The sequence below is a fragment of the Stegostoma tigrinum genome, chromosome 3 (assembly GCF_030684315.1).
Source record: "Stegostoma tigrinum isolate sSteTig4 chromosome 3, sSteTig4.hap1, whole genome shotgun sequence".
Taxonomy (NCBI): domain Eukaryota; kingdom Metazoa; phylum Chordata; class Chondrichthyes; order Orectolobiformes; family Stegostomatidae; genus Stegostoma; species Stegostoma tigrinum.
Window position 1 is genome coordinate 104,763,953 of NC_081356.1, and position 72,089 is coordinate 104,836,041.

A 72,089-nucleotide genomic window follows, 5' to 3' on the forward strand; every position below is an offset into this window, starting at 1 on the left:
TGTCAAATTGACCTTTTCTTGTTAAGACTTGTGCCAAAGTTTCTGTTTTGGGGTAAACACCACATTAACTCTCAACAAACGTTCAACTACCATTCTATCTTAGTTTAACCTTTGAAAGTATTTCACATTTTTAGTATTGCAGACTCCTTCACACCACATCTTCTTCTCCCTCCCAGTTAAGAAAATACTGCAGATATTACCACATGATTATGCCAAGTAGGTTTATGATGTTGGCACCATTGTTGGACAATGAGGAGCACTCTTCTGAATAGGGTATAATATGTTTGCTTACATGGGTGCTTGGCAGGGACAGAAATCCATCACTGTGCGTAGGAGTCTCCGAACCAAGTTTTCCATCTGACCTTAATTATAGCAGACTCTCAGTGGCCTGGGTTCAACGCCATTCCCCCAGGCCTCTGTTCTTGCAGTCAGGCCAATTGGAATATTTCGAGCAGGCTGTGTAAGAGAGCTAATTCCATGGAGAGGGAAAGAAAATTGCACCAACAGGCCTGTCACAGGATTATGTGTTGTGCAAAAACATCAAATTTTTGCAACACTGAAGGAGATCATTCAGCTTTGTGAACACATGAGTAGTTGAAAAGAGCAGAAAACAGAAACCAAGTTATAAAATCATGGCTCTGAGGAGTTAAAATTTTAATCCTCACCATATGTCGTAGCAACATTGAATCGTAGGGATTCTCCTTTGCTCTTAGTGACCTGAGATGCAATGAGCCAAATGATGGGTGATTCATAATTGTGAACACTTGTATGCATCACATTATAAAGTCTCTGTTTGTTTTTGATCCAATTTATGGTGACAGCTCAATAATTATTTCCATGAAAAATATCCCAGAAGTGGCAATTTTTTATTCACTCATGGAATGTGGGACATGGGCATTGCTGGCTGACCAGCATTTATTGCCTGTCCCTAGCCACCCATGAGAAGGTGGTGTCGAGCTGCCTTCTCAAACCACTGCTACCCATGTGCTGTAGGTCCATCCATAATGCCATAAGGGGGGATCTGGGTGAGAACATCTTCCAGAACACAGCATGGTCATGTCTGCCCAACTTCAGCAGCATGTGTTGTATGAGTACTCATACTTAGGATCATTGTACAATATTACAACACCAATTGCCTCAAGTTTCAGAGTTTGCTCATTTGTGACACAATAGGCATTTGTTCCCACTATAGTGGACCACAGCAGACATCCAGGACTGAATATTCATCATCAGTGTGGGTAGCAGGTATTAGGAAACTTCCCTGGCTTCACACACCCACCTCAGGAAAAAGTGGCTCGAAAAGTACAATTAACACACCAGAAGGATGATAGATTGTTGGCGTGGTGTGGGCTGATATAGCCCAGAGTGAGACTCTAGCGTGGGCTGGGGAAGCCCAAGGAGGGACAGTAGCAGCAGAGAAGGAAAAGTTGGGCTATCTTTAAGTTACTTCTTGTTATTTTACTTTAAGTTAATGTGAATTGCACCTATGCATCGCAGCAGTATACACTCTTCACTGTATTTTATATTGAATACATGTGACAATAAATAATTCAATTTGATTCAATGCTAAAGTTAGCCCAGCAATCCCCAGAAAGAGTTCTATTGGGTGCAGGGATGGAATGTTTAAAAGGCAGACCTTGGCACTGTAGGATTTTGTCCCATTTATAGTAAAAACAGTAGTCCTCGGTACTCACACCCTTCACATCCCACACATGCCCCAAATAACCATTTTGTGCCCTCCATGGCTCCTCACCTCATCTAATGCCAATGTATGCCCCACTGCTTACATCGCAGGGCTCCGTGTACACTCTATGCCAAGCTTCTCCCCTCCATCTCATCATCTCCATGACCTTTCTTATCCCCAAATATCAAGCAACTGCATTTCCATGCCAATTCAATGATTATGAATTCTGCTTAGAACCAACAAATCCTATAACATCAGTAGGATGTGTTACAAAAGTAGCTTTAATAGTCATTCATTCATTAAAAGGTGCCAGCATTGTGAGTCTACCATTAAATGGACTGCAGCATTGACAGAGGCAACTCGCCAGCAGTTTCTCAAGAACAAGCAGGAGTGGGAAATAAATTTTGGCCTAGCTAGCAATGCATACATCCCATGGATAAATGAACAATAAGTTTCGGCCACCTTCTCTAAGAAAAGATATTCTGGCACTAAAGTGGGGTCTAGAGAAAGTTCACTAACCTGAATAAAAACCAAAAGAGCTGTGGATGCTTTAAATCAGGAACAAAATCAAGTTGCTGGAAATACTCAGCATGTCTGGCAGCATCTGTGAAGGAGAAAACAGAGTTAACGTTTCGGGTCTGGTGACCCTCAGAACTGGACACTGGACCCAAAACGTTAACTCTGTTTTGTCCTTCACAGATGCTGCCAGATCTGCTGAGCTTTTGCAGCAACTTTGTTTTTGTTCACTAAGCTGAAACTGAGTATGGAGGCGTTGCCTCATGAGAAGAGGTTGTGAATGTTAGGCCTGTACTCACTGGAATGGAGAAGAATGAGGGATAACCTTCTTAAACATTCAGGATTCATAGGGGACTCGTCACAGTAGATGCAGAAAGGTTATTTTTGGAATGTCTAGCATCAGGTGGCATAAACTCAGAATAAGGGGTCAGAATAAGAGAAAAGGAGGAATTTCTTCTCTGACAGGGTAGTGAATATATGGAATTCCTTCGCAAATGGGACTGTGGATGTTGGCTCATGAATCATATTCAAGGCTGAGATAGATTTTTAATTAGTTAGGAAACCAAGAGTTCTGGGGAAAACACAGGAAAATGGAGTTGAGCGTTATCAGATCAGCCATGATTTCATTGAATGGTGGAGCAGAAGGGGTTTATAGTCTTACAGTCTTTCAGCCCATATTCAAGTATTACTGTTCCTAACAACAGTAGGTGAACCGAGTTCTGAGAAGATTTGTAGCTCAGGTTGAGGTTCTGGATGTGAGTTTGCTCGCTGAGCTGGAAGGTTAGTTTTCAGATGTCTGAAAACGAACCTTCCAGCTCAGCGAGCAAACTCACATCCAGAATTAGGTGAACCCTTAAATGTCCAATTTAGTGGCCTTTACCGGGTCAGTGTGAGGAAGTGAATTATCTGATTGAGATTCCAGATCGGGAAAAGTGGAAGGCTGGGCCATGGCAAAATGATGTGTACTTTCACTGTCAAGAAGGGGACAAGTAGTTAGCAATCTATCCAATTGTGGCTATCCTAGAGGACGAAACCTGTGGTGGGGCTGAACCGAAAGTGTTCATGGGGAAGGCACACTTGGAGCCCCCTACTTACCAGCTAATCAATAGTGAAATACTAGTAAACTTCGATTTCTCATTCACTCACTTATGTACAGAGGAGCCAGCAGTTTTAATAAAGCTGCTCACAGCATTTAAAGGCATATGCAGAGACAAGCCAGATTGCGCCACCTTGTGGATGTGGGACACACTTCTAACATTAAGCAACATTTCTATCAGTTGGGCCAAGAAAAGGTGGCCCACATTTGGTGGAGTAGTTGGAGCACTAAGCAATAGAGCCTAGTATCAGTAGCTAGAGTTTCCTCATTGTGCTTGTGTCCAATTGAAGTTTTCAATTGATTACCAAAAAATTAATGCATGGGCCAGGGCTGACTCCAGCTGGAAGAGTGCACAGATAAGGTCTGTAAAGCCACCCGTAATGTACGACGATAAATTACTCAAGGAGCAGTGGCAGATTCCCTTAACTATCTGCCTGAAGGAAATCTCTGCCCTCATAACTCCAGACATACCGGTGTCAAATCATGCTATTTGGACTCCAAAATGTTCTAGCGTCTTTTAATGGCTAAGGATCCAGGTAGTGGAAGTTTTAACTCATTGCATGTTGCGTCTAGTAAATCTCCTAGTGTACAGCAACAATTGGGGAAATACACTTAGAGTAACTGGGAGGCCTCTTGCAGGAAATGCAGCAAACTGACCTTATAGTCAATCTTGCAAAGATTGAGTTTACTCTGGTTCAAATGACCTATCTGGGGCACATAGTGGGTCAAGGATGCGTACTGCATGGGGCTGCAAAGGTAGAAGCACTAGCACAGCTCCCCATTCCCACAACAAAACAGGAAAACATGGAGTTCTTGGGAATGTGTGGGTTCTACAGAAAGGTTGTTCCAAACATCAGCAGAGTAAGCACACCAGCGATTTACATACTGCAGAAAAAGTAAAGGTGGCATGGACTGAGAAATGCCAACCCAATTTTGATAAGCTGAAGCCAATTTAACCTGCAGGTCTGTGCTTGTAGCTCCAAACTTGAAATAAGCAATTAAAGTAGCCATCATTATGAGTGACATCAGGTAGGGTCCTGTTGATGAATCAGGAATACAGAAACCAATCATTCACTTCTGCAAAAAAAACTGAACAAACCTTAGAAGCAGTACACCACTGAACAGAAGGAAACTCTTGGTCTCTTACTGCCACTCAAACACTTCAAGATCTATGTCCTAAATCAGTGCAAAGTGACAACAGTCCACACTAACCAGAACTCATTGACTTTTGTATAAAGGTTTTAGACACAGAGCACTGAGATACTCCTTTGGAGCTTATTGCTTCAGCTACACCACTTAAAAATCACCACCATTACCAAGACATCAAATGTAATCACAGATTCCCTGACTAGAACTTAAAGAAATTTGAATTTAATTGAAAAGATAATATTGACCAAGGCTATGAGAATGAATATCTATGTGGCTGTGTCTCTTATTTTGGATATTTATCACTCCTTCCTCCGTTGAAGTGAAATTAGAATAGATTTAATTTCATTAGTCTGGCAGGAGTAGTGTTACAATAACAGTTTGCAATCCTGAAAGACTGTACACTTTTTGATTCCTTAATTCCAAAATATGTTTCTTCAATGAGACAAAATTACTGCAGATGCAAATTCAGTGATTGGGTGACAAAATTTCTTTGGGGGCGTGATGGAATGTGACACCTAAATGTGTCAAAGAAATTTGAAACAGAGCTGGTAACTCGAGATATTGAGACGTCTGACTGTCACCACTCCAAACCACTTCCCACGGCAGAAAGCTATCATATGCAGACATTTTATGTGATTTCCCCTTCCAGAAATGTACAAAAGAGGAGTTAAAAGAGAATTTCAGTGCTTTTGTGTGTGCTGTTATTAGCCTGCAGTGAACTAGAGCGTGACTAGTATGCTCTGAAAGACACCTGTTGGGAACAATCAATATGCACCTCTGCACTCCAGCAAAGGAAGAAGCACTGTCTGTCGCTCAGAGTGCTGCAAACCAGTTTCAAAAAAGGCAATCAGGATAAAAGAATTTCAATCAACCTACAAAACCAAGAATCTCAAAATCAACTTTCAACTACCAATGTAACCCTACAACAATCATTATATGGCCCTTTCACAAACAGAGTCAGATCTGTGCAGCCTTATTTTTTTATTTCTTTTTGGATATTAACTCTTATTTGTAATCTATGTGTTGATTTAGTATTGCTTCTTGTGTGTAGTATTTGATAAAGTCATTCTTTTTTTGTTAATTCAAGAAACCCTGGTTAAATTGACATCTTTTAAACCATAAGTTCATGTGTTTTCGCAGAAAGCTACCCATGAAGTAACAAATCTATTTTTTTAATTAATCATGTTGCAACCAACTGAGAAAGGGGTGGGTGAATAAAGAAGGGGAGTCAGTTCATCCCTCCTCACCCAGGAGCTTAATAGTGAAAGGTATTGTAGTGTAGGTAGTTTACTGTAATGAACTGGGGAATCTTGCAAGTGATCTGTTCACAGAAATATCCCAAGTAATTACTATGTGCCAGGCTTACCAACAATTAGGGGGCATAGTGGTAATGACACTGACTGGCAATCCAGAACCCCAAACTAATTTTCTCAGAAATTGGGTTCAAATCCCACCATAACACTAATAGGTTCACTAACGTCCTTCAGGGAAATCTGCCATTGTTACCCAATCTGGCCTACATAGGATAATAGACCCACAATGTAACTGACTCTTAACTGCCCTCTGAAGAGGAATATCAGTTTTAGGATAATTTTGAATGGACAACTTCTGGCCTTCCCAGTGATGTTCAGATGCAAGAATAAAAAGGAATTGCTTGATCCAGCACTTTTGCAAAGCGTTGTGCTAATGTGAGGCTAACATCTAACTCAGCATAATCAGTGAATATGTTCATGTAAAATACCTCTTTTTCAACTAGTTCTTTTTTTTTATCACTCTTCCCACCTCTTCGGTGGTAAGACCAGAGGAAGACAATGCATTGTTGGCATGGAGAATAGAAGAAGAAATTAAACTTATTTAATGTTTCTCTTACACCCTGCTGTAGTTTAAGTTTATGGTGCATAAGATTTAGCCACAGCTAGTACTTCAAAGTGATTGAGAGATTCTCCACTTACAGCCAAGCTCATCCTGAGTGTTACAACTAATCCTAAGTTATCGTGCTACAGTATTTGAGCTTGTACATAAACTTGCAATGAACTAAGACGGTCAACTTTGATTACTAGGTCCAGTTGAATTAAATTACTCATATTTTTAGAAAATGATCTATTTATCAGCACTAAGTAGTTTCAAATACATATCTTGAAAAGAAATAACACTTCATTACAAAAAACCTCAAGGCCATTTGTAAACTTCATTTGAAGGTTTTCTTTAAGCAGCATTTGAAATATGTCAGGCTTTTAAAAAGAAAGACATGTAAGGCAGGAATGTTTCTGCTTACTGGTTTTGACAATACTTTAAATGTGTCAGTAAAAAAGTACTTACAGTGTCAGAACATGCAGCAACTCAAACAGATTTTCCTTCATGCTGAGTTCCTAGACTTTCACGTATATAATGGAAAACATACTTGAGACTGAAGGCAGCTTGATTTTAACTTTCACCCTCAATCCCAGTACTGCTCACATTAAGGATAGGGTGAGTGGATTAAATAAAGGCTGAGAATTTATTTAACATTCTTCTGCACCCAAAGCGTGGGTTTGCTGCAGGCTGAGGCCTTATAAATATTTTTAAAAAGTCAGGTTTATACAACCCAACCTGAATATTAACCCAAATCATTGAAGTCACATGAACTGTCAGATCCACTACAAATGCTTGGTAGCAAGCAAAAAGAGGGCTTTGTTGTGGTACAAACAGCCACCTGGAGCTTTGTGTGGTTCAGCAGTTACAGATTCTATTTGCAAATATACACTGGAGAGATACCCTCAGCAAACTTCATCAAGGTGTCTCCCTGATATGAAGCCAGCAATTTACAGTATTACTTCTCACATTTGAATACCATGTTTTCACTTCCTAGTGAGTAATATTTGAACAGAATTCTTCCAAACAAACATAGGCAGTCAGTGTAGATTTATATTTGACAATGACGTCCATGGTACAGTTGGCTTTGATTTTATTTGTGTAAATGCCCAAACATTGCCTCAGGCTCATAATGCAGCCCTTGAGTGCAAGCAACTGCCCTGTGCACAGCTATACCCCTTCAATTTAGTTCACACAAAGCTCCTTGTGGAACTACGCAGTTGTGGCCATGACACACAACATAATCTCCAGCTTTAATCACTGTAAACAGTACAGGATTGTGTAACTGGTGGTGTTACATGTGTGGCAGCACCAATATCAACAAGGCCCATGAAGAATCTTTACAATTTGTTTGAAGAGGATATACCTGCACCAATTCCCCTGAGTTTGGTAAGTTGCCAATGCTTCCCTCCATCCTAGTTATGGATGAATTAAATCTAGGCCATTAATTTCCCTATACAAACATCTGAGCATAGTTCTCAATCCACTATTTTCAATATCCAATTCTACGTTTTCAGTTAAGTCTCAACCCTATATATGGAGTTAACTCCTTTACTGTCACACATCTTGCAAATCAACAACTGTCAGTGCAGTTTCTGTCGCTCGAGCAACAAATTGCAAGTGCTCAGCACTTCTTACACTACCCAGGAATGTAATCATTTATTCTCAAAAATTTCCATGGAACTAGGATGAAAATATGGCAACCAAAAAGTAACTATTTCTTTTTGTTCTTACAACTCCTTGTTCCAGTCAACAGTCAGTTGTTATTATTAGTGTTTTGTGTTCAGTGAGTGGATGAAACGTGCCATGAGAACTCTTCAAGGCTGTCACATGTTGGATGCCAATGCCCATGGACGTTGGATTCAGAATTGGCTGACCCTTAGAAGACAAAGGGTAGTAGTGGATGAAAAATATTCAACATGGTGCTCAGTTACGAGTGGTGCACTGCAAGGATCTGTTCTGGGTCCTCTTCTATTTGTGATTTTTGTAAATGATTTGGATGAAGGAGTGGAAGGGTGGATTAGTAATTTCACAGACAATACCAAGTTGGGTTGTGTTGTTGACAGTACGGAGAGCTGTTCTAGGTTACAAGGGGACATTGATAGGATGTATAGCTGGGCTGAGAAGTGGAAGATGGGGTTTAGCCCTGAAAAGTGTGAGGTGATTCATTTTGGAAGGACAAATTTGAAAGCAGAATACAGGGTTAATGGAAAGATTCTTGGCAGTGTGGAGGAGCAGAGGGATCTTGGGGTTCATGTCCACTGTTCCCTGAAAGCTGCCACCCAGGTGGATAGAGTTGTTAAGAAAGCGTATAATGTGTTAGCTTTCATTAATAGAGGGATTGAGTTCAAGAGCCATGAAGTTATGCTCCAGCAATACAAAAGCCTGGTTTGGCCACATCTGGAGAGTATTGTGTCCAGTTTGGTCACCTCATTACAGGAAAGATGTGGAAGCATTGGAAAAGGTGCAGAGGAGTTTCACCAGTATGTTACCTGAAATGGAGGGAAGGTCTTACAAGTAAAAGTTGAGAGAGCTAGAGCTTTTCTCTTTACAACAATGAAGGATGAGAGGTGGCTTGATAGAGGTGTACAAAATGATCAGAAGTATAGATACAGTAGACAGCCAGAGACATTTTCCTAGGGTCGAGGTAGCTATTATGAAGAGGCATAGTTTTAAAGCGAGTGGAGGTAGGTATAGGGGAGACGTCAGAGGTAGGTTCTTTACTCAGAGTGGTCGGGGCGTGGAAAGCATTGCCAGAGAGGGTAGTGGAGTCGGCCTCATTTGGGGCATTTAAGTGGCTATTAGATAGGCATATGGTTGATAGTATAAGGTAGGGATAGAGGTTAGATAGACTTTAGGATTAGGGTAAAAGTTTGGCACAACATCGTGGGCTAAATGACCTGTACTGTGCTGTACTGTTCTGTGTTCTATGACATGGAGTGCATGCAACAGGTGCCCATAGAATGTGCCCTGAGATTTTGGTGCCTGGTATCCAACATGGAGACCCAATCCCAGTATTGCACATGTTAAGAATGGGACGAGCAGTGTAAATAATGGCTGAGAATTTATTTCCCATTCTTCTGCACCCAGCGCATGAGTTTGCTTCAGCCAAAGGCCTTATAAATATAAAAAATATATAATCCAACCTGAATATTATTCCCAAGTCATTGAAGTCACTGTAACCATCAAGATCCACCCTGATGCTTGGTAGAAAGCGAAAAGAGGACCTTGTTGCAGTACAAACAGCCACTTGGAGCTTTGTGAGGTTTAGCAGTTACACACTCTATTTACAAATATACACTGGAGAGATACCCTCAGCAAACTTCATCAATGTCTCTCCCTGATATGAGTAAGAATCAAGCTGTAGTCAGTGGTAACCATTCTGACTTCCATGTCTAACCAGGCAGTACAGTGGCTCAGTGGGTAGCACTGCTGCCTGATAGTACCAGGTACATGGGTTCAATTCCAGCCTCAGGTGACTGTCTGTGTAGAGATTGCACACTCTGCCTGTGTCTGCATGGGTGCTCTAGTCTTCTCCCACAGTTCAATGATGTGCAGGTTACATGGAATGGCCATGTCAAATTGTCCAGGGGTGTGTACGCTAGGTGGAGTTGCCATGGGAAATGCAGAATTATGGGCTTAGGATGGGTCTGGGTGGTATGCTCTTTGGTGGGTCAGTATGGCCTGAATGGGCAGGCCATTCAGCTTCTACATTGTGAGGATTCTATATCTAGATTTCTTGGTGTGTCGTACATATGGTAAAATGAGAAGCTGGATATTAAAGAGGTGTGTTGGGTGGTTAATAAGGCATTTAACAAGCTTTAGTCCCCCATGATTGGCAATTCACCTCTTGGTGTGAGAAACTCATTACACTACCTGTCAAAAGCATAAACGTTTGTGTTTGAGATGCTCCCAATATTGACCCAAAGTGTCAAATATCTTGTCTAGTTCTGCCACAAATCTCACCATTGCCCAATCATTCAAGGCCTTATAAGATTCCACATTGTGTTATCTTCCTATTTATTGTGGCATTATAAAATTTAAAATTCCTGAACAGTGAGACGTACCTTTGTAATTTTCTGTAGCAGAGCGCAGTTTTCCATGTTACCAAATGTGCCAAACAAACTAGGCATCAAGAAACTTTGCCACGGAAACCTGAGCGATTACCTGGTGATTCCAGCTCAATGCTTGCGCCAAAAGAGCTAGACACGGGGCACCAATGTCTCAGTGCAGAGCAGAGAAAGAGTGAGTGCGAGGTATCAGGAAGAAGTTGGTGGTGCCTATGATAATGGAGTGGAGAATGATATTCACCCTCCTCCTCCTGGAAGTGCTGGGCATTCCTCCAGAAGGTTGAGACTGCTGTTTTGGGGGATTTATGGGGGAATTATAGCATGTTAAATGCTTTATTAACTGCCCAATACAGCTCTTTAACATTCAGCTTCCCATTTTACCAAATGTACCCATCGGCAACCTTACAGCAGGCCGGCATTGTCTTATAAGGTCACAGAGTCACAGTGGCCTAAAACCTGAAAAAGGTCCTTTTTTACCCATTGAGCCTGTGCAGGCCAAAAACAGTGTCTAACTATTCTAATCCAAGCAGTCAAATCTACCACATTTTTCACCTTGCTCCACACAGCAGGGAATCTCAGTGGAGGAAGAATGATGCAGCAGTTAATTGGCCACGTAAAGACCTCGATAGGCCGAAGGGCAGAAAAGCTGCCTGACCTGCCTGCCCTGGTCGACCCATCGTCTCAGCCTGTTCCTGCCCCACCGAACTCATCTCCACCTATCTGGACTCCATTTTCTCCCCTTTGGTCCAGGAACTCCCTATCTACGTCTGTGACACCACCCACGCCCTCCACCTCCTCCAGGACTTCCAATTCCCTGGCCCCCAACACCTCATTTTCACCATGGACGTCCAGTCCCTATACACCTGTATTCCGCATGCAGATGGCCTCAAGGCCCTCCGCTTCTTCCTGTCCTGCAGGCCCGACCAGTCCCCCTCCACCGACACCCTCATCCGCCTAGCCGAACTCGTCCTCTTCCGCACCTACACAGGCCCCAAACCCCACCTCTTTCTCCGTTACATTGATGACTGTATCGGCGCTGCCTCTTGTTCCCCAGAGGAGCTCGAACAGTTCATCCACTTCACCAACACCTTCCACCCCAACCTTCAGTTCACCTGGGCCATCTCCAGCACATCCCTCACCTTCCTGGACCTCTCAGTCTCCATCTCAGGCAACCAGCTTGTAACTGATGTCCATTTCAAGCCCACCAACTTCCACAGCTACCTAGAATACACCTCCTCCCACCCACCCTCCTGCAAAAATTCCATCCCCTATTCCCAATTCCTCCACCTCCACCGCATCTGCTCCCAGGATGAGGCATTCCACTCCCGCACATCCCAGATGTCCAAGTTCTTCAAGGACCGCAACTTTGCCTCCACAGTGGTCGAGAACGCCCTTGACCGCATCTCCCGCATTTCCTGCAACACATCCCTCACACCCCGCCCCCGCCACAACTGCCCAAAGAGGATCCCCCTCATTCTCACACACCACCCCACCAAGCTCCGGATACAACGCATCATCCTCCAACACTTCCGCCATCTACAATCCGACCCCACCACCCAAGACATTTTTCCATCCCCACCCCTGTCTGCTTTCCGGAGAGACCACTCTCTCCGTGACTCCCTTGCTTGCTCCACACTGCCCTCCAACCCCACCACACCTGGCACCTTCCCCTGCAACCGCAGGAAATGCTACACTTGCCCCCACACCTCCTCCCTCACCCCTATCTCAAGCCCCAAGATGACTTTCCACATTAAGCAGAGGTTCACCTGCACATCTGCCAACGTGGTATACTGCATCCACTGTACCCGGTGTGGCTTCCTCTACATTGGGGAAACCAAGCGGAGGCTTGGGGACCGCTTTGCAGAACACCTCCGCTCGGTTCGCAATAAACAGCTGCACCTCCCAGTCGCAAACCATTTCCACTCCCCCTCCCATTCTTTAGATGCCATGTCCATCATGGGCCTCCTGCAGTGCCACAATGATGCCACCCGAAGGTTGCAGGAACAGCAACTCATATTCCGCTTGGGAAACCTGCAGCCTAATGGTATCAATGTGGACTTCACCAACTTCAAAATCTCCCCTTCCCCCACCGCATCCCAAAACCAGCCCAGTTCGTCCCCTCCCCCCACTGCACCACAAAACCAGCCCAGCTCTTCCCCTCCACCCACTGCATCCCATAACCAGTCCAACCTGTCTCTGCCTCCCTAACCTGTTCTTCCTCTCACCCATCCCCTCCTCCCACCTCAAGCTGCACCTCCATTTCCTACCTATCAACCTCATCCCACCTCCTTGACCTGTCCGTCTTCCCTGGACTGACCTATCCCCTCCCTACCTCCCCACCTATACTCTCCTCTCCACCTATCTTCTTTTCTCTCCATCTTCGGTCCGCCTCCCCCTCTCTCCCTATTTATTCCAGAACCCTCACCCACCCCCCTCTCTGATGAAGGGTCTAGGCCCGAAACGTCAGCTTTTGTGCTCCTGAGATGCTGCTGGGCCTGCTGTGTTCATCCAGCCTCACACTTTATTATCTTGGATTCTCCAGCATCTGCAGTTCCCATTATCACCGATACTTTCCTGCTTTCCTTGAACATAAGGGACAGATCAGGATGGGCAGGTTGGTGGAGACCTGGCCACTCCATTTTCTGAATGCCCACCAAATCAAATATTCTGGGGACAGGAGGGATTAAAATTCAGACCACAGTCTTGCTTTGAGGTTTGTTCCTTTGAATTCTGGTTAGCGTTTAAACATCAATAAACAACGAAAATAAGCAGTAACCAGCTGATGGCAGCAGAATAAACAAGCTCAAGATCTCCTGAAACATCTTTCTTGTTGTGTTGTTCAGTAATTGTATTTCTGCAGGTGTGAATATGAAACTAATCAAATATTAAGGTACATCTCAGGAGACAGTAAACAGATCAAACTAGGTTATGCCTCATTTATTAGACCTGATCTAGAATATTATGTTTAGTTCTGTGAACTCTTCATTTGCAATGGTCTCAATGTAATCATTTAAGAGACAGTAGGAGCTGCAGATGCCAGAGAATCTGAGATAAGAAGGTGTAGAGCTGGATGAACACAGCAGGCCAAGCAATATCTTAGGAGCAGGAAGGCAGTTTCGGGCCTAGATCCTGCTTCAGAAATAACAGACCTTTCTTCAGAAATTTCAGATGAAGGGTCGAGGCCTGAAACGTCAGCCTTCCTGCTCCTATGATCCTGCTTGGCCTGCTGTGTTCATTCAGCTCTACACCTTGTTATCTCTAATCATTTAAGATCTGGGGCTCTAAAATAGTAAAAATTCAAAGAACTGAACTTAGTTTCAAAATGTTAAGAGGATATTTGGCAAAGGCTGTGTGGCCTCCTTTGATCCCTTGTTCATAATTAAATAACATAAAGGTTGCCACTTGACCCACTGTGAAAAGGATCTTTGAAAAAATTATGCAATTAGTTCAATAATATGAGGGGTAATCTCCAAATGTGTGATACTGGTGGAGAAGTAACCAGATCAAAAATTCAGTGGAATGCCTGCAACTACCCTATTATTTCAATAAGCATTGGCAATTCCTGTGTGACAATGCACGATCATGAAATTAATCTTATGGTCCACCACACTGTAAATCAAATGAAAATTGGATTTTTTGAAGGAAGCTGCACTTCTACAAGCACAGCTTCTCATTGATTTGCAGTTTACTGAGCTCTCAAAGGTTCCATGCAGGCTTATGTAACAAGCAACAATCAAGCATATGATTAGTTAATGGACTAACATAATCACAAATCAAATGTCTGCAGTTTCCTATTCTTCCATGCACCGATAGAAAGTAGACAGTAACGATTCCCAATAAAGGAGGGGAAACTTGACATTCCAGTTCCAGGCAACAAAATCTTCAGATCCCTGTTGGCAAAGCCGATTACCCTTTGTTCAACATGTACAAGGTAAATAACACAATCAGCTGTGAACTGCCGGCTCTTGAATGGACTTTCACTGGGCTTTAAACTTTCCCCAGGAGATCCCAGCAGTGGTCAATACCTCTGCCTGTGGTGAATAGAAGAATATGATTGAGTGCAGCACCATGGGGGCACTGTGCATAAGCAGTGAAGCAAGTTTGGGAACATAGCAAGAGATAATGGAGAGAGCTTTCGAAGAAATTTGCCAAAGTTGACACTCAGCTGATTTCTGGTAAGATTCAGCCACAGGTGTGCTACTTTGCAATGTTTAGGACTAGAAGCTCTGTTATTTTGAATGTGAATTACAATGCAGTATTCTGCCCTCCTCAAGTCCAAACATTAATGAAAGGAGGATAAACCTCCACTCTCTTATTCATCTGTGACAGTGAATATTTTATTTTAATGCTGCTAAATTTATAACTGGAAACATACTTAGTTACAAATCAACAACAGAAAATGCATTTTAAAGTGCTTTCAATATAAACAGATATTACAAGCTATGCCTCAAAATCTTAAGGACAAAATAGATAAGGAATTTTAATAGGGGTTAATCAAGAGTTTCATCAAAGAAGTGGGTTCTGAGGATGATCTTAATTGGAAACAGGGAAGTTGAAAGGTGTAAGGGTTTAAGAAGGAAATTCCTGACTAGGGAGATACAAATAGCCAAAGGGTGATGTGTGCACAAGAGGCAAAGTCCACTCAGTTATCCTCTGTTGCAAGACAAGTCACAAAGAAATCCAATAGCACTAATAATTAGCCACATAAAAATCTCTCCCTGCTTCAAAATTTGGCTTTGTAATGTGGAAATGCTTAGCAATGCAGGTGCAAGTTTAAGAAAAATATGGCATTTGTTACCAAACAGTGGCCATTTTATTGAGGGGATTAGCCCTGGTGTTACTGTATGCCTGAGGCATGCAATGCAAATAGAGCATTTGGATGTCATCAGATCCACCAATGACTTTGGAGACATATTGTCGTGCAATCAGAGGTGGGAGTCAGCTAATGAATCACAATGTGGTGAACAAGTTGAGCATTCTTGCCACTGATGAGACTCTCCATATTTAAAGGCTAGCTACACGCCAATTCAATTGCTGCAAGCCAGGAACTTCCAAAGAGCCAGACGCTAAGAAGTCGAATCTGGCTTTCAGGCTTACTGATGCTGCCTGGCAGATGTTGCTAGATTGATTCTCCAAGGGAAATTCCATCCTGTCCCTAGTGAAATGGCACCAAGAAGCCTATCAGAAACTGTCCACCCTGGAAGTAGATCATAGTGTAAGCCAGTGGCACTTGCCGTCACAATAGGAACACCAAGTGCCTCAAGAAAGGTCAATGATTTCTACACTCTGTGCCATCATTTTTTTTGCTGCTATCATTCAGTGGAACTCTGCCACTGCAAAGACACTGCAAAAACAATTATAGCCTGTTGGATGTATGATGAACACTCAAAGACCCTTATGCACTTAATTCTCTCAAACTACTTATCCACACTGTGCACTGCACTTCTTTTTCAATTATTGCAGATGGCTCACCACTGGTCATGCTCACAAACTGCTGCTGCATCCAGGCCCATAACACTAAACCCTTCTCTTATCACAGGAGAAGCTGACACAGAAGTGTACTGAGAACATTAAGACCAGAACGGAGTGGCTGGAGGGGAATGTCAGGTTTGGTACGTGTGAGATGATGAGATCCTCATCTGCTTTAAGGAAAGGGTAGTCATGCTGGCTGGAATTGGTCAGGACCGTTGCTGTGATCATGTGAATGCAGGATTGGGCCAGCAACCCAGCAAGCTGTATTGTCCTCTGCACTTCACCAATGTGCACAAAGTCCAGCACAGGGACTGGTACATCTTCCTCAACCTGAGCTGCTGGAACAGAGTGTTTTCAGTGAAGACTTTTATTTATTCATTCATGGTGTGTGGGTGCCAGTATATATTGCTTATCCTCAGGTGCCCTTGAGAAGCTGATTAAGAACTACCTTCTTGAAATGATGCAGTCCAAATGGTGCTGGTATTCCCACAATGCTGTTAGGAAGGGAGTTCCTGGATTTGGCCAACAGCAATGAAGGAATGGTAATATATTAATAAATTTGATTGATGAATGTCTAAGAGCGGAACTTGCTGGTGGTGGTGTTCTTACGTAACTGATGGCTTTGTTCTTCTAGATAGTACTGTATGTGTGTTTGGAATGTGCTGTCTAATATGTTTTGGTGAGCTTCTGGAAGCCACTAAAAGGATGAAAACAGTGGATGCCTTGAGTGCATAAAGTGCAGAGAATTGCTTAAAAAATAAATTAACAGAGTGAAAAGGGGGCAAATACACTGGTGAATAACATTTTAAAAATTCAAAAGATTTTTATAATATATTAGGGGTAAGAAAACAACCAAGGAAAGAGTAGGGCCCATTCGGGTGCAGATGGTAATTTGTGTGAAGAGCAGGAAGATGGAACTGAAGTTTTAAATGAATCTTTTCCATCTACATTCATTGTAGAGAAGGATGAGGTAAGCATAGAAGTAGCAAGGGGGACTGCGATATACTTGAAAAAGTTAGTAATGATAGAGGAGATGCTAGCAGTTTTAGCAGGCTAGAGAGTGGATAAATCCTTATGCCCAGACGAGATATATTCTTGGCTGCTGTGAGAAGCAAGGGAAGAGATTGCAGAGTAGTGCAGTTGATGTGGTCTACATGGACTTCAGTAAGTCTTCTGATGAGGTCTTGCATGGCAGATTGGTTAAGAAGCTAAGTACCTGTGGGATCCAGGACAATTTCACAAATTGCATCCAAAATTGGCTTAGTGGAATGAAGCAATGGGAGGTAGTCAAAGGATGCTTTTGTGACTGGAAGCCTGTATCCAGTGGCATACTACAAGGTTTGGTGCTGGGCATCTTGCTGATTGTGTACATTAATGATCTAGATTTACATGTTGCAAGTATGGTCAAAAAATCTACAGATGATGGGAAAATTGGTGGTGTGGTAAATAGTTAGGAAAGCCTTAGACTACAAGACAATTTTGACTGCCTGGTCAGATGTGCCAAACAGTGGCAAATGGAATTTAATCCTGAAACATGTGGGATAATGTATTTTGGAAAGGATGAGCAAGGCAAAGGGGATCATTGAATTGTAGGGCCCTGAGCATGCATAGATCTTGAAGGTTGCAAGTTAAGAAAGTATATGGATGGGATACCTGTTTTTAATTAGTCAAGGCAAGACTAAGGAGCTGTACATCATGTTAGTTAGGCCACAACTGGAGCACTGTGATAACAAGGTGTAGAGCTAGATGAACACAGCAGGCCAAGCAGCATCAGAGGAGCAAGAAGGCTGACGTTTCAGGCCTACACCCTTTTCTGAAGGAGGGCCTAGGCCCAAAACGTAAGCCTTGCTGCTCTTCTGATGCTGCTTGGCCTGCTGTGTTCATCCAGCTCTACACTATGTTATCTCAGATTTTCCAGCATCTGCAGTTCCCACTATCACTGGAGCACTGTGTGCAGTTCTGGTCGTCACACTAAAGAAAGGATGTGATTGTACTAGACAGGGTGCAGAAGAGATTCACCAGAATATTGCCTGGGGTGGAGTGATTCAGCCATGAAGTGGGACTAAATAGGTTTTCCTTGGAGTAGAAAGGGCTAAGGGGAATCTGATTAAGGTGTGCAAAGAGAGAGAGGATAGGGAGAAACGTTTCCCTTTAGTAGAGGGACCAATAACCAGGGGTCACAGTTTTAAGGCAAGGTATAGAGGGGATTTGAGGAAATGTTATTTGGATGAACACTTGAAATGCAACACAAGGGCTCTGGGCCAAGTGCTAGAAAATGGGATTAAAACAGATAGATGTTTGATGACCAATGTGGACACTATGAGCCAAATGGCCTCTTTTTTGCTGTAAAAACTGTAGTGAAGATCATTTCATTCTGAAGCACCGCAGAGACTGTGTGGATATAAGCCACATAAGGAGCAGTATTAGAATACTGTACAACTTAGTCATATTCAGCAGGAAGTGGATTCCCAGATGTGATCCATATGTCTATTGTGCAAGGATCATTTTAGTGCTAACATCCAGGAGGGTCTGGCAATGGAAGTGTTCAGCGTATCAAATCGACTTTTGTGTTAATACTGATCCAGGGAAAACTTGCACTGTTTAGAGTGAAAGGATATCACACATTTGAAAGGAAAAATCAATATTTTATTGCATACAAAATTCAAGAAAAGTCAATCTTTGAATAGTGTGACATATTGTAAACAGAGGGCTGACAGCTAACTGCACAAATTAAATAACAATGAGAACAGAAGAAGTCTCAGCCCAGCATGGGCATCCTGGCAGCTGTTGGCCATCAGGTTCTCTCTGGGCTCTCAGGATCAGTATACATTTGCCCTGGGGCTTTCCTCTTTGATAATCATCCTAGCTCATCTAAAGATCCTTATCCTCTTAGTTTTTGTGCATCTACTCCTCAGACAACACATTCCCCATTCTGCTTCGGTGGTGGTGCTACTGACGCGCTCCTTGGTGATGGGCATAGGAGTACCCACCCAGGGTACATACAGTTCCTTTAGTACACTCTGTGCTTCTTCTAAGTGCTGCTCAACGGAGGAACACTAACTCATCAGATGAAGGAGGTAGATGGTAATTAGCAGGTAGTTTTAATGCCCATGTCTGACTTTACGCCATGAGAATTCATAGCATCCAGAGTTATTATATACAACTGCCAGCTTACTGTGCAATTAAGGTTCCTGCTGCAAGTGTGTCCATTGCAGCGCCTTTCAGAGACTGATCAGGTTGTGCTTTTGTCATTTGCAGCGCCTTTATCAATGCCAGTTGGTTTGTCCTGTTTCATTCTAATTTGACTTTTCTGTACTGGTTTGATACAACAAAGTGACTTGGTAGGTCATTTGAGAGGGAAGTTAAGAGTCAACCATTTGACCATGTCCACAATCACCTGGAGGCCAGACCAGGAACGGTGGGGAGAATTCCTTTCCTCAAGGGCATTAGTATATCATATGGGATCTTACAGCAATCTCGCAGCCTAATGGCCACCATTACCAATATAAAACCAAGTTTTTGACCAAGCTTTTAGTTGTCTGTCTTATTAGCTCCTTCTTTGGCTTCGTGTCTATTTTTATCTCAACACCAAACCCAACTCCACCTCACCCCCACAGGAAATGTCTCAGAATGTTTCAATATATTCAAGGTGCCATATTGTTGCAGCTAAAATGTGGCTTAATTTTAATTAGGCATTCTTTAGCAACTAATTTCTGTACTGTAGTAATTGCTTTGAAATAGTGCTAAACTTTCCAAATGTACCTTGTACTTCAATGTAAATGGCATAGTGGAAAAAAAATAAAATGGTCAACTTGCAGTGAAGCATATTTTCTTCTCAAATGATCATTGTCCCTTTTATTCTGATAAAGCACACACAGCAAGGATAATAAAAGCAATAACTGTTACATGTGACAATTTTAATTGAACTACATGGCATTTTGTTAACCATTTTGGTACAGAAACACATGCAGACCAAATGATGAGCTCTTCAGGTAAAACTTATCCAACTAAATACATCTTTTAACTTGCGTAATTAAATGCAATTGAATTAAAGCAGAATCATGTACTTCTCTTTTGTATTTTTCATAAATAAATTCATATTTCTTTCACTTTTGTTCATCTTTCACTGACATATTGATGTTCATTATTTAAATTTTACTATTTGCAAAGGATGAATGGGTAAGTGGATGATTTCAACAGAAGATTTTGTTTGGGTCATGACCAAAGCCTCAGTATTAAAATCACTATCTAGTTTAACATGGGAAAGTATCAAAACCAAAGTAAACAGGAAAACCATACCTAAGTATTAACCTTTATTGCAATTAATGTTAGGGAAGGTTTTAATAATCAGCATCACGAAAGAAAACGACTAACTTTGATTTTGAATAACAATATCCACGTTTCTGTAATGGTTTGTTGCTGCCTATGAACCACAACTTTGAGAAAGATGTGGACATTGCCCTGATTTATCATCATAAAAATCATTTATCTGAAGAGTAACTTTAGAAATTCCACTCATCACACTCTGCATAGAACTTCCAATGCTGATCCATGATGTGACATGGCAGAAATTCTTCATTTCTTATGAGGAGAATCTCGTGAAACTGCATGAAATTGCACTTGGATTTCTCTTTCTGAGTCTTGGGAGAGGAATCTGTATAAGGGTTAAAAAATTATCAATTTACACAAACATGAGTTTAAAAGGCTATTAAATTTAAAGGCTAGTATGAATCACAAAGAAATAACTGATTTTACTTTCATTATTTTATTATTTATTTTATATTCTCTTTTATTCTATTTTGACATTCCCGCGGCAATTTATTACAACAGAATATGTTCTTTGGCCTAATCAGGGGCAGCTAAGAATCAACCACATTGAGAGGATCTAGAGTCATACGTAAAGTAGAACAGGTAAGACCAACCGATTTCTTTCCCTTCAGGTCCTAACAAATCAGATGTGTATTTTTTTGTGACAATGTAGTAGTTTTCAGAATTTTTTAAAATTCCTGGTTTATTCATTAAAGCTGAATTCCATCAACTGCTGTGCTATTTGAATCCCTGTCCCCAGAGCATTAGCCTGGGCTACTAGATTACTGGTCCAGTAACATTCACATCAAACCCCTGTCCCCTCTTTAACAATTCCCCCAGTAACCTCTCCTAATATTTCTCAGAGCATTGGCTTGGTTTATACACTTGCAAGTGTAGAAGCGACTTATGCACGGAGACCTTGCAGAATCCCTATCGTTCTGCTGGAATTGTCTCGGAAATTGAAGATTTCAATGGATAATTTCACCACCTGGGAACCCGGCAAAAGTCTCCATTTGGACTGGAGACTTTTATGGGTTCTGATGAAATTAAGTGAAATAGTTACTCAGGACAAGCTAAACCACTAAATACATCATCTAACTCCTGAGTAACTATTTAATCCATACTCACCTCCCCCAACTACTCCTCCCTCACAGCACTTACACCTCTGGATCATCCTGATCCACACATCCGGCCACACCTGACATTCCCAAACACCGCCGGATCTCACCCAACCACACCTACTCACTTCCCAAACCCAAGCCGACAATCCCCACTCACTCACCAAATCTAACCCTGACAAACCCCACTCACTCACCAATGCCAACCCGACAGAGTCCACTCACTCACCAATCCCAACCCGAAAATCCCCACTCACTCACCAATCCCAACCCGTAAATCCTCACGCTCACCAAACCTGACCCATCAAATCTCACTCACCAAACTTGACCCGACAATCCCCTCTCACTCACCCAGCCCAACTCAGCAATCTTCACACTCACCAAACCTGACTCCACAATTCCACTTACTCGCTCAACAATCCCTGCCAGACCCAAACCTGACATTCTCCAATCCCTCTGAGCCTGAACCAGCCATAGGATTAATATAACATCACACTCAATACTAATTTATGGTTCGATAGCAGCTGTCTAATTGCCCACCAAGATCTTTAAATGTCAGAATACGGCAGCTGACTGCTGCGATAAGACGGTATAATTTGCTTTCCTCTGACAGTTCTGCAGGATGAACGAGCTGTCAGAATGGAAGTACGGATCCACACTTCTCAAGGAGACTTGAAAGCAATTTCCCATCAGAAACGCATAGCTCCCTTCTTTCGTAAAAGAGGAAGTGCCAGAAAATCGAGGTCGTTGTCTCTACAAAACAATGTCAGGTAGGTCAAGGCTGTTGGTATAGAGTAGAATCCCTAGCGTAGAAACAGGCCCTTCGGCCCAAAAAGCCCACACCAACCCTTGCAGCATCCATCCCAGGCCCATCTCCCTCCAACCCTTCTAAGCTACATATCCCTGAACACTACGGACAATTTAGCAAGGCCAATCTACCTAGCCTGCACACTTTTGGACTGTGGGGGGAAACCGGAGAACCCAGAGGAAACCCACACAGTCACGGGGAAAATGTGCAAACTCCACACAGATAGTCGCCCAAGGGTGGTATCGAAGCCAGGTCCCTGGTGCTGTGACGCAGCAGTGCTAACCACTGAGCCACTGTGCTGCCAAAATCCATTCCTGGTCTTAATTTGAAATGGATATATGAATTGTTACAGCTGGTTAATTAGACAAACATAACCTGATTTTAAAATACCCTCTTATTTGGATCTCTGTGAGCCTTTTTGTTCACATCAGCAATATTGGAAAGAAATTCTTATCCAGGTCAGTTTATCAGAAGAGTGCAGTGTGAATAAACAGAAATAGTCAACAACATATTAATTAAATAAAATAACTGAAATATATCAACCGAAAGGTAAGTAAAACTAACAGGCATAGAATACACTGTTTTTCTTTTTAGCCAAAATGTTCATATAAACAAACCTCTTGAAGTTCTGCATTGTGGAGGCATTGGAGATGTCTTATTTGTTAATATGGTTGACTGTGAAATAGGATGTATTTCTGGAAGCTTGGATGATGATTTAGCCATTGAACTGTATTCTGAAAGTTCTTTTTTTCTGTATGTAACCTGAAAAGTAAGCAAATTCATGCAAAGCCTCACGTTGAAAGGAAAAAGCTTTTCCCTGCAGTGATGTTTCCAATCTTCAAGTCTACAAAATGGTCATATTTTGTAATACAGCAAAAGGGATTCCAAATGGTGAGTATATATAATAATTTAAAATCAGTTAAAAATTAACATGTTAATTATCATAACCTGACCATTTCTGATTTAATCTGCTGTGCTTTCCAGGCAGATGAAGTATGCAACTAAAGTAAGTGGGGTCCTCACTGAATGATCCACATTTGTACCACTTACCTGGATACTGGCAGGGGACCAATTGACCATTCACTTGGCCACTTTGTGTCTCCTAATCCCAAGTAGGAAAATGATTGAAGACATTTACGTGAAGCTCAGGAATTAAAATACCTTGAGAATGAAATTTAGGCTAATAAATGTCTTCCATTTAAAAACCAAGAGAGCTGCGGATACTGTGAATTAGGAACAAAGTTGCTGCAAAAGCTCGGCAGGTCTGGTAGCATCTGTGGAGGAAAAAACAGAGTTAATGTTTCAGGTCTGGTGATCCTTCCTCAGAACTAATGGTGGCTGGGAAAACGTCAGTTTATACGGAGAAAAAATGGAAGGAGATGGGGTAGGGAGTAAATGATAGGATAGAGCCTAAAAAGGATCCAAGCAATTCCAATACGATGAAGAGGAGCAAAGAAAATTGGCGATAACCAAACATAAAGTATCTGCAATATTATTTTCAGAGATAGCATAAACTGCAGATGCTGAAGAATCTGAGATAACAAGGTGTAGAGCTGGATGAACACAGCAGGCCAAGCAGCATCACAGGAGCAGGAAGGCTGACATTTCGGGCCGAGACCCTTCTTTGGTCTAGGTCCGAAATGTCAGCCTTCCTGCTCCTCTGATGCTGCTTGGCCTGCTGTGTTGATCCAGCTCTACACCTTGTTTTCTGCAATATTAACCTTTTTACAATGCCTATGCAGCTAGGTTGTTGTTTCTCATTGTGATTGACCAGTAATTACTTTATGCAGCTGAAGAGGAAACAGGAGTCTTGCTAAACCAAAGACTTTGGAAAACAAAACCACTGTGATGCTGTAAATCAGGAACCAGTGTTCCAGTGAATCTTAGCGCAAGCTGGAAGAACACCATCTCATTTTCTGTTTGGGGACCCTGTAGCCCTCCAGGCTCTGTACTGAGATCAATAATTTTAAGGCCTAAACTCTCCCACGTCCCAGCCTCCTACCCCACACAACAGGCCTTGTTACCACATAGCCTGCCATCACACACCATCTATTGTTAGTCACTAATAGTCCCCATTATTCACCCTCTCAGCCTAATCGTTATCAACCCTTTGTCCAACTGCTCTTCTCTCTTTTTAGGCTCTATCCTATCATTTACTCCCTACCCCATCTCCTTCCATTTTTTCTCCGTATAAACTGACGTTTTCCCAGCCACCATTAGTTCTGAGGAAGGATCACCAGACCTGAAACATTAACTCTGTTTTTTCCTCCACAGATGCTACCAGACCTGCCGAGCTTTTGCAGCAACTTTGTTCCTAATTCACAGTATCCGCAGCTCTCTTGGTTTTTAAATGGAAGACATTTATTGGCCTAAATTTCATTCTCAAGGTATTTTAATTCCTGGGCTTCACGTAAATGTCTTCAATCATTTTCCTACTTGGGATTAGGAGACACAAAGTGGCCAAGTGAATGGTCAATTGGTCCCCTGCCAGTATCCAGGTAAGTGGTACAAATGTGGATCATTCAGTGAGGACCCCACTTACTTTAGTTGCATACTTCATCTGCCTGGAAAGCACAGCAGATTAAATCAGAAATGGTCAGGTTATGATAATTAACATGTTAATTTTTAACTGATTTTAACCGATCAACTGGCTTCTTCCTGGTAAGCGGAGGTAATATCAATCCAGGTAGTATTTTGCTCTGATGTTTTGAAAGCTATCTAAGCAATCCTTTGTTTTTAAAACTAATTTTTCCATTAACTTTACTTTACAACTATATTAGAAAATGTCCAAGCCATAATAACACTACACTCTTGAAGTAAAATTGACCAAATTATCCCATAACTTTGCTTTCTACAGTTTTTATATCTTGTACCTTGCTCCATGCAAATTTCTTGCTGACTGGTATTTGATCTCCTAAAAGTGCTTTGACCCATTGCACAGGATTACGATGGGTGGCTCCATCTTTACTTCTGATTAAACCAGAAGCCAGTAATTCAGCTTTATAACAAGATCCCTAAGGATAAGAAACCAACATTTTTTTTATTATCTGGACTTTCTATTAAACCAAAAATAACGATCCACAAGTTCATCACTCATCATATCCAGTACTTTTTCATAAATGGTAGCTAATGAAAGCATATGACATGCATTTTACTCTTTTAGTCAGAAATAATAAACAGCTGTATTTTTCTGACACTAAAAGTATACAATAGGGTACTAAGATATTTGTCTTTCTTCTTAAAAATGAATGATCTAGGCTTGGGTATAAAAATAATATTCTGTATATCTATAGACAATACAAAATTTGGCAACTTAGTAAATAGTGAAGAGGACACCAGGAGACTTCAGACAGATACATACTGGTGAAATAAACATATATAATTGAACACAGGTAAAACCATGAGATGCAAAAACAGAAATAGGCCATTCAGCCTATTGTGCCTGTTCTGCAGTTCTTTGAGATCATGGTTGATCTGATCATCCCCAACTCTACTTCACTGCCTTTTCCATATAACCTTTGATTTCCTTACTGATTAACAAAACAAACTGACTATCTCAACTTTTAATATACGTCATGACCCAGTCTCTACAGACTTTTGTAGCAAAAAGGTCCACAAATTCACAAATTTCTGTGAGGAGGAATTTCTCCTGATCTCTGTCTTAAATGTTCAGCCCTGAACTCTTAAGATTATGCTATATAACAAGGTGTAGACCTGGATGAACACAGCAGGCCAAGCAGCATCTTAAGAGCAGGAAAGCTGATGTTTCGGGCCTAGACCCTTCTTCAGAAATGGGGGAGGGGAAGGGTGTTCTGAAATAAATGGGGAGGGGGGGAGGCGGATTGAAGATGGATAGAGGAGAAGATAGGTAGAGAGGAGACAGACAAGTCAAAGAGGTGGGGATGGAGCTAGTAAAGGTGAGTGTAGGTGGGGAGATAGGTCAGTCCAGGGAGGATAGACAGGTCAAGGGGGCGGGATGAGGTTAGTAGGTAGGAAATGGGGGTGCAGCTTGCGGAGGGGATAGGTGACAGAAAGAACAGGTTAGGGAGGCAGGGACGAGCTGGGTTGATTTTAGGATGGAGTAGGGGGAGGGGAGATTTAGAAGCTTGTGAAATCCACATTGATACCATTGGGCTGCAGGGTTCCCAAGCAGAATATGAGTTGCTGTTCCTGCAACCTTCGTGTGGCATCGTTGTGGCACTGCAGGAGGCCCAGGATGGACACGTTGTCTGAGGAATGGGAGGGGGAGTTGAAATGGTTCACGACTGGGAGGTGTAGTTGTTTATTGCAAACCGAGCGTAGGTGTTCTGCAAAGCGGTCCCCAAGCCTCCACTTGGTTTCCCCAATGTAGAGGAGACCACAACGGGTACAGCAGAGGCAGTATACCACATTAGCAGATGTGCAGGAGAACATCTGCTTGATGTGAAAGTCTTCTTGGGGCCTGGGATGGGGGTGAGGGAGGAGGTCTGGGGCAGGTATAGCACTTCCTGTGGTTGCAGGGAAAAGTGCCAGGTGTGGTGGGGCTGGAGGGGAGTGTGGAGCAGACAAGGGAGTCACGGAGAGAGTGGTCCCTCTGGAATGCAGACAAGGATGGGGAGGGAAAAATGACTTTGGTGATGGGGTCGGATTGCAGACGGCAGAAATGTTGGAGGATAATGCGTTGGATCTGGAGGTTGGTGGGGTGGTACGTGAGGATGAGGGTGATTCTTTTTTGGTTTTTATTGCGGGATGGGGTGTGAGGCATGAGTTGCGGGAAATGTGGGGGACATGGTCACGGGCATTCTCGACCACTGTGGGGGGGAGGTTGCACTGTCTGGCTCTCTCCATAAGGGGGACAACCTTTCCACATCTAACCTGTCAAGTCGTCTAAGAGTCTTCTACGTTTCAATAAGGTGACCTCTTATTCTCATATATACCAATGAGCACAAGCCAAATCTACTCAACCTCTCCTCGTAAGACTGTCCGTCCACACCTGGTATCAGTCTAGTGAACCTTCTCTGCATTGTCTTCAACGCCTGTATATTTTTCCTTTAATAAGGTTCGCAACACTGTCAGTATTCCAGCTGGGTCTGACTAGTGCCTTGTTTAGTTTTGGCAAAATGTCCCTACTTTTATATTCTATTCTCATTGAAATAAAAGCCAACATTTTGATGGCCATCGTTTCCCGCTGAAGTTGAATGTTAACTTTGTGACTCATGAACAAGGATGAATAGCCAAGGTCTTTTTCCTAGGCTAGGGGAGTACAAAAGTAGAGGCCATAGGTTTATGGGAGAGCAGAGGATGGTGCATGTATGGAGCAATCTGCCGAAGAAAGTGGTAGACACAGGTACAATTACAACATTTAAAAGGCATCTGGATGGGTATATGAAGAGGAAGGATTAGAGAGATATAGGCCAAATGCTGGAAAATGGGACTAGGTCAGATTGGGGTGGCTGGTTGGCGTGGACAAGTTGATCCAAAGAATCTGTTTCCATGCCGTATGACTCTATGATTCTATCAGTACTCCCAAATCCCTCTTTCACAGTTTTCTGCAGTCTTTCTCTATTTATTAAACATTCAACTCATCTATTCTTCTGACAAATTGAACAACTTCACGTTTTCCCATATTATATTTCAATTACCAAGTTTTTGCTCACTTTCTTAACCTATTGATTTTCCCTTGCAGACTCTTTGTGTCATCATCACCACTTCCCTTTTTATTTATTGTTGAGTCATCCACAAACCTGGCTATAACACACTCACTTTCCCCAACTAAGTTATTAATATATTTTGTGAATATGTGACCCCAGCACTGATCCCTGTGGCAGTTCACTACTTACAAGGTTGCTAACCTGAAAATGCCTCATTATCTCAACTCTCTGTTTTCTATTAGTTAGCCAATCCTCTAGCCAGGCTAATATGTGATTTCCAACATCAAAGTCTCTTATCTCATTAAATAACCTAATGTGTGGTACATTATCAATTATTTTCTAAAAGTCCAAATATAATATGTCCCATGCTTACCATTTAACTATGCTGCTTGTTACCTCCTCAAAGAATTCTAGTAAATTTGTCAGGCATGATTTCTGCTTCATGTAGCCACAGTGACTCTGCTTGATTATATTATGTATTTTTTTATAATATACTCTTAACAAATTCCTAATAACAGATGTTAAACTAACTGGTCTATAGTTCTGATGTAGAGGTGCCTATGTTGGATTAGGGTGGAGAAACTCAAAAACAATGTGGGAAAATGTGAAGATTTTCTCTTTGGTGGAAGAATAAAAAGCAGAGTATTAGTTAATTAAAGTACAGCAGATTTCCAAGGTGCAGATGGATTTCAGAATTCTGTTGCATGAATCACAAAATGTTAATATATTGATACAAACAATAATCAAGCAGGTTAATGAGATGTTATCCTTTATTACCAGAGGAATTTAACATTAAACATAATAATGTGTACTTTAGTTATTTCGGGCATTGGAGAGTTTACATTTTGAATACTATGTGCATTTTTGGTCTTCTTATTTCAGGAAGGATGTTACTGCATTGGAGGTAGTTCAGAGGAGGTTTATTAGATTGATATCTGAAACAATAGGGCCATCTTAGAGGAAATGATTGGATAGGCTTGGGCTTGTTTCCACTGGAGTTTAGAAGAGTGAGGGGTATAAGAGATCCCGAATGGAGATCATATTCTGAGATGCTATTTTGTACTTGTGGATCAGTCCTGAAGTAGTAGGACATTGTTTTAATGTTATGGATTGCCTTTTCAGAATTGAGATGAGAATAACTTTTTTTTTTCCCCTCAGAGTGTTGTGTGACTTTGGGGTCATTGAATGTTTATGAGACAGAGGTGGATAACTTCTTGTTAAGCTGGGGAATCAAAGGTTATTGGGGTAGATAGGAATGTGGGATTCAACACTTAAACAGCAGAACTATAATCTTAGTAAATAGCTGAGCAGGCTTGAGAGGCTAAGTAATCTACTTCTGCTCCCAGTTTGTGTGTTTCCATATCATTTCCTTTCCCTCTTCTTTGATTAACAATCTAAAATATTTTAAATATTGACACAGTAGCCCCTTCAATTACTCACTGCCCTGCTTCACAGCCATCTGTAAAAAAAATGTCATGCTCTCTATATTAAATCCATTACTTTAAATTCCATATTCAAATCCTTTTGCACTGAAGCTTGCTCTTTCCCTTTCCTGTACTTCCCCCTCAAAAATATTCTTAAATTTCTTTAGATACCTAAAGAGGGAGAGAGATGCCAAAGTGAACATAGACCCCTAACAGAATAATGCTGGGAATTTATAATGGTGAACTAGAGAAAAAGTGCTAGGGAAACTATGGTAATGATTGACTTGAGATATCAATAGCTACAGAGAGAGTGGATGCACTGGCTGTAATCTTCTAGTAATGTTTAAATTCTGGAAAAGTACCAGAGGGTTGGAAAATTGCCAATGTAGCAGATTCATTTAAAAAGATAAAGAGAGAAACAAACTGAACTATAGGCCAAGGTCAAAAATCAAATGACACCAGATTATCGTCCAACAGGTTTATTTGAAGGCACAAGCTTTCAGAGTCTCACTCCTTTTTCAGATATCAGTGAAAGACACAGCATCAGACACAGAATTTATAAACAAAAGATCAAAGTGTCATATAACTGTGGTGAATGTGTTGAACTAACCTAAGATGGCTGTTAAATCTTTAATCAGTTAGAAAGGATTAATATGCAAATGCCAGAATTTCTTTCAAGTCGCTGCCCAAAATAACTAAAGGTTTTAATAGTTCCCTCAGTATACTAGAGGTGATATCCCAGGTCAGACAATGCATTTTCGGTGTAAGGCCTTGTTTTGAATGTGGCTGTGTATCAACTTGGTGTCAAACTGGTTTTATTTCGAAAGTAAGAGTTTATAAAATGTTACACTGACTGTCTACAAATTGTGTGCTTTTTGAATAAAATAGAATGGATCTGAAATTACAAGTCTGCAAATGCACCCGCCCGCCCCCCCCCAGATTTATGTTTGTGTGCACATGCATGCGTGCGTGAGAGGAAGAGAGAGAGTGTGTGTGTGTATGTGCATGAGACAGAGTATGTGAGTGCGTATGAGAGAGCGTCTGTGTGAGTATGAGAGTGTGCACACATATATGCAAGACAAAGAGAGAGCATGTGTGTGTGTGAGAGGGAGGGAGAGAGATTGTGTATATATGAGGGAGAGAGAGTGTGTTTGTGTGTGTGTGCATGAGAGAGAGTCTGTGAGTATGCGTGTGTGAGTGTGCTTGTGTGAGAGAGTGTACGTGCATATGTGAGAGTGTATAGTGTGGTGGTATCACCTACAGAACATAGGGTATTCTGAAGGAGTATCTTTGATTTTTTGTTTATAAATTCTATGTCTGATGCCACCTCTCTCACTGACTTCTGAAGAAGGATTGAGACTCCAAAAGCTTGTGCCTTCAAATAACCCTGCTGGACTAAAGCCTGGTGTCGTGTGATTTTTCACCTTGGCCTACAGTTCAGTTTCTTTCTGACTTTCTCTTTTTAAATGAATATGCTACATTGGTAAATTTCCAACCTTTTGGCACTTTTCCAAAATTTAAGGATTACTAGAAGATTACAGCCAGTGCATTCACTACCTCTGTAGCTATTGATATCTCATCAAGTCAATCATTACCATTACCAGAATAAGACAGTTCAGTATGAAATTGAATGCAGACTTACAGAAGATGACAATATTATTTACAGAAGGTTATGAGGCTGTCCAGTTAGTGACTGAAGCAGCCAATGAGTCAACATTTAGGAATATTTTTGACGGGGAATTAAGGAAACGGAAAGAGCAAGCTTTAATGCAAAAGGGTTTAAATGTGAAATTAAAAGTAATGGATTTACTATAGAGAGTGTGACAACTTATTTACAAATGGCTGTGAAGCAGGGCAGTGAGTAATTGAAGGGGCTACTGTGTCAATATTTAAAATATTTTAGATTGTTAAACAAAGTAGAGGGAAAGGAAATGATATGGAAACACAAACTGGGAGCAGAAGTCGATTACTTAGCCTCTCAAGCCTGTTCAGCTATTCACTAAGATTATAGTTAAGCTGTTTGTGTTGAATTCCAATTCCTATCCACCCCAATAACCTTTGATTCCCTAGCTTAACAAGAATTTATCCACCTCTGTCTCATAAGCATTCAATGACCCCGCTTCCAACATTTTCTGAGGCAGAACGTTCCAAAGTCACACAACACTGAGGGGAAAAATTCTTCTCATCTCAATTCTGAAAGGGCAACCCATAACATTAAAACAATGTCCTACTACTTCGAGATTGATCCACAAGCACAAAATAGCATCTCAGAATATGATCTCCATTCAGGATCTCTTGTACCCCTCACTCTTCTAAACTCCGGTGGTAACAAGCCCAAGCCTATCTGATCTTTCCCTCTAAGATGACCCTCTTGTTTCAGATATCAATCTAATAAACCTCCTCTGAACTACCTCCAATGCAGTAACATCCTTCCTGAAATAAGACCAACAATGCACATAGCATTCAAGATGTAAACTCTCTAATGCCCTACATAACTGAAGTACACATTATTATTTTTAACGTTAAATTCCTCTGGTAATACAGGATAACATTCCATTACCCTGCTTGACTGAATCACAAGATGCTAATATATGGATATGACAAGCAATCAGCAGATCTCTGAAATCTGTCTGCACCTTGGAAATCTGTTGTACTACATTTAAGTAATACTCTGCTTTTTTATTCTTCCACCAAAGAGCAAAACTTCACATTTTCACACATTATACTCCAACTACCAGCTTGGGCGTATTCACCGAACCTATGTAAATTTGCCTGCAACTTCCTTATGTCTTCTTCATGATATACTTCCCTACTTATCAAGGCATCATCTGCAAATTTAGCTGTCGTCCCTTTGCTCTACTTCAATGATGTAAATTGGAAAAATTTGAAGCCCCAGCACAGAGTCCTGTGGGACTCCATTCATCAAATTCTGCCATTAAACGTTCCATTTATGCACCCTCTCTGTTTTCTACCAGTCAGCCAATCCTCTACTCATGCCAATATATAACTCATCCAAAATTTACGCTTTTATTTTCCGTGATATCCTTTGATGCAGAACCTTATCAAATATCTTCTGGAAATCCACGTAGAGTACATCCATAGGTTCTCCTTTATAAACAGCAAATGTTATCCTTCAAGGAACTCCAATAAATTCACAGATTTGTATGTAACAGAAAAGGCCTTTTAGCCCATCTAGACTACACTCACAAATTGTTAAAATATTTTCCTTTATTAAAACCAGGCTGACTCTTCCTGATTATGTTGAGTTTTTCTAAGTGCCAAGTTATAACTTCCTTAATGATTGATTCTAACATACTTTCCATGACAGACATAAAGCTAACTGGCCTGTAGTTTTCCATTTTCTACCTCCTCCCATTCTTGACTCCAGGGTTTATATTTGCAATTTGCCAATTGACATCAACACATGTAATACCTTATTAGCCACTTCTTTTTGGGCACTAGGCTGAAGTCCATCATGACCCAGGGCTGAGTCAACTCACAGCTCCATCACACTGTTCAGGACTACTTCCATAGTGACTGCAATTTCCTTAAGATTTTCTTACTGGAATATTTCTTGTTTGTTATATCATGAATACAGAAGCAAAAAAATTTATTTATTTTATCTGCTATTTTCTTACTATCTATTATTCAATCCTTTTTGTCACTGTTTAAAGGACAAACACTCACTTTGCTTACTCTTTTCCTTTGTAAATACCTGTGGAAACTCTTGTTTTTCATTTTTACATTTCTGGCTAGCTTTTTCTCAAATTTCTTTCTCTGATTAACCTGACGTGCTAATTATCTTTGTGTAGTTATATGGTTTTTCCTTAAGTTTGACTCTTTTCCTAGTATCTTTAATTAGCCACAGTTGTTAGGTCCTTCCTTTTGAATTGGACTCAATAATCGATAATGAGGAAATGGTGAATGAAATGAACAAATACCTTGCTTCTGTCTTTACTATAAAGGATACAAAAAGCATGTCTTAATGAGTGTAAATCAGGAGATAGGCCAGAGAAACTTCATGAAGTTATAATCATGAGGGAAGTGGTACTGAGCAAACTGATGGAGCTGTGGGCTAATAAGTCTCTGCTTTCAGATGGACTTCATCCGAGCATCATAAAAGAGATTGTTGATGAGATGGCAAATGCATTGGTGTTAGTCATTGTTTAAATCCCAAAGATCTATAAAACAAATTCAGGAAATTGTCTATTAGAATTGAAAGTAGCAAATATAACGCCTCTAACCAAGAAGGGAAACAGAAAACAGGAAACTATAGGCCCGGCAGCATCAGAGGAGCAGGAAAGCTGATATTTCGGGGTGGGGCCCTTCTTCTGAAGGATCCTGCTCCTCTGATGCTGCCTGGCCTGCTGTGTTCCTCCCGTTCCATACTTTGTTATTTCTGACTCCAGATCTGCAGCTCTTGCTATCTCAAACAATGGACCGGTTAGCTAGACATTTGTCATGAGGAAGATGTTTAAACTGGTCATTAAAGTCAAACCTTGAATACAGTGTGCAGTTTTAATCTCCTTGTTTCAGAAGGATGTAAATGCCTTAGAGGCTGAGGTTCAGAAGATGTTTATTAAATTGCAATGAGCAGACTGTCTCATGTGGAAAGGCTGGACACAATGGACTCATTTCCACTAGACTTCAGAAGTGCAAGAGGCAACTTGATTAAAGTACAGTGTATAAAATCCTGAAATAAAATCAGAAAGTGCTGCAGAACATCCGCAAAATTGTCTGTATTTCTGGAGGGACAGAACGTTATCGTTTCGAGTCAATGACTTTTCTTCAAAACAGTGTTTCTGTTTCTCCCTTTACAAATGCTGCCAAACATGCTGAGTTTTCTCAGCACTTACCACTCTTATTTCAGATCTCCAGCATCCACAGTACTTTGTTTTTATATAGAGTCCTGAATGGCCTTGGTGGTGACACCAGAACTGAGGGCTACTGTTTAAAAGTTAGGACAGAGATGCGAAGAGATTTTTTTTCTTTCAGAGGGTTTTATGATTTCAGAACTCTCTGTATCCATCCCTGTCTCCATTGGTTGCATGTGTGACAGCGATTTGTCCTCACCAGATTGTGCTTTCTATTGTTTTGAAGAGCAATTATCCATCAAGGTGTTGTTATCTGCACTGGTACTGACAGCCAGTGAGGATTGGGGATGTGTCACTTTACTCTCTGGAGACTTCTCTTTCTCCTCAGAGATTACTATGGGCCCCACAGAATGTTTCTTGTACCTTCTGGTAGTTTATTTCTGCAGCAGATAGAAACACAGGATACCATGACCTTCATCTTCCAAGCTGAGTACACACATATTCTACATTTGACACGTAGTTTGCGCACTCTCCGATGTCTAACCAGCCCCAGGCCATCCTTGTATCTTACTTTCTCCAATGGTTCATCTCCAAAGCGTTCTGCTCCACAGGCTTGAAGATCACCAGGTGTGGCACACTACCTCCTGTACACTGGCTCTTACAGGCATTGTGAACCATCTTCTCCTTAAATGGAAAGGCAACTTTACAAAGATTTGATATTTACTGCACTGTTCATTCTTCTAGCCTCTAAAAAGTCCACAGGTGCAAGAGTCTGCAGCACCAAATGGACAATGAATCTTTCAAATTTCTTTCCTTTGCACTGCTGTTCACTTTCCTCTTCACATCCTTCCCCAAAAACCCATGATTAGGTCTACAGACTGTACAGTGGCATCAGTTTACCATGACACTTTACATTATTGATCAGTGTAACTTGATAATATCATCATTGAGCCTTCCCACATGCTTCCTCTATGCCTGTACATTTCCAAAATAAAGCCTCCCTCAATCTGGCAGACAATATAAGGTTGTTGAGGCACTTCCCTGCACTGCATCCAAGTACTTCATATGACTCCAAGGCTAATGATCTCCTCTCAGGCAGCTTTGGTCAGGTTGTGAAGCTCCTTTTGCTGTCAGCAGGCGTAGGACCTCTCTCTTCATATTTACAGCCTAGAGGAGGATGCACGGGATTTGACATTGAACCTTATCACTGTTATTTTCCTTCCATGCTGGTGAGCAGCACTCTGCCTTCTCATGGACATTTGTGAAACCACAAGGTGATGACTCAAGGAAAAATGACTGATTCACCAAATATTCCTGCAACACTCAGGTGTCTGCCTGAAATACATTGAACTTTATCCAGCCTGCCGCAGTTCAATTAAAAGACTGATGGATAATAAAAAAACACACAAATACACAACAATTGGCACTCACCTCATAGATCAAAACCTTATTCACAAACTAAAGTTCTTTCCTCACAAATTCTCAGCCCTGGGGCTCCTGATATTCCTTTAAATGAATGGCTATGGCCTCCTTCCAGGTCATGGTCTTCCAGCTTGGTGGACGGCCATCCCAACCTCAAGAACTCTTGGTTGAGAGCATACTGAACACCTGTTAATTGTACAATTTATGTTATGCATCTAAATCTATCCAAAGAGATGCGGGAGTCCGTGATTTACACAATTCCGGGTTGGCTACCTCAATGGGACATGAAATTCAGCCTATGATACTGTGGCTAAAACAGAGACCAGGGTCAAAGAAGGGCAGGACTGGATATTAAATATCCCTGGATACAAGCTATTTAGGAAAGATAGGAAATAAAGGAAATGGGAAGAGGTAGTAGTATTGATTAGGGAGAACATTGCAATGCTGTCGAGAAGGACATTGTTCCAGAGTGGTCAGGGATTGAACCTTGTTTACTTTGGTAGTTAGACTTTGAATGCATTGCTTGAGAGTGTGGTGGAGGTAGATTCAATACAGGCGTTCACAGATGAACTACAATATTATCTGAACAGATAGAACATGCAGGGTTATGGGGCGTGGGGAAGCATGAGTGCAGAACTAGGTGAATTGTTCAACTGAACACACACACAAACACAAACACAAACACAGGTCTGATTCTAGGCTCTACTATTCTATGACTTTGGGAATACCTTTACCCAATAAAAATCTATCAAACTTGTGTTTAAGGAGACACTTCCATATTTCCACTTATGATTTGGCACATTAGGTCGGAGAATCAATTTATTTAATGCATTTTTTAATAAAAATACTTCTTACCATGACATTGTTTTGTTTTAGCAATTTACCTGCAGTTTGACTTCCAGGACATCTTCTCCCGGCTGAATCAAACCATCACTGATTAGGTCTATTAAGTGTAGCGGCTTTCTGTGTCCACTTCCTTTATCCTCTGGTTGAGATTCTGAATCCTTCTGTTTTCCACACAGAGTGGAAACACTCAGCAGGTTGTTATTTTGAATGTTCTGCATGACCTGTGTGGTCTTCATCTGCACAGTGCATTGGTTTGGCTGAACAGCATTTAACATCCCAGCAGGCGGACATTTACCACTCAGCTCTACTGTTTTATAGTGCAAATTCTGTTGTGGATTCCAAACACACTGTGATGTACTTGGCAATAACTGATAGTTAGATTTCAATTGTGATGTTATGGGTTGAATAACATGAGATGTCTGTACTGAATTCTTTAGTGGAAATGTTATTACTGGTTGTGTAACAACTGATGGAATATGACCATTTTGAGTATCATGGCAGATTTGAATTGGATTTATGTTGATGACCTCCTTGTGATTAAGATTGGGTGTTTCATTGTTCAACAGTGTATAATTAGGATTATTTTCAAAACTCTTTTCTGGATTATTAGTTGGCTGTATGTTATTCAAAAGACTACTCTGGCCAGAGATACTGCATGCTGTTAAATTTATGTAGTCAGTTTGTTTTGTGTTTAATGTTTCTATTTGAACACGTGATGTGTCTACAGAATGTGGTGGCAAAGTATTTGCATCCCCTTTATTTGAGACAGATTTGGAAGTAACTACTGTGCATATATTGCTGTTGCTACTTGTGTTATTTAGTAGACAAGCACTGTCAGATCTTTCCTTGTTACATCCAGCTGTATTTACTTGCAGAATATCTCTTTTATCTGTATTCTGATTGGCAGAAATAGCTATCCCACCCTGATTCAAACAAATCTGTTTTTGCATGAATTCTGGGTTGGCAGATGGACAAGGTATGCATGTTTTTTGAGAGGTTTCATTAGCAGAATTAGCACTCAGTCCCTCGCTTTGATTCAAAACCTGTCCTTCATTTGAGCAAGTGTCTGTCCTGATGGTGCTCTTAATAGTACAGGCCAAACTTTTGGTCCGGTTTACAGTATTATTTTGCTGCAATTGCTGTTGTTTTAATTTGTAATTGCGTAGCTTCTGATCTAATGCCTTTCTTTTCCGTAGCAGATTTAGAAATCTCCTTTGCCGAGAGACTAGAGCTGTTAGTTGTTTCTGTAGTGTGTCCTGCCTGAATGATCCGGGAGATACCCTGTAGGATAAAAATGGGAACAAACTGATACACTTTACAAGCAGCATGTAGCTGTTGAGAAATGGCAGCAAGCATGCAGAGCAATAGTAAATATAACTTAAATAATTTATTTTACATACACTAATTTAGTTCTTTCACTTAGTTCATTATTACTACCACGTACCGTCCCACAACAGATGCTGTCATATATAAATAAACCCCAAGAATTAGGGGCAGGTAAGGATCAATAATTTAATGACAATTCTCTATCAAGTGGACAATGATAGTCAAGATTATATGGCTGTTTTACACGTTATTCAGAACAACAGTTAACATGCTAAAATATTTCCTTTAGCAAGCTAAATTTGTAATTGGTCAGATCAGGAGAAACAATCATCCAGTAGCACATTATCTTACACACAGACTAGCCTTTACAATAATTTTAATTCAGCAAATTTTCTAGAATAAAATATAAAAAAAGTTTCCCGATTCATAAAAGCATCATTCCAAATGTATAAAAATGAATAGATCCTGCAGCAAATGGAAAGAATAATGTACTGGTTCCAAATTTAAAAAGAAACACACCGCACATATCTTACACACAGACTAGCCTTTACAATAATTTTAATTCAGCAAATTTTTAGATGCAATTTTAATAAATGACAGAATTCTTAATATAAAGTCAATGTGCACAGCACAATCATTTATAGACACCATGCATTCGTACCATTGGAGTTCTCTCAAGTTATTTTCTAGAATAAAATATTAAAAAAGTTTCCTGATTCATAAAGGCATCATTCCAAATGTATAAAAATGAATAGATCCTGCAGAAAACGGAAAGAATAATGTACTGGTTCCAAATTTAAAAAGAAACACACCGCACATAAGACCAAAAGTAATAGGAGCTGCAGCAGGTCATTCAGTCCATTGAGCCTGATCTGCCATTCAATGAGAGCATGGCTGATTTGATAGTTCTCAACTTCACCTTCCTGTATTTTCCCTATAACCCTTGATTCCCTTATTGATTAACTATCAGCTTATCTCAGCCTTGAATATACTTATGATACAACATTGAGAGGTCTGTGTGGTAAGGAATTCCACAAATTAAAGTGGCACAGTGGCACAGTGGTTAGCGCTGCTCCCACACAGCACCAGGGACACAGCTTCAATTTCCGCCGTGATTGTCCATGTGTTGAGTTTACACATTTTCCCCATGTCTGCCTAGGATTCCTATGGGTGCTCTGGTTTCCTCCTGCAGTCCAAGGATGCGCAGGTTAGGTGGATTGCCCACAGAATTCAGGAATGTGTAGATTAGGTGGGTTACAGGGAGATGGGTCTGGGTGGGCTGCTCTTCAGAGGTTTGGTGTGGACTTGTTACCCCAAAGGGCCTGTTTCTGTACTGTAGGGATTCTATGATCAGCAGGGCTGCCTGTATGTGGAACTGGGGGAGAAACTAGTGAGTATTTTGCATCAATGTTTACTGTAGAGAAGGATATGGAAGATATATAATGTGGGGAAAATTGAAAGATGTCCATATTACTGAGGAGGAGGTGCATAAAGGTGGATAAATCCCCAGGACTGATCAGGTGTACCCGAGAACTCTGTGATTGCTGGGCCCCTTTGTATCATCAATAGCCAGAGGTGAGGTGAACGAAGACTGAAGATTGATTAATGCAGTGTGACTACTAAGAAAGATGGTCAGAAAAAACCAGTGAGCCTAAAATCATTGGTGGGCAAGTTGTTGGAGGGGATTCTGAGGGACAGGATTTATATGTATTTGGAAAGGCAAGGACTGATTAATAGTAATCAACATGGCTTTGTGTGCGGGAGGTCATGTCTCACTACTTTGATTGAGTTTTTTGAAGGAGTAATGAAGAGGATTGATGAAAGCAGAGTGGTGGACATGATCTATATAGACTTCAGTAAGGCGTTTGACAAAGTTCCCCATGGGACACTGGTTAGTAAGGTTACATCACATGGAATACAGGGAGAACTAACCATTTGGATACAGAACTGGCTCAAAAGTTAGAAGAAAAGGTAGTGGTGGAGGATTGTTTTTCAGATTGGAGGCCTGTGACCAGTGGTGTGCCATGAAGATCGTTGCTAGGTAGGGGGGGGGGGGTGGTGGTTAGTAAATCTGCAGATGGCACCAAAAGCAGAGGTATAGTGGACAGCAAAGAAGGTCCATTCAGAGTACAACGGGATCTTGATCAGCTGGGTCACTGGGCTGAGGAGTGACAGATGGAGTTTAAATTAGGTAAATGTGAGGTCCTGCATTTTGGAAAGACAAATCAGGGAAGGACTTAAACACTTAATGGTAAGGTCCTGTAGAGTGTTGCTGAACAAAGAGACCTTGTAGTGCAGGTTCATAGTGCCTTGAATATGTAGTTGCAGGGAGATAGAATATTGAAGAAGGCATTTGGTATGCTTGCCTTTGTTGGAAAAGAGTAAAGGAGTTGGGAGGTCAGGTTGCGACTGTACAGGACATTGGTTCGGCCACTATTGGAATACTGTGTGCAATTCTGGTCTCCCTGCTTTAGGAAGGATGTTGTGAAATTTGGAAGGATTCAGAAAAGATTTACAAGGGTGTTTCCAGGGTTGGAAGTTTAAGCTATAGGGACAGGTTGAATAGGTTGGGGCTACTTTCACATTCCAAATTATTTATATAAATGACAAAAAGCAGCGGACTTAGCACCGATTCTTGTGGCACACCGCTGGTCACAAGGTTGTGGACTAAAAAACAACCCTCCACCACTGCCTTCTGTCTCCTACCTTTAAGGACAATTTTTTTATCCAAATGGCTAGCTCTCCCTGGATTCCATGTGATCTAATATTGCTAATCAGTCTATCACGCTGAACATTGTTGAATGCCTTACTGAGGCCCATACAGACAATATCCACTGCTCTGCCTTCTTCAAAGAATTCTAGTAAATTTGTGAGGCAAGATTTCCCTTCATGAAGCCATGCTGACACTGCTTGATCGTGCTATGTATTTCAAAATGCCATGCTAATATATCCTTTATAGTACTTCGACACTTTCTAATAACATATTATGATGACTGGCCTATAGTTATATTTTTTTTCATCTGCTTCCATTAGCTCATTGAAACAGCACTACACATATAAAAACGTGCCTGTTGATATGAATGTTTCAAACAACAAACCAAAACTGGAGGAATGTTAACTGCAAGTTTTAATTCTATATACACAGGAGTTAAATACAGTCAGTACAGAAGAGGTAAGTGAGCTAGGAATTACTGGAAAGCAATAAGCAACAAGAAATAGTGAGAACTAAAATTAAGCACTGAAATATTATACTTTCAGGTGCCATTTTGGCAATTATGAGGTCACATGCCTGACTGGAAAACAGCTTATCACTGAGCAAAAAGTATGATCTGGAAGCCCTTTTCAAAACATGAGGTATGAAAATGATTTTACACACAAAGCCATCAAAAATTTGATTACAGGAGTTATCCTGGAGCTTTGACTGAGATGGAAAATATAAGGCTGCAAGATTCTTTGGCATACAATTATGGTTTCAGTTCAATAATGCAATAAAATTTTGGACTTTAGCCAGGAACTGAAGATAAGATAATACAAATAGTGCAACAGATGGACGAATTGAGCATCATTATCTGCAAAAAAAATCAAAATCGACAGAAGTAAATACAATCATAAAATGACTGTTCAAATAATTTGGAATATTAGAAAGATACTGTGGTGAATTTTCCACAGGTCTATGGAGACATTAATGGAAGCTGGGTGGATCCAAAAATATCAATACCAGACAGCGTGTCAATTTCAAGGCACTGATACTGGCGCCAGCAATGATCAGTAACACAGGAGGAGGTTGAGATAGGAATCCATTCTCATCCCTATTCCTATTACAATTGTTAAATTGCTCATGCTACACAGAGAAGAAAGGGATATTTCAGGGCCCAGAACGGAAAGCCAGTCATGCTTGCCAGAATCATCACCCACACTCCATAAGACGATCAGGAGGCAAAAGGTGAGTGCACACATGGCAGAAGATATCCTTGGCAGTATGCAGTTGCAAAGGCAAGTGGGCACTTCATCCTAAGCTTTAAATGTGATTGGTACTGAGGGGTCAAAACAGACAAGATCAATAAGATGACCAGTGATGGTAAGCAAAGGCTCCAGCTGACAATGAGAATAGCACTGTAAGATATTGTTTCCCATGGCACGAGGGATAAAACTCTCTGCAGGAAGTCACTGTGGTCTTAAACATCTTCACTTCTGGTACTGGACCGAGGCAGCATATTCCTTTAATAATGACATGAACACAGTGCATTTCCATCTCCATCACTGGATCACCCCAGGTTCAGTGCTTCTTCAATTTCACCCATGCAACCATCAAGGCACCAAGTGATTCACTCGTTAGATATACTAACAGAAAGGGTTTGCAGTCTCTTGCTGTTCAACTGGTATTCTACCACAAGAAGTTTCTCAATGTGCATGTTCACTTCTTGGCAGTGGATATGTTATCTGCCTTCTCAGGCTGCCTCAGATTTTCACTCCAACGTGTAAAGTACAGATTGATGCTCACAAATAACAAAGACCCCTGAAAGGATGGCTGCTGACCCCTCTACTGGAGCCCCGGACAGACAGGCAAAAACAAAATGCCCCATGTCAACTGTTCAGCAGGACACCTATGAATGGTCAGATGGTGCAACGACAACAGGTGATCTTTGTTGTGTCTTTAGTTAGAAAACATTACCAAGTCTTCAATAGGTTTGAACAGTGACTAGTTGTCTCTCATATAATCTCTTATATCTTCACAGTGGGAAGTGCTACACTGTTTCAGATTTTAAAGACCCATACTACAAGTCTTCTCTAAGATCATGTATATATATATATTTTACATAAGTTTTTACATGTACATACTACCTAAACCCATGATGTCTCTGAAACCACAGATTCAATCAATCAAGAGACTTCAATCTCTGTGATTTTGTTCTTGTCAGATTTGAAATATTGATAGTTTTTCTCTGAACTCTTTGTTTCTTGACTTGGAAGGTCTTCATTGAGATTTGTAGTATCAGCTTCTTTCTGAATTTCAGGTTCAATATCTGATTCATCAAATGTCTGACTGACATCTTTGTCTGCCTTGATCTTCTAACAATATGTTCCATTGACATGGGTACGTTTCTGGTACAAAGTTTGTTGTTATAGTTAGAAGCTTGTGGGCTTCCATAAAATATCTCTGTGGCTTGCACCCGGTGATAATCTTGACTGCTAGCCCTGGATGTAACTTTTCTTGTAAAATAGGAAGTTGAGGTCTGAGCTTTCTTTCATCAGTAGTTGGTGCAGACTTGATTGGCTAAAGGGCATCTTCTGTACTATATGATTCTCAGTTCTATACCACCTGATACAGGAGTGGATCGGTAGTTTAGCAATGCTGTTTGAAACTCTCTATTGTTAACAGTTTTTTGATTCTCATTCAGTTTACCATTAGACTGAGGACAGTGTGGGGAACTTGTAAGGTGTATAAATCAAATTTTTGGCAAAATGCACAAAGTATTCATTTGCAAATTGTGGATCATTATTGGAGGCAGTCTGATCAGGAATACAAAGACAGAAGTCACTGAAAATGCCTGCAGGTCTGGCAGCATCTGTGATGATTTCCAGCAACTTCTGTTTCTGTTTTTGTTCCTGATTTACAGCATTCACAGTTCTTTTGGTTTTTATCTGGTTCAGAGTACCTTATGTTGTTCTAATAGTTGTTTCAGTAGTGGTGTACAATTTGACACAACTTTTGACTTCAACCTATCTTGAAAAATAATCATGACAATCAGGTAGAATTTTTCATTGAACATAGATGAATAGATCCATCACCAAATATCGAAATGAGGGCTTCCCTCTGTTTTGGTTGCACATATTTTGCAAATAGGAATCATCTTTCCTATAGATCTCCAACCTCTCAAACCACTGCATGGATAGCTGAGCCTGTGGTCTGTATTTCATGATATCCATGATTTTGGTGTATTTTCTGCATGATGAGAATGAGACTGGAATTACCCTTGTCATTTCCAGCATATCATCAGAATAGTAAAGTGCTTCCTGGGCCAAAAGAAGGTTTTCACTAGCATACCAATGAGACACTGCTGCGGCCAACCTTTATGCGTTACTTAAATGAATTACTCATCTTGAAATTGTGGATGATAAATTTTTAAGAATTCACACTTTTCATTAAGCTTTCGGCCCAATTATTGTAGATAATTCAAAACTGCTCTAAACCTTAGATCATGTTCTTCAATGGATTCACTATCGACTTTTATATCATCCAAGAGAAACATTAGTCCTCTGATGTCCTGTAAAATGTCCAACATAATTCTTTGGAAAATTCCAGTGCTGACATTACACAAATTGGCAAATGATTAAGACAAAACTTTTTAAATGAAGTAAAGGAAGTTGTCAGTCACCTTAATTCCTTATCCAAAGAGGCATGCTAAAAATTGCTGTTCATGTCCAACTTTGTGAAAATCATAGTTCTGGAGATGACAGAAGTGATTCCAGTCTCATTCTCATCACGCAGGAAATACTCCGTTCTTTATTTCCTTACCCCCCTCCAACCCCTACCCCATCCCCACACACACATCCCTCTCTCTCACGCGCGCGCAGACACACACGTATGAATCTACAAGGTGGATTTGTCTTTGTAGATACATTCTATTTTGTTCAAAAAGCACACAATTTATAGATTGTCAGTAAATATGGCATTTTATAAATTCCTTCTTTAGAAATAAAACTAGTCTGCCTCCAAACTAAAACATACAGATTTTAAACATGATCTCACGCCTAACGTGCACTGTCTGGCCTAAAATGTCACCTCTTCTTTACACTGATAAAACCTTTTAGTTCTGTCAGGACCGTGATTTGAAAGGACTTCAGGGATTTACGTATAAATATTAATCAATTAAAACTTTCTACCCGATTAAAGATTTAAGAGCATCTTAGGTTTGTTTAGTACATCATCAATGGTGTGAACCTTTTATCTTTTACTTATAAATTCTGTGTCTGACACTACCTTTCTCATTAATACCTGAAGGAGGACTGAGGCTCCGAAAGCTTGTGTTTTCAAATAAACCTATTGGACTACACCCCGGTGTCATGTGAATTCTTGTCCATCTCAGTCCAACACTGCACCTCTACATCATGACTATCGGAAGAGCTATACATTTCCTAGTCAGAATAGTGAGGCCAGAGGAACTTGCAGGTGGTGGTGTTGTCATTGTAGATAGTGGGTGATGGCGGGTTCGGAAAGCACTGTCTGAGGCCACAATAATCTTATTGAATGACAGAGAAAGGCTCAAGGGGCTGAGTGGCCTACTTCTCCTGTGATTTATTGAGTCATAGAGTCCTACATCACAGAAACTGACTCTTTTGTCCAACTCATCCATGCCAACCAAGTTGTCCAATCCAAACTGGTCCCACTTGCCTGCATTTGGCCCATATCCCTCTAAACCTTTACTATTCATGTACCTGTCCAAATATCTTTTAAATGTTATAACTGTACCTGCATCTACCACTTCCTCTGGCAGTTCATTCTACATACAAACCACCCTCTGCATGAAAAAGTTGACCCTCAGGTACTTTTTGTCCTCTCAGCTTAAAAGATGCCTCTAGTTCTGAACTTCCCCCATTGTGGATAAGACCTTTGTTGTTCACTATCTATTGCCTCAAGATTTTATAAATCTCTTTAAGGTCACCCCTCAACATCTTAGGTTCCTGTGAAAAAAGTCCCAGCCTATCCAGTCTCTCCTTATAACTGAAACCCTCCAGTCCTGGAAACATCCTGGCAGATCTTTTCTGAAACTCCTCCAATTTAATAATACCCTTCCTACAGCACAGTGACCAGAGAAGTATACAGAATTCACCAACAACCTATACAACTGCAACATGGCATCCCAACTCTTATACTCAATGGTCTGAGCAACAAAGGTATGCATGCTAAACACCTGCTTAATGCCTTTCAGTTTCACTGGTCAAAGACCTCCCAGCCTGTCAATTTTATCGTAGAAACAGTTTTTCATATGCACTCACCTACTTGATTTTGGTGACTTGCTGACAGTTTAGAAAAGAGTGCTCTAGCTGTTAAAGTTATAAATTTAATTTAAAAAAGAAGTTAGTGACCTAAATACAATTTGACAATCAGTTACCCAGCAGGTCCAAGAATCTTTTTTTCATTCGCCTGAAATCCACCCACGTGAAGTAGACAGGATGACATTGGGACATCAACCAGTTACCTTTTTCAGGGAAATAAACGGTACGCATCTTTCCCTATCTGTTAAAACTCCCCTTTGTGCGTTTGATTATTAATGACAACAGCTGCTGAGCAATCTACCAATTTTTGTCTGCAAACAAAATGTAAGCGCTTGGAAAACTGAACAATTTACTTCCATTTCATTCGATCCTACGTGTAAAATGTGCTATGTGGAAACAGGCTCACAGTTCAGTCCCGGTTGATGTTAAGTAATTTTTTTGATTGTCAGTAACTTATGCTGCTGTTTACAGATTGTATTACTAGACAGAAAGAAACTAACATGTCTAAGAGCTGTCACCAGAAAGAAAAGGTTAGTGAAAACGTCAATTTATAAAGTGGTGGCATGGAAAAATTGAATTATATACAAAGTAGATACAAAGTTCAGTTACATTACTGGCAAAAGAATAGAAATGATACATTGGCTCCAATTTCATTTAAAAATTGGTGTGCTCAATTGAAATTTCATTTGTCCAATAAATGCTTTCTCTTACAGCTATCTATCACTATACTAACAATGTGCAATAATACATTTTCATGCACACGATAACAAATGTATAATTTAATACTGTAACAAACAATAAGATGTGTTTATTGAAAGGTTTGGCACTGATCTATGATCAGTGTTTCATGATCTTTGGTGACGTAAACTCCCCGTATTTCATTTCTCTTCTCAACCTGGACTCACGGTGCCACAACCTCCATCAGGTGTAGGGAAAGGGGCCAGATCCCAAACCCACCCCAGCTGGAATTAGTATCAAATCCTCTTATGCTATTGAAAGCAGTTTGATCCACACCAGCTGTACAGCCAATGGAGCCACTGCATTCCCAGACCACCGAAGACTCTGAATTGCTCTGGCAACACACACTCTTACATTTGCTTTGTAGCCTGGAGCAAGAGTGGTGGTACAGTGTTCAATTTCTTTCTATCAAATGACTGACCAGGAATCTCTCCCACACTTAGCCCCTGCCGTTGATGTACATTAGAAGGATAACAAGTTTGTTGCTTAATCTGTTTTGAGTACTGAATGTATTTTCCTTGGTCACAGACTTAAACCCCAAGCTCCTGGTTCAGAGGCAAGGATGTTAACCACTGCATCACAAGACATCTTTTGTGCTAGACTACTCACTAATAAATATTTTTTCATTCAAACAATCCTTTTTCTTTTGTTAACTATCTATCTTGAATTCAAGATTCTGTAGTAGACTTTATAAACTAGCTCCAAATATCTGCAAGACAGCAGTGCGAACCAGTCATGTACATATAGTCAACATATCTACACAACATGCCTGTGTTTACTAAAATAAATGGACAGAAAATTACGCAGTCTATCACAGGACAGCTGATGTATGATTCATAAATACCTACAATCACAGTTTTAATGCATTTAGTTTCATAATTTGAATCTTACCTAACTTTTTTCACAAGATCTTCCTTTTCAGTCTTATGTTTTGTAAGTACTTCATTTAAAACCTTCTGTATCTGGGACAACTCCAACTCAAACTGGGCTGATCAAACAAACAAAGCAGATTATTCAATCTGATAAAATCTATACTATGTTTTGCTGACATTTATCTATTTTATGTCACTGTGACAGGAACCCTATAAAAATGTGCAACTTTATGAATTTAATATATTATTGAACCCCACTATGCTGCATTTACTAGCTTTTCAGAGTCCTCTCCAGAAAAATCTAATAGCAAATACAAACAGAAAAGTTTTCTGGAAAAGTAAATATAATTTATCCAGAAGATTACAGACAAACCAGGACACTTTTTCTTAGAGGCGCATCATATCATTCCAGGCTGTTGTAACTCAAATGATTTTGCAATATATCAGAATTCATGCAGAGCCAGTCATCTCCTGAAACAAGGATATCCAGTAGAAGCTGATGTACTGTTCATACTTTGGAGGACAACTGAAATACTTGCTGCACCAACACAGGTTCAGATCATATTCATCAAATACTCTACAGAGGGAAGCGTTGAGGTCACATGGGTTGTACATAGGAACATTAAGAACGAGAGAACATTCAACCCGCTACGTTAGGCCCATTTAAAAATATATATGTTATGGGATGTGGGTATTGCTTGCAAGGCCACCATTTGTTGCCATTCCCAATTGGGAAGTTTCTACCCTTCTTAAAATGCTTCAGTTTACCTTGTGTAAGTTCAGCCAAATTGCAGGGTGTTTCAGGATATAGTTCGAAATCAGGTTGGAGCTTGCAGGAGATCTTGTAGGTTCTGGTGTCCCTATGCAGCTACAGCCTTGTACTTCCAAATGGTAGAGATTGTGGGTTTGGAATGTGCAGCTGAGGGTGTGTTACTGCAGTGCTTCTTACAGGTGGTACACACTGTTGCCACTTTGCATCAGTGATGGAGGGAATGAATGTATAGATTGGTAGATGTGATGCTGATCAGGTGGGCTGGGTTTGTCCTGAATGGTGTCAAACTTATTGAATGCTGTTGGAAGTCACATTCAGCCACAGTGAGAAGACTTTGCTAAGTCAGCAGATGAGTTATTTTGCTGCAAAACTACAATCTCTGACCTGCTCTTGGTATTTCTATGGTCAGTGATAACTCCCAGGATGTTAACTGTGGGCTATTCAGAGATGGCACTGACACCAAATATCAAGGTGAGATGGTTAGATCCTGGCTTTTTGGAGATGGTCATTGCCTGTTACTTGTGCGGCATGATCCATACATTTAGATCACAGGTGATCTGCATTTTATTACAATTACATACCATTACTTCATTCACATTGATATCCATATCCAGCATATGGCTGATTTATGTGGCTGAACCAGTTAAATTTCTGGTAACTGGAAACTTTCAGACATAAAGGATTTGGCAAAGGTCAATGGTGCTGCATGGCGAGGGGCTGACTTGAGATCAAGACAAAAACAATTTATCACATTTCTGGAGTTTGGACAAAGTCTGTAATGAAATGTGGACTTGAGATAGTTTTGGGTAAGGAGTAAATCCTAAAAACATGCTAAGCACCCAAAGAAAAATCGCAACTGAAACCAGCTGAAACTGCAATGAAATAGAGCAAGAAAGCTTAATAAACAGTACTAGAATAAAACAAAGGTAACTTTAAGGATATAACTTGTTTATTCACTTTTGTAGGATGTGGGTGTCGCTGGCTGCTAGCATTTATTGCTCGTCCCTAGCTGCCCTTGAAAAGGTGCTGGTGAGCTGCTTTCTTGAACCACCACAGTTCACTTGCTCTGGGTTGACCCGCACTGCCATTAGGGAGGGAATTCCAGGATTTTCACCCAGTGACAATGAAGGAATGGCAATAGATTTCCAAATCAGGTTGGTGAGTGGCTTGGAAGGAACTTGAAGGTGGGTGGAGTTCCCATATGTCCAATATATCTGCTGCCCTAGTTCTTCTAAATGAATGTGGCTGTGGGTTTGGAAGGTGCTGTCTGAGGATTTTTGGTGATTTTCTGCAGTGCATCTTGTAGATTGTACACACTGCTGCTACTGAGTGTCAGTGGACAGAGTGGATACTTATGGATGTAGTCTCAATTAAGCGGGCTGCTTTGTCCAAGCTTCTTGAGTTTTGTTGGGACTGCAATAGTCCAGGCAAAGGAGAGTATTCATCCCAGCAAGGGGGAAATATTCCATCATACTCCTGGCTTGTGCCTTGTAGCTGGTGGACAGACTTTGGGAAGTCAGAAGTTGAGTTACTTGCCACAATATTTCTTGGCTTCCGACCTGTTCGTGTAGCTACTGTGTTTATGTAGTGAGTACAGTTGATTTTTTAATCAATGATAAGCCCCAGGATGTTAATAGTGGGGTATTCTGAAATGGTAACACCACTGAATGTAAAGGGCAGCAGTTAGATGTCTTTTATTGGGGACAGTAACTGCCTGGCATTTGTGTGTCACGAAAGTTACTTGCCACTTGTTGGCCCAAGCCTGGATATTGTCCAGATCTTGTTGCATTTGGACTTGGGCCGCTTCAGTGTCTGAGGATAATCATTGGCAAACATCCTCATTTCTGACCTTATGATAGAGAGAAGGTCATTGATAAAGTAGCTAAAGGTGGTTGGGCCTAGAACACTACCCTGAGGAACTCCTGCAAAGAGGTCCTGGAGCTGAGAAGACTGACCTCCAACAACCTTGACCATCATCGAATGTGCCAGTTATGACTCTAACTACTGGGGAGTTTGCTCCCTGATATCCACTGATTCCAGCTTTGCTAGGGCTTCTTGATGCTGTGCTCAGTCAAATGCAGCCTTGATGTCAAGGGCTGTCATTCTCACTCCACCTCTGGAATTCAGCTCTTTGGTCCATGTTTGAACCAAGGCTATAAAGAGGTCAGGAGCTGAGTGTCCCTGGTGGAACCCAAACTGGGCATCACTGAGCAGCTTATTGCTGAGCAGACATTGCTCGATAGCACTGTTGATGACACCTTCCATGATTTTACTGATGATTGAGAGTAGACTGATGGGTGGTAATTGGCCTGTTTGGATTTGTCCCGCTTTTTATGTACAGCATATACTTGAGCAATTTTCCACTAGGCCAGGTAGATGCCAGTGTGGCAGGACTGCAGAGCTTAGATATGATCAACTGGTTGTCAGATTGCTTAGCTCTGTCTACCACCTGCTGCTTATGCCATTTGGCTTGCAAGTAGTCCTGTTTGGTGGCTTCACCAAGTTGACATAATATTGAAAATGACTGCAGATTTCCTTAATGCAGTAACCTTTTTAAAGGATCGCTAAACAAGTGTACTTCTGGCAACAGTCACAGGAAACAATGCCAATAAGTAATTCTAATTTTTAAACAATTTTTGGAGATATCATACAAATACAATTAGCCTCAGCACAAAATATGTGGAACAGTTTTCTCCAAATGTTAGGTCTAAGACCTGTTTACCTGATTCTCCATCGTGTTTCCCACCCCCCACCCCCCCACCACACCCCCATTCACCTGAATGGTATGGCTTCACAATATGTTATCATGTAACTGACTCTGTAATTAGACCTTGGAAGTCCAGCATAGCATTCTGTGCCTGGGAATTCCTAGTCACTGCTCGAGTTTAAAGAAATATATTATTTTGGTTTCCGTGATAATGGGAACTGCAGATGCAGGAGAATCCAAGATGACAAAGTGTGAAGCTGGATGAACACAGCAGGCCAAGCAGCATCTCAGCGTGCTCCTGAGATGCTGCTTGGCCTGCTGTGTTCATCCAGCTTCACACTTTGTTATTTTGGTTTCTGCCGCCTTTGACGACCCATTTCAGTTATTCACCACCCCTTTGATTCTGAAGTTCAGTTTTTGATTTTTATCCCAAGCTTCATCTTCAACATCTTGAACTTATACTATCTTTATGTATCTGGAAGTTTGGAGACAATTTTGATTTCTCATCATTTTCAACAGGATTCGGTGCAGTGCCAAGAAAAGTGTAACAACCTTACCAGGAGAAGCGATGGCCTAGTGCTATTTATCAGTGGACTGCTGATTCAGAGACCTAGATAACATTCTGGGGGCCTGAGTTCAAGTCCTGCCACGGCAGATGGTGGAATGTGAATCCAGTAAAAATATCTGGAATTAAGAATATAATGACGGACCAAGAATCCATTGTTGATTGTCAGGAAAAGCCCATCTGGTTCACTTATGTCATTTAGGGAAGGAAACTGCCATCCTTACCTGGTCTGACTTACATGTGACTCCAGACCCTCAGCAACATGGTTGATACTTAACTGCCCTCTATTAGAACAATTAGGGATGGGCAATAAGTACTGCCTAGCCAGTGTCACCCCCACCCCATTAACAAGTTTTTTAAAAGTTCAGGGAGGGGACACATTGGGCATTTGTTCAGCTTTTGCAGATTGGCAATTATGATGGAAGTACCTGATAGGCCCAAGACTTAAATGGACTCATTTGAGCCAGTGAAAGTCCTTAGAAGTAAAATGTCCACAAGGATGAATCACTATTCACAAAGAAATAAATTACTATTGCAAAATAACATTCTAACCAAGTGTAAGTTCAAATGAGAAATTTGAAGGGATTCATGTGTACCGTTGTCTCCAGGCTAATCTAATCTCTGCCAATACCTTACAGTGGAAAGAAGTACAGCTTTGAAATTGCCTAGCCTTTATGAAATGGATAGCCCTGTTGGACCAACAGAGCTTCTGGCACTCAACTCTATTATTAAATTGATTATGTCTCCAGTAAACGAGATGGAAGTAACAAGAATATTTCAGTAGTTCCGGGTCGCTTACTTTTGTTTGTATAATGGCACCATGAATTTTGTCCTGCAATCACAAATTTATACAAATAGTCTCACACAAAAGTCCGTAAATCTAGTTTATAGTTAAATCCAGTTATAACTGCATCTTACAGGGAACTCAGATCAATAATTAACAAGTAATACTTTTAGTGGAATGAGTAGACATTTCAAATATCCTTACACTTTTTGTGTTACTCCTACACATGTACAGTGTCTGACCTTGAAAATCTTGCCCAATTTTCTCAGACACTTTTCTGTTGCTAGTTAGGGTACTGCTGGGGGGTGAGCAGTAAGGAAGGTTTTAATATTCATTTGGATACTCAAAAGCTTTGAAGAACTACTCTGCCTGTTTTTGCTTGCTGTATGTCTGCAGTCTCAGTCAGCTTGATTGTGGTGAAGTATGTTGTGCTGCCTACAATGATAGTTTTTAGAAGTGTGGAATTTTTGTGGCCTGAGTTCTTTCAGAAACATTGAATTCTTTATGTTAATAGGTACCTCATATGGCGGAGATACTATGAAGAGGTGCTGAAGGAAAATTATCAAAATGCATTTAAAAACTGTCCAATGTACTAATGTCCAAATTACGTATGGAACCACAAAACCCGGTACCTTGCCCCGAAAACCCAAAGGGTGGAGCATAAACTTCTTTCTGTAGCCTTTCTGCCTGGTTATACATTTTACGAGCTTTCCTCTAAACCACTAATGTGCTGACGTAGCCACTATCACCTAGTAACACCATGGTCTACACTCTTTCTCCTCTAGCATCTATTTATTCTTCAAGCGTCGTAAGCTAAGGCCACACTGCTGGCTGCCCCTTTAATATCATCAATGCATACAAACTCCCTGTTTCTCCTGAGATACCTTCCATTCTTCCAGACCTCAGCATCTACACTGAGCGATTCCTCAATCTCCTTCAGTGATTTCTACCTCTAACTCAACACCTCTGAACTCTCTTTTCATCATGCTCTTATTTTCCCTCAACTTTTCCCTTCAAATAAATTCTTCTCCCTTATCTATCACCATTTCCTCAACATTGTCAGCTAACAGCCTCTTTAGTCAAATAGTTTTGATCACTGCTGATCAAATTCTTATGAACCTTAGCACTTAGTTCTGCTTATCCATTCCAACAGCTCTCTTTTCGAAAGGTTTGTGCAAAAATATTTCACTCAAGCAGCTTACAACTCCACTTTTAAACTGTGATTGGTCTTTTATTCATTAAATTGCCACAGAGCCACAAGTGACTTATTCAATCACATTCTCATCACCATCCCTGACTGATATGGCTCCTATCTTAATTTAAGGTAGAAGCCCGCATCTTTAATTCCATAATGAGAGAGCTGCACATATAAGCATATCCCACATACTCTGAACTTCGCTGTCCATAACCAGATATGTCAAACCATGTAAAATTCTACAGGGCCTCACTCTCATTTAGCATAATCACGAACTGCACAAAGATTACCCTGAAACGAGGGTAAATGCAGCTTCCTTTTGCCATTATCAAGATTGTTCTGAAACCCCTTCATCCTACTACTGCTATCTTCACCTCTAACACGATTGAGATTCATGGAACTCTATAATCAAAATTATGTGTTCAGCTGCCTCTAAGTTCATTTCATCCCGAAGTCAAACCCTGGCCCATCAACCTCTTGTCATCTTTGAACACAAATCTCTCTCCAGATTCTCCTTCACATCTTTTCCAAGTTTATATTACATTTGTTCCAGTAATCCCATTTCCAAAAGACTGGTTTCCCTTCCAAATCATTACATTAGCCAAGTCTGTCCATCTTCTTAAGTATTCATATTTTTCAAACCTGTTATCATTGCTCATTCCCTCAAAAAGAAACAGCTTTACTCCATAGTCCATCATAAGCTTCTGCTCCAACTCTCACCACCATTTCCTCGCCATGATCTTTATATTATCGACGACGTGCACAACGCCAAAGTGAAGTATAGCATTTTCTTTGACTATAATACCTTAGTCCTCCTTATTCACTTTACTTTAGTTTTTGATACATTTGATCATAAATTCTCATTTGCATGTCAGCATTCACGATCTTTCAAAAGCCTTACTATGTTGAGATTTAAGTTTACTGACCTGCGTTTTTATGCTCTGTGAATTTACATTTCATCATTCTTTCTTCCTTCATTTCTATTTCATTCAATGTCATTGTAATTGACTCATGCTGTAAAATATACTAACAAATAACATTGTTCACTAGCATAAAAAATGCATAAGACTTGTACTCTTTGCTAGACTACTTCAGTAAAATAGTCAGATTTAACAAATGTTCGATGTATTTCCTATGGTACTTACATTGGGTGGACTTTCTAAGTCCTTTGTATTACGTAAAGGTGGTGGTGTTTCCTGATCATCACAAGAGGTGCATTTGTCATTTGAAGGCACTGTAAAATACATAACATGTGTCTATTTGGAGAAACATCAAACCTACATTTACCAAACAATGTCTTTGTTTTTTTGACAGCGGAGGCTGATATCTCTATTTTAATCCAAACAGACTTGCCATCAGCACCTTTTACGTGTTTATTACACTCGCATCCTGTAATTTTAAAAAAGCCAAAAGCAATAAGAATGTAAAAAATTTTCATCTTTCATCAGTATTCATGAGGTCCACACTATCATCCCAAATGAGTCTCATTAACTATATATCACTCCCTTATGGAACTCCTCTCATCTAAATGCTAGTCCATTTTGCCCACTCTCTATAGGCAGAACTACTTGCTATTGCTAGGCCATGCCAGAATTCTTGGCATGACGCCATCTTTAAAAGACAACTGTGCACCCAGTGAAGGGCCATGCTGTCTGCAGCTGCTCTGCATTGGATCGTGACTTGCCCCTGAAATGGCAGAAAAGGGGAAACTGATGTCTTGCTTTGCAAACAGGTCCTGGTGGATAGGGTGGTGCAGGGAACAACTGTTCTCTTCCCTCAGGATTGGCACAGGACTCTCTGTCACTAAATCCTGCTAGTCTGGTACAAGGTTGCTACACCAGTCAGTGGAGCCTCTGTGGTCCAGGGAAATGTCCAGCAATGTAGGAAGAAATTCAATGACCTTCTCTGCTGTGCCAGGGTAAGTGCCACCATCTTCTCTCTGATATTTCACACTCATGCTATCTCTGCAACTGCTCTCACCTTTCACCATGACTCATGGTCCATCATTCTCACTGTTATATGCAACATCTTCCCTTGCTTGCTCTCAACCATTTAATTCCCCAAGACTAACAACCCTGCATGCCTTCTCCATCCCCTACTCACTCGCTTAGGACATCTCACCACCCTTCCACCACCTGTATCAGCACTAACTGCGGCAGCCATCTCCACCTCATTCAATCCCTGCCTTTAGAGAATAGACAATAGATGCAGGAGTAGGCCATTCGGCCCTCCGAGCCAGCACCACCATTCATTATGATCATGGCTGATCATCCACAATCAGTATCCTGTTCCTGCCTTATCCCCATAACCCTTGATTCCACTATCTTTAAGAGCTCTATCTATCTCTTTCTTGAAACTATCCAGAGAGTTGGCCTCACTGCCTTCTGGCGCAGAGCATTCCAGATATCCACCACTCTCTGGGTGAAGAATTTTCTCCTCAACTCTGTCCCTAAATGGCCTACCTCTTATTTTTAAACTGTGTCCTCTGGTTCTGGACTCCCATCAACGGAAACATACTTCCTGCCTCCAGATTGTCCAATCCCTTAATAATCTTATACATCTCAATCAGATCCCCTCTCATCCTCCTAAACTCAAGTGTATACAAGCCCAGTCGCTCCAATCTTTCAACATATGATAGTCCCACCATTCTGGGAATTGACCTCGTGAACCTACGCTGCACTCCCTCAATAGCCAGAACATCCTTCCTCAAATTTGGAGACCAAAACTGCACACAATACTCCAGGTGCTGTCTCACCAGGGCCCTGTACAGCTGCAGAAGGACTCTTTGCACCTATACTCAATTCCTCTTGTTATGAAGGCCAGCATGCCATTAGCTTTCTTCACTGCCTGCTGTACCTGCATGCTTGCTTTCATTGACTGATGTACAAGAACACCTAGATCTCGTTGCACTTCCTCTTTACCTAACTTGACTCCATTTAGGTAGTAATCTGCCTTCCTGTTCTTGCCACCAAAGTGGATAACCACACATTTATCCACACTAAACTGCACCTGCCATGCATCCGTCCACTCACCGAGCCGGTCCAAGTCACCCTGTATTCTCATAACATCTTCCTCACATTTCACCCTGCCCCCAGCTTTGCGTCATCAGCAAATTTGCTAATATTACTTTTAATGCCTTCACCTATATCATTAATGTATATTGTAAATAGCTGCGGTCCCAGCACCGAACCTTGTGGAACGCCACTGGTCACTGTCTGCCATTCCGAAAGGGACCCGTTTATCACTACTCTTTGCTTCCTGTCAGCCAGCCAATTTTCAATCCAAGCCAGTATTTTGCCCCCAATACCATGTGCCCTAATTTTGCTCACTAATCTCCTATGTGGGGCTTTATCAAAGGCTTTCTGAAAGTCCAGGTATACTACATCCACTGGCTCTCCATTGTCCATCTTCATAGTTACATCCTCAAAAAACTCCAGAAGATTAGTCAAGCATGATTTCCCCTTCGTAAATCCATGCTGACTCTGACCTATCCTGTTACTGCTATCCAAATGATTCGTAATTTCATCTTTTATAATTGACTCCAGCATCTTTCCCACCACTGACGTCAGACTAACCGGTCTCTAATTCCCTGTTTTCTCTCTCCCTCCTTTCTTGAAAAGTGTGACAACATTAGCCACCCTCAAATCCACAGGAACTGATCCTGAATCTATAGAACATTGGAAAATAATTACCAATGCATCCACAATTTGTAGAGCTACCTCCTTAAGTACCCTGGGATGCAGATCATCAGGTCCCAGGGACTTATCAGCCTTCAGACCTAACAATCTGACCAACACCATTTCCTGCCTAATATAAATTCCCTTCAGTTCATTAATTACCCTAGGTCCTTCAGCCACGATAACGTCTGGGAGATTGCTTGTGTCTTCCCTAGTGAAGACAGATCCAAAGTACCTATTCAACTCTTCTGCCATTTCCTTGTTCCCCATAATAAATTCACCCGTTTCTGTCTTCAAGGACCCAATTTTAGTCTCAACCTTTTTTTTTTCTTTTCACATACCTAAAAAAGCTTTTACTATCCTCCTTTGAATTTTTGGCCAGTGTGCCTTCGTACCTCATTTTTTCTCCACGTATTGCCTTTTTAGTTATCCTCTATTGCTCCTTAAAACTTTCCTAGTCCTCCGGCTTCCCGCTGATCTTTGTTATGTTATACTTCTTTTTTATCTTTATACAGTCCCTAACTTCCCTCGTCAGCCATGGCCACCCCTGCCTCCCCTTAGGATCTTTCTTCCTCTTTGGAATGAACTGATCCTGCACCTTCTGCATTATATCCAGAAATACCTGCCATTGTTGTTCCACTACCATCCCTGATAGTGTATTGAACCATTGAACTTTGGCCAGCTCCTCCCTCATAGCTCTATAGTTCCCTTTGTTCAACTGCAATACTGACACTTTCGATTCTCCCTTCTCCCTTTCAAATTGCAGATTAAAATTTATCATATTATGGTCACTACCTCCAAATGGCTCCTTTACTTTGAGGTCCCTGATCAAATCCAGTTCATTGCACAACACCAGATCTAGCATTGCCTTCTCCCTGGTAGGCTCCAGTACCAGCTGTTCCAAGAATCCATCTCGGAGGCACTCCACAAACTCCCTTTCTTGGGGTCCAGTACCATCCTGATTTTCCCAGTCTACCTGCATGTTGAAATCCCCCATTACAACTGTAGTAATACCTTTGCAACAGGCCAATTTCAACTCCTGATTCAACTTACACCCTACATCCAGACTACTGTTTGGGGGCCTGTAGATAACTCCCATTATGGTCTTTCTTCCCTTAGAATTCCACAGCTTTATCAATACTGACTCTACATCTACTGATTCTATGTCCCCCCCTCGCAAGGGACTGAGTATCATTCCTCACCAACAGGCCACCCCACCCTCTCTGCCCATCAGTCTGTCCTTTCAATAGCACATATAGCCTTGATAATTCATTTTCCAGGCCCTGTCCACGTGAAGCCACATCTCAGTTATCCCTACAACATCGTTCCTGCCAATTTCCAACTGAGCTTCAAGCTCATCCACCTTATTTCTTATGCTTTGTCTCATGCCATAAGAAAATGGCTCACAATAAGGCACAAAGAGCCAAGATAGATGGTGGGGTACCCAACATTTGACTCCTCATCCCCTGCAATGACAGGATCCTGCTTGTGACCACCCCAAGCAGCTGAATGACTGTGCCGGAGCTCCTGGACACATAGTCTCAGGAACCCCTCCCTGAAGAGTGTTTTCCTTGATGTGACTAAGGACTACTCTCTTAGACTATGAGACGTGGCCATTGCTAGCATGTTTACTGCCAACACTGCTGGTACATGATGCAGGTGTGAGATTGTCACAGCATGACAAGCTTACTGGCTTTGAGGTATTGCTAAAAAGCAAAGCGGAACAGAAGTACTATGTGCATGTTAGCTAAGGCTGAGGGAGCAAAGCACACAAGACAAGGCACCGCAAAGATGCTAAATGTACCCATTTGGCTCAAAGTGAGTGAGTGCTAAGGCAGGAAACATGATCCCTGAGATGCAGCCTGGTCCAGTTCATGAGATGGATGCCTGGGCCTGCACGCAAAGTGTCTAGGCAGCAGCATTCCCAATAAAAGAAAGAAGCAAGCTGAGGTCTCTAAATAACAACACTGACTTACAAGCTGGCAATTTCCAGAGTCTACTTTGTATCCAGTGGCCAGGAGAATGGAAAACTGGAAAGTAATGAGGCAAGTTTAGGTAGTAATTAAAAAGTGATAATGAGTGATCCATGCAAATGGGCCTATCACAGCTCACGAATGAGATTTTCATCTTGTGGTTTTGGAAAATGGGACTTTTTGTTTTCAATGTCAAGAAAGTACTTGCTGAACTTCTCACCCAAATTTCTCACTACAGACAAACTCATTCAGAGGCTGGAAAGATTCCAATGATTAACTTCATTTCAGTTTCCACAAATATTGCAAGCCTTGTTTAATATTCCAACTTTTCTGCATTTTTTCTTTCAGATTGTCAGTATTATGTTTTGCTTTTGTGTTTACAGTAAACATTTCTGTTATCAGATCCTTCCAAACCACACCAATCACATAACTATTAGTTGTTTGCAAATTCAGCAAACAAATAAAAATGCCCAATTTGTAAAAGACAGGATATTAACCACTTCCCATGACAAAAAATTATTCCATTCAACAGAATGCTGAATATGTCCTGGGTGCCAAGACCTAAAATAGTATATGGCACTTAGAACACAGAACATTACAGAGCAGTACAGGTCCTTTGGCCCTCGATGTTATGGACTTATTAATTGCACACACCCTGGTGTATGCATCCACCTTCTGACTAGCAAAATGCACTGTTATCCTTTGCAAGAAGTTGTAAAGAGGAAAATATTCACAACCACCTCAAATGTGCAACGGAACGGCACAGCAGCTTGTCTGTTTTGCTAACATTGAAACAGGGATTTGGGGCACTGTCCCCTTCCACTGCACACAGACTCTGGTTCATGCTTCCATCCTGATTTCATTTTGTTTCTTAGGGTTTGGTTAAAACTGACAAAGTTTTAAAAATACATGTAAGCAATTATAGCTAAGTAATTGCCAAATCTACTTGGATGTATTCCAGGAGGGTCCGCATCACGACTTCTCGTATGCAGTGATCAGTCACTTCCAACAACATGCCAGTATAGGGTTGCTTACAAAGAGAAGTGATTTGATTATTCTGTGTTTTAACTGCTTCGTTGGTAATTGCAGGGACATAGCTTAAGGCCTGTTTTAGCACATGGTAAAATAATAGCTGACTCTTATGTTGTTTGTGCTTCACAATGGAAATCTAACACCTGACTATGCAATCATAAATGACAAGAGAGCACAAAGTTCCTCAATGTGGTGACAAAGGGAAGTTGTTACATGTAAAATACTTTGTGCAGCAACTGAACTTTGTTTCTTTCCCACACACGTATAGAAATTAGGAGTAAAATGCAGGGAACATAAACCATGTTTAAAACATTGGACAAAAAGTGAAAGAAAGATTGGGATACACACGACAGATAAAAGAAGACTGAACAGTGTGCCCTGAGAAGGAATAGGGTGTCTCTGATAATATCTGAATTTCTGCATTTAACCAAGAATATACTGGTGTCAGAAATCAATTCTACCCAACATTAATGGTGAACATATTCTGCAAATTCCTCATCTACCTTAAATGGGTGATTCCTTATTCTGAGATTTTTCCTTCTGGTCCTAGATTCTCCACAAAGGAAAATAACTTCTCAGCATCAGCCCTGTCAAGACCCCAAAGAATCTTTCCATAAAATTCCTTCTCATTCTTCAAAAGGCCAATGAGCACAAGCCCAATCTATTCAACCTCTTCTAATACCTCTCTATCCTGGGATCAATCTACAGAATCTTCTCATCTGAACTGTCTCCAATAGCAGTATATTCCACCATGCATTCCACTAATTACAATTTGCCATTCTGACAAATGACTCTCTTATCCCAACTCTCTGTCTTCTATTATTTAGCCGATCTTCTATCCATGCTGATAGGTTATCCTCATCATTATGAACTCTTACTAAATAGCCCAATTTCTAGGATTGTAATCTCTGGATTCTCCTTGTGTTGTGTGATAGTGAGGTTAGAAATAGGAAGACAATACAGATGGATGTAGGGTTAAAGAGCTGGCGTAAGTGGGAGGGCTTCAGATATCTGGATTATTGCAATCTCTTCAAGGGCAGGAGGATCTATACACGAAGGACCAGTTGCACCTAAATTAGAGGGTCACCAATATCCTGGAAGGGACGTTTGCTAGGGCCATTCAGGAGGATTTAAACCAGTGTAGTGTGGTGGTCAACCAAAGCAATGGGTCAGCATGAGGAGTGATTAAGGACAAGCTACAGTTTTAGACAAGTAAGTCTAATCAGAAGAACAGGCGGACCATGTTAATGAACATGACAAGACTGGTGGTCCGAAGTATATTTATTTTATTGCAAGGAGTATAATAAATAAGACAGAGGAGTTTAGAGGATAGATTAGTACCTGGAACTACAATGTTGCAGCTATTACAGAAATTTGGTTCAGAGAAGGGCAGGATTGGCAGCTCAATGTTTCAGGCATGATAAGGAGGGATGTAAAAGGGGTGGGAGAGTTGTATTATTGATTGAGGAGAATGTCACAGGAGATCTTGGAGGGATCATCCACTGAGGCCAAATGGGTAGAACTTAATAACAAGAAAGGTGTAATCACTATGATTATTATTCTATTGGCCTCCCAGTAGACAGCAGAAGATAGATAAACAAATATGTAGGCAGATCATGGAAAGATGTAGCAGGTGATTTTTAACTTGCCCAACATTGACTGGGCTTCCCTTACTGCTGGGATATAGATGGGGGAGAATTTGTCTGGTGCATACTGGAGAGTTTCTTGAAACAGTACGTAGATAATCCAAATAGGGAAAGGGCCATATTTGACCTTATATTGGGGAATGAACCTGGCTAGGTGATCCAAGTTTCAGTGGGAAGCATTTTGGAACTATAATTCAGTTTAAAGATAGCAATAGGTGAGGGTAAGACTGGTCTTTGGGTGAAAGTGCTAAACTGGGGGAAGGCTAATTATAACTGTATGAGGAAGGAACTGGGGAAATTAGATTGAGGTAGCTGACTGAGAGCAAATCCACATCGGGCATATGGGAATCTTTGAAAGGTCAGTTGATCATAATTCAGGACCAGTGGTAATGGGAACTGCAGATGCTGGAGAATCCAAGATAATAAAATGTGAGGCTGGATGAACACAGCAGGCCCCCAGCAGCATCTCAGGAGCACAAAAGCTGACGTTTCGGGTCTAGACCCTTCATCAGAGAGGGGGATGGGGTGAGGGTTCTGGAATAAATAGGGAGAGAGGGGGAGGCGGACCGAAGATGGAGAGAAAAGAAGATAGGTGGAGAGGAGAGTATAGGTGGGGAGGTAGGGAGGGGATAGGTCAGTCCAGGGAAGACAGACAGGTCAAGGAAGTGGGATGAGGTTAGTAGGTAGGAGATAGAGGTGCGGCTTGGGGTGGGAGGAAGGGATGGGTGAGAGGAAGAACAGGTTAGGGAGGCAGAGACAGGTTGGACTGGTTTTGGGATGCAGTGGGTGGAGGGGAAGAGCGGGGCTGGTTGTGTGGTGCAGTGGGGGAGGGGACGGACTGGGCTGGTTTGGGGATGCGGTGGGGGAAGGGGAGATTTTGAAGCTGGTGAAGTCCGCATTGATACCATTGGGCTGCAGGTTTCCCAAGCGGAATATGAGTTGCTGTTCCTGCAACCTTCAGGTGGCATCATTGTGGCACTGCAGGAGGCCCATGATGGACATGTCATCGAAAGAATGGGAGGGGGAGTGGAAATGGTCCAGGAAGGTGAGGGATGTGCTGGAGATGGCCCAGGTGAACTGAAGGTTGGGATGGAAGGTGTTGGTGAAGTGGATGAACTGTTCGAGCTCCTCTGGGGAGCAAGAGGCGGCGCCGATACAGTCATCAATGTAACGGAGGAAGAGGTGGGGTTTGGGGCCTGTGTAGGTGCGGAAGAGGGACTGTTTCACATAACCTACAAAGAGGCAGGCATAGCTGGGGCCCATGGCCACCCCCTTAGCCTGTAGGAAGTGGGAGGAATCGAAAGAGAAGTTGTTGAGGGTGAGGACGAGTTCAGCTAGGCGGATGAGTGTGTCGGTGGAGGAAGACTGGTCGGGCCTGCGGGACAGGAAGAAGCGGAGGGCCTTGAGGCCAGCTGCATGCGGAATACAGGTGTATAGGGACTGGACGTCCATGGTGAAAATGAGGTGTTGGGGGCCAGGGAATTGTAAGTCTGGAGGAACTCATCTGCCTAGCCAAACTTGTCCTCACCCTCAACAACTTCTCTTTCGATTCCTCCTACTTCCTACAGACAAAGGGGGTGGCCATGGGCACCCGCATGGGCCCAAGCTATGCCTGCCTCTTTGTAGGTTATGTGGAACAGTCCCTCTTCCGCACCTACACAGGCCCCAAACCCCACCTCTTCCTCCGTTACATTGATGACTGTATCGGCGCCGCCTCTTGCTCCCCAGAGGAGGTCGAACAGTTCATCCACTTCACCAACACCTTCCACCCCAACATCAAATTCACCTGGGCCATCTCCAGCACATCCCCCGCCTTCCTGGACCTCTCAGTCTCCATCTCAGGCAACCAGCTTGTAACTGATGTCCATTTCAAGCCCACCGACTCCCACAGCTACCTAGAATACACCTCCTCCCACCCACCCTCCTGCAAAAATTCCATCCCCTATTCCCAATTCCTCTGCCTCCGCCGCACCTGCTCCCAGGATGAGGCATTCCACTCCCGCACATCCCAGATGTCCAAGTTCTTCAAGGACTGCAACTTTGCCTCCACAGTGGTCGAGAACGCCCTTGACCACGTCTCCCGCAACACATCCCTCACACCACACCCCCGGCACAACCGCCCAAAGAGGAATCCCCTCATTCTCACACACCACCCCACCAACCTCCGGATACAACGCATCATCCTCCGACACTTCCGCCATCTACAATCTGAACCTACCCAAGACATTTTTCCATCCCCACCCTTGTCTGCTTTCCGGAGAGAACAGTCTCTCCGTGACTCCCTTGTTCGCTCCAACACTGCCCTCCAACCTCACCACACCCGGCACCTTCCCTTGCAACCGCAGGAAATGCTACACTTGCCCCCACACCTCCTCCCTCACCCCTATCCCAGGCCCCAAGATGACTTTCCTTATTAAGCAGAGGTTCACCTGCACATCTGCCAATGTGGTATACTGCATCCACTGTACCCGGTGTGGCTTCCTCTACATTGGAGAAACCAAGCGGAGGCTTGGGGACCGCTTTGCAGAACACCTCCGCTCGGTTCGCAATAAACAACTGCACCTCCCAGTCGCAAACCATTTCCACTCCCCCTCCCATTCTTTAGATGACATGTCCATCATGGGCCTCCTGCAGTGCCACAATGATGCCACCTGAAGGTTGCAGGAACAGCAACTCGTATTCTACTTGGGAAACCTGCAGCCCAATGGTATCAATGTGGACTTCACCAGCTTCAAAATCTCCCCTTCCCCCACCACATCCCAAAACCAGCCCAGTTCGTCCCTTCCCCCCAGGTCTTCCCTTCCACCCACTGCATCCCAAAACCAGTCCAACCTGTCTCTGCCTCTCTAACCTGTTCTTCCTCTCACCCATCCCTTCCTCCCACCCCAAGCCGCACCTCCATCTCCTACCTACTAACCTCATTCCACCTCCTTGACCTGTCCGTCTTCCCTGGACTGACCTATCCCCTCCCTACCTCCCCACCTATACTCTCCTCTCCACCTATCTTCTTTTCTCTCCATCTTCGGTCCGCCTCCCCCTCTCTCCCTATTTATTCCAGAACCCTCACCCCATACCCCTCTCTGATGAAGGGTCTAGGCCCGAAACATCAGCTTTTGTGCTCCTGAGATGCTGCTGGGCCTGCTGTGTTCATCCAGCCTCTCATTTTATTACTATAATTCAGGACCAGCCTGCTTCTGTGAGAATAAAATATGAGGATGGCAAGATTTGGGAACTCTGAATGACAAGAAATATTAAAGTTTTCATCAAAAAAGAAAAAGGAAGCATATGTAAGGCTTAGGAAACTGAAATCAGACAACGGAGCAGGTATATAATTGAGAAATATAAAGGAAGCAGGAAAGATTTTAAACAAGGAATCAGGGCAGCTAAAAGGGGCATGAAATGTTTTTGGCAAGTAGGATTCAGTAGGATCCCAAGGTAGTTTGTATATATATTAGAGACTAGAGGATAGCTAGGGAACAAGTAGGTCCACTGAGGAACAAAGCAGGGAATATATGCATGGAACCAGAGGATGTGTGAGGTCCTTAATGAGTACTTCACATTTGTTTTCATCACAGAAGGACATGGATGATGGTAAGACTGGGGAGAGATATGTTGATATTTGTGGGCATGTCGACATTAAAGGAGGTGGTGTTGGGCATCTAGAAAAACATTAAGGTAGATAAATCCTCAGATCCTAATGGAATCTATCCCAGGATACTGATGGAGGCAAGGAAGGAGATTGCTGAGGGCTTGGCAAAGGTTTTTATATCTTCTTTAGCCACAAGTGACATCCCAGAAGACTGTTGAATAGCCAATATTGTTCCGTTGTTTGAAAAGGGCAAATGGGGTAATCCAAGAAATTGTAATCAGGTGAGCCTTACATCAATGAAAGATCAATTATTGGAGAAGATTCTTAGGGACATGATTTACATGCATTTGGAGACAAATAGGGATAATAAACGCTGCTTTTTGTTGGGGAGGTCTTGTCTCACAATTTTAATTGAGTTTTTAGTGGAAGTGACACAGATAATTGATGAGGCTAGGGCAGGAGATGTTTCTACCTGGACTTTAATAAAGCATTTGCTAAGATCCCTCATGGTAGGCTGGTCTAGAAGATCAAATCACATGGGATCCACGGTGATTTGATAAATCAGACACAGAATTGGCTTAACCATAGGAGACAGAGTAGAGTTATGGAGGGCGAATTTTCTGACTGGAGCTCTGTGGCTCGTGGTATTCAGTGAAGATCCGTGCTGGACCTCTGTTCTCTGTAATGTATATACATAAATGACTTGGGCAAAAATGTTGGTGATCCAATTAGTAACTTTGTAGATGACACAAAAATTGCAGGAATTGTGGATAGTGAGGAAGGTCGTTAAAGGATACAGCAGGATATAGATAATTGGGAAGTTGAGCAGAGAAATAGCAGATGGAGTTTCATCTGGACAAATGTGAGGTGATGCATTTCAGGAATTCAAATACAGGAGACAAGTATACATTAATAGCAGGGCATTTACGAGCACTGATAATACAGCGGGATCATGGGGTGCAATTCCACAGCTCCCTGAAAGTGGCAACATGAGTGAGTCATACAGTTATACAGTCATCGAGATGTACAGCATGGAAACAGACCCTCTGTTTCAACTTGCTCATGCTGACTAGATATCCTAGATAAATCTAGTCACATTTGCCAGCAGTTGGCTCATATCACTATAGGCCCTTCCTGTTCATATACCCCTCTGGATGACTTTCAGATGTTGTCATTGTACCAGCCTCCACCACTTCCTCTGGTCGCTCATTACACACACACATCACCCTCTGTGTGGAAAAAGTTGCCCCAACCTACGCCCTCTAGTTTTAGACTCCCCCATCCCAGGGAAAAGATCTCATCTATTTACCCTATCCATGCCCCTCATGATTTTATAAACATCTATAAGGTCACCTCTCAGACTCCAATGTTTCAGAGAAAATAGCCCCAGCTCACATTCTCCTTGTGTCTGCATGGGTTTCCTCCCACAGTCCAAGAATGTGCAGGTTCAGTGGATTGTGCACCCTAAATTGCCCATAGTGTTCAGGAGTGTGTAGATTATGGGGATGGGTCTGGGTGGGATGCTTCGAGGATTGGAGTGGACTTGTTGAGCCGAAGGGCCTGTTTCCACACTGTAGGGATTCTATGAATCACTCCCTATAGCTAAAACCCTCCAACCCCGGCAACATCCATGTAAATCTTCTTTGAACCCTTTCAAGTTTCACCACATCCTTCGTAAAGCAGTGTGACCAAAATTACACACAGTATCCCACAAGTGGCATAACCAATGCCCTGTAAAGCTACATGACCTCCCAACTCCTTCACTCTATGCACTGACCAATGAAGGCAAGCATACAAAACATATTCTTCTCTATCCTATCTACCTGCAATTCTACTTTCAAGGAAATATGAGCCTGCATTCCAAGGTCTCTTTGTTCAGCAACACTGTAAAGGACCTTAACATTAAGTCCTGCCCTGCGTTGCCTTTCCAAAATGCAGCATCACGCATTTTTCTAAATTAATCTCCATCAGCCACTGACCCATCTGATCAAGGTCCCATTGTATTCTGGGGTAACCTTCTTTGGTGTTCAGTACACCTTTGATTTTGGTGTAATCTGCAAACTTATTAACTGTACACCCTGTATTCACATCCAAATCATTTATATAAATGACGAAAAGCATCAGACCAAGCACTGAGGCTTATGGCACACCGCTAGTCACAGACTCCGGTCTGAAAAGAGACCCTCCACCACCACCCTCTGTCTTCTACCTTCCAGCCAGTTATGTATCCAAATGGCTCGTCCTCCATGAATTCCATGTGATCATACCCTGCTAATGAGTCTACCATGAGGAACATTGCCAAATGTCTTACCTGAAGTCCATATTAATCACATCCACTGCTCTGGCCTCACCAATGCCTTTGTAACTTCTTCAAAAAACTCAGTTGTTAGTGAGACATGATTTCCCAATGCACAATGCCATGTTGACTATCCCTAATCAGTCCTTGCTTTTCCAAACACATTTAAATCCTGTCCCTCAGGAGTCCCTCCAAAAACATGCCCACCACCAATCAGGCTCACGGTCGATAGCTCCTTGGCTTTTCCTGAGTGCATAAAGTGATAGAGAAGACACACAGTATGCTTGCCTTTATCGGTCAGGATATGGAGGTACCGATGTTGGACTGAGGTGGATAAGGTCAGAAATCACAGAACACCAGGTTATAGTCCAACAGGTTTATTTGAAAACACAACCTTTCAGAGCTTCAGTCCTGAAAAAGGTGTTGTGTGATTTTTGACCTTTATTGGTCAGGGCAGGGTATAAAAATTAGCAAGTCATGTTGCAGCTGTATAAAACTTAAGTTATGCCACTTTTGAAGTATTGTGTACAGTTCTGATTGCCACAATATAGAATGTGGAGGCTTTAGAGAGGGTGCAAAAGAGGTTTACCAAGATATTGCCTGTATTGGAGTGTAATAGCTATAAAGAGAGATTGGATAAACTTGCATAGTTTTTGCTACAGTGTTGGACACTGAGGGACGACCTAATAGAAGTTCATAAAATTGAGAGGGATAGATAGTCATAGTCTCTCTCCCCAGGGTGGAAATGTCAAATACTAGGTGGCAGAGATTTAAGGTGAGACTGGAAAGTTTAAAGATAAGCAACGCAAGATTTTACACTAAGAGTGGTAGATGCCTGGAATATGCCCCAGGGTAGAAATATATAGGATAGCAACATTTAAGAGGCATTTAGACAGAGACATGAACAGGCAGGGAATACAGGAACACTGATTTGTGAAGGCTGATAGAATTAGTTTAGAATGGCATCACGGTCAATGCAGGCATGAAGAGACGAAGGGGCTGTTTTTGTTGTGTACTTTCTGTATTCTGAAATGAAATGAAAGACTTTTTGGAAATCTGAATACATTAGATCTACTGGTTCCCCTTTATTGATCCTGCTTGTTGCATCCTCAAAAGAATTCTAATAGATTTGTCAGACATAATTTCCACTTCATTGAGTCATGTTGATTCTGCTTGATTAAATTATGTATTTCTAAATGCTCTGCTATTACATCCTTTACAATCGACTCTCACATTTTCCTAATAACAGATGTTAAGCTAATTGGCTTAGAGTTACCTGTTTACTGCTTCCTTCTCTTTGTTGAATAACGGTATTACATCGACAGAAAAGAGACGAAGAGAGATAGAGGAAGTTAAACTAAAAATTGAGCATTGCTGCAATTATATGAACTTGTGCTGATGTGAAGAAATGACATTGACTCAATTTGATTTGTACATGGAATTTTCACTTAGTACTTAAATTTAGTGAGATGTACTTAGTGTCCTTCAAGAAAATTGGCATGGATATAAAGTAACAGAAAAAATAGTGGTCTAATGCTCCTAGCAAGTCTTCGAGTTGTCCTCTCCTCTTGAAACACAGAATTTGTGTGATTACCAAGAAGCAATCAAGATGAGATAGCATCATGGTGATAATGTCATTAGCTGGTTAATCCAGGACGCCAGGCTAATGCTGGAGGGACATGGATTCGAATTCTACCATGGCAAATGGTGAAATTTGAATTCAATAAAAATCTAGACATAAGGCAACCATATAACTACTGTGAATTGTTGTAAAATACAATCTTGTTCATTAACATCCATAAGGGAAGGAAATCTGCCAGCCTTACCTGGCCTGATCAACATGTGACTCCAAACCACAGCAATGTGGTTGACTCTTAACTGTCTTCCCTGTCTTAACTTGAAACACGTTTAAGAATAAATGCAAACCAGTGATACCTTCATTCCATGAATTAATTTTTTAAAACGTAATGAATGTGTACTCAGAAAAGGCTGCTGATCATGAGTTGACTCATAAAATGATCAATAACATTCCCTTTCCTGGAGCAACCAAAGAAACCGATAATGAGATGAAAGTTGATGACATGGAGAGATCAAAAGGAATAGATCCAAGCTCTTCTTGGTTAAGAAGGGGCCTTGACTTATTCCAGTAGTCCTATCTCTATTTTTAATTCCTCAAGGACCTGCATTGTAGGAGCTGAATTCTTTGGGGGAACTTGATCTAAGGAGAAACTAGACTCCAGAATAATGATAGCAGTCATCATTGGAGCTCTTCTGCAATGATTAGAGCGCTGACCACTTATCTATGGTTTATTAAAGGGCATCAACGGCTTGCTAAATACCAGCTGAAACTTGTCCCTGTATGTTCTATGCCATTGGGTACAAGCTCTCTGGCAGACTGTCCTGTGGATTTTGGAAAGGCCTTGGAATAACTGTATCAGTCTTTGACTTTAGGTTATGTTCTCAAAATTGTCTAGTCTAAACTCTCCCATAAGTCTAGGCTATGACTTCTCTCTCTAGCAAACTCCTTCTTGGACTGTCCCATAGCCCCGCCATTACTATACCAGATGAGCCTCTCACTGCAGACCCGACTAGCTCATCCTGAGGCATACACGCAGTTAGGTGGTGTGGCACGGTTTGATCTCCTGTGATGCTTTCTGTCAGTTCCTTTTCCTCCCGGTACTCTACATTTTGCTGATCTAAAAAGAATGAGAGATAAGGATTAGATTTTAGATAAGCTTATGAATGTAGCAGAAATAGACAACTGGAAGTAACCACATTTTGCCACTCTTGGTGTGTGAGAATGAGACTTGAATGAAGAAGAGAGAAATGAAGTCAATAATCCTGTAGAATGCATGCTCTGGCCAGCCACTTACAATTGCCCTGAGCCCCCAGAACTCCCATGACATACTCCTTGAATATGGAGAGAATGTGAATGTGATTCTGTGCCTCCACCATTCTGTTTCCAGCAGATTTCCTGGACTCAAAATAAAGTTCCATTTTTAAGTCATTTCAAATAGTGGCATGGCCACCAGACAATTTGACAATCAAAATGACAAATAACAGCAGGACTAATGCTGCCAACCCACAGAATTAATTATAATGAGCGTTCTTAATGATTCCATTAATCCATTTATCTTTATATTCATACTTCATGTTAAGTTTTAACTGTTAGCCAGACATTTCAACACCCTCACAAGATTAGTTGCTGGAACCAGTGTAAATCTACTCTAGAAGCTTATACCAATGATTTAAGTTGACTAAACTTATCAAATGACCAACTCTGACTAGTCGTTTTTCTTAATGTTTCTTGAGACGAGTTCACACTCCAATTGCCTCTGCTTCTCACTCACCCACCAAGTTAAACAGCTGTTTTCTCCCCATATCCACAATATTTGTACAAACAATAAACAAAAATGTTGAGGATTTTTAAATAAAGATAGTAAATTTTTAAAGCAACTATAGTAGCAAGATTTTTGAACACATGGAATTGCACAAATTCATGAAGTTTATTCCACTGGTATCAGGTCATTACAAACATGAAGGGAAATTAAGGTTAAACAAGGAAATATTTCTATGGAATACAGCCTTTGGTTTACACTGGATTGAGTAATCCTCTGTCTGTCCATTCCTTCCTTGTCCCAAAGTCAACCTTTTAACCAAAGGGTCTGTTCAACTCCTCTCTCATCATTGCCACTGATTGATGGAGGCACCAGCATACCTGTTTGAGCTCCCTATCCCAGCATACTCCTTCAATGTTGCCAATTGCTGCTGGGGAAGCACAAAATGGCCATTTGTTAAGCAGTTGCCTCTCACAATTTACTCCCTCACAATGTGACAGAACTCATCAGCAATCATCTGGGCCAAAAATGCCACTTTTTGGTTGACCTTTCTGTTACTTGATGTCCGGCTTGATCATGATTTCTTATTAATGCTTGACACTTGAGGCTGTTGGGAAAAATGAGTTGCTTCATCTCACTCTCCTTGTTATGAACCAAGGCTGAAGAATGGTTGAGGACTCTATCCTTCCCCCAATCCTCTCCAGCATATCAAAACTGCACTCTACTGAAACTTGTGAAAATCAAGTGAAGCTGTCCGAGGTCTTCTTTCAAGATTGATGGTAAATTCAAGCCACATCAAGCTCCATCTGTCTGGGCCTAGTTTCAATTTCACTCAAAAGTACAACAGTGACACTGCCGAATCTTAGTCTGCTGTTCAGAGGCCTATTGGGTCTCCGATGATCTAAGTTTGATAGACGCTTGAAATTAGCTGAATAGTTACTGGCTGTAAAAAGTTCAAACTTGGTACTGACGAGAGTGTTTCTGAACTTCTGGAAGATGGTCTACCTCAAAGCTACAGTTTTAGTTCCATACTGGAGTAAATCTCTATATTTCTCACACTCAGTCTGAAATTCCTATTAGCATAAGCATTAACTACTCATTTCAGGTCTTGAACCTGTGACAGCGCTGCTCCTAGGTCAATGAAACTTTGCATATCAAGCAGATGTTCACCTGCACATCTGCCAATGTAGTACACTGCATCCTTTGTACCCGTTGTGGCTTCCTCTACATTGGGAAAATCAAGCGGAGGCTTGGGGACCACTTTGCAGAACACCTCCACTCAGTTCGCAATAAACAACTGCACCTCCCAGTCACAAACCATTTTAACTCCCCCTCCCATTCCTTAGACGACATGTCCATCATGGGCCTCCTGC

At 41.5% G+C, this 72,089-nt stretch overlaps 1 protein-coding gene across 4 annotated transcripts; it reads right to left on the bottom strand.

The window, feature by feature from the left end:
- Nucleotides 1-19,444: 19,444 nt before the first annotated feature.
- On the bottom strand, nucleotides 19,445-54,400 carry LOC125451211 (ankyrin repeat domain-containing protein 31-like). Of its 4 annotated transcripts, XM_048528075.2 has the most exons (5): nucleotides 54,311-54,373; nucleotides 47,162-47,258; nucleotides 36,247-37,489; nucleotides 22,690-22,834; nucleotides 19,445-20,492 (listed from the first exon to the last, which is right to left on the bottom strand). In XM_048528075.2, the coding sequence occupies exons 3-5, from the start codon at nucleotides 37,156-37,158 to the stop codon at nucleotides 20,341-20,343; spliced, it is 1,209 nt and encodes a 402-aa protein (XP_048384032.2). In that variant the 5' UTR covers nucleotides 37,159-37,489; nucleotides 47,162-47,258; nucleotides 54,311-54,373; the 3' UTR covers nucleotides 19,445-20,340. The 4 variants fall into 4 exon arrangements, with proteins under 4 accessions (XP_048384032.2, XP_048384031.2, XP_048384033.2 ...); XM_048528074.2 differs by lacking the exon at nucleotides 47,162-47,258 and having other exon boundaries at nucleotides 54,311-54,400; XM_048528076.2 differs by lacking the exons at nucleotides 47,162-47,258; nucleotides 54,311-54,373 and adding an exon at nucleotides 54,092-54,190.
- Between the last annotated feature and the right edge of the window lie 17,689 nt (nucleotides 54,401-72,089).

Bases quoted from the DNA above. Each gene is read 5' to 3' on its own strand.
- LOC125451211 (XM_048528074.2), bottom strand. The intron at 22,835-36,246 runs GTAAATTGCTAA...CTTACTTTTCAG, and splicing joins TCCTGGAAGTCAAACTGCAG to GTTACATACAGAAAAAAAGA. The intron at 20,493-22,689 runs GTTTGTTTATAT...ACCCTTATACAG, and splicing joins ACAATGCAGAACTTCAAGAG to ATTCCTCTCCCAAGACTCAG.